This window comes from Ochotona curzoniae, unplaced genomic scaffold (genome assembly GCF_017591425.1).
Source record: "Ochotona curzoniae isolate NIBS_2020 unplaced genomic scaffold, NIBS_Ocur_1.0 contig_430, whole genome shotgun sequence".
In the NCBI taxonomy this organism is placed as follows: Eukaryota; Metazoa; Chordata; class Mammalia; order Lagomorpha; family Ochotonidae; genus Ochotona; species Ochotona curzoniae.
The window spans coordinates 15193999-15259307 of NW_024466219.1; the positions used below are offsets into that span (position 1 = coordinate 15193999).

Here is a 65309-nt window from a genome sequence, read left to right on the forward strand (position 1 = left end):
GGAGTGTCCCCATTCCCAAAGGTGAGCTGCCTGGGTGAAGTACCCTGGCCTAGGGGTACCCAACCAGCCATCTCAACCATGGCCCTGACTCCTGGCAGACTCCATGGACCTAGATGCCGGGGTTCCGTGGCTGGCCCCCCACCCAGCTGAAAGCTTCCTTGGGGCCCCCCTTCTCTTCTCTCTGGCCAGGTTAATGTCTCTGACTGGCAGGTGTGGGGACTCTGTTCTCAAGGCACCTCAGCCCAGGTTAGAATGTGGCGGCTAGCCCTGGGGGCTGGGTCTCCCATCAGGTCCAAGGCCCCAGAACGGGTCACTACATGGACACCTACCAGAGCATCACCAGGACAGAGGCCGATCTGTGAAGGCCTCGGTCTCCTCCCCTTCCCTTGTCAGCCAGATGGGGTAAAGCAAGTCCGAGGATGAGCTGCTGGGGAGGAAAGGGCTAGTGGAAGTGGGAGAGGGGTCCTCTGTCCTTCTTCCTCTCCTCAGCTGGGCTCAGAGCCCTGCCCGCTACTAGGGAGCCAGGAACCTACAGTGAGACCCGCAAACCATCCCCAGAAACCCAGCAAAGATGATAACACTACCCTACCCTCACAAGCTGGCGGGAACATGGGTAGGTGCCTGTATGTGTACCGGAAACACAGACACGTGCACACACAGGTACACATATGCATCCACAGGCTCAGGCGTCAGAACAGCGCAGCCCCGCCCAGAGGCCAGGACCACCCTTCCCCGCCCAGAGCTCTCCAGGGATGGGAACTTCAGAGGGTGCTGTGTCCCCTTAAAATTCAGAATGAAGGGGAGGTAAACGTTGGGGGAGAGGAGGGCAACACCACACACTCCTGAGGAGCTGGGACCCCCAGAAACCTGCGGACTCAGAGGTGCAGGGGGACTGAGGACCAGCAACCAAGAGGCTGGCACAGCCTGGGTCTCAGGGATGTTGGAGAAAAGGACAGTGTGACCTACTTGAAGGCAGGCAAGAGCCAGAGTGTGTGATGGGCAGGGAAGCCACCAGAGCTGTCCACCGCAGGCCAGGGTAGCTGCAATGAGTGATGGAGCTGGATTGGGGCTTCACTGGCCTCCCGTGGGGTGGGGCTGACGATGAAAAAGATGCCAGAGGCCCTTGCAGGGCTGGGCAGGGCCTCGGGGTTACCCAGGAGGCGGCCACACATACACACCTACACACGTGTGAGCATACTACACACGTACTTGATTGCATGGAAGGGTGTGGGAGGCCCCACCCCAGCCACAGGCTGGGCCCTTTTTCTGTCTGGGGCCTCACAGCTACCAAGTGTCCTAATTAATATTATTCTCATGATAACCCTGGAAGGCAGCCAGAGAGGCGAACGCATGCCCTGGCCAGGGTCTGTCTCCACTTCCAGGCTTCCAGTCCTCCCGGGAGCCAGCAACAGCCAGGAGTCAGGCGCTCTGAGATCCCACACCTTGCTGCTCCAGACACAAGGCTGGGCCCCTGGGACAGCAGCTCTTCACATCCTGGTGTGAATTAGTGGCTGTCCTCCAGCATTTTTCCAGCTCTGTGGGAGGCAGGAGGTTGGAATGTTGAGAAAGCCATTTTCAAAGAGGAGAGGAGAAACACTGGAGAAACACAGCCCAGGGGGGTGTGATTCTCTTGGCCTGAGGTGGTCCTTTAGCTCCAGGAGCTTAGCCCCCCAACCCGGGGGCAGAAGGCTGGCCATCCCAGGGGGCCACCCACCCATCTGTTCATCAGCCAGACTGGTCTTCTGCTCTGTAGCAAACATGCAGGATGTGGGCTAAGCCAGACAAGTTCTCTTGGAGCCTTGACATCTGTCTGGAAGAAGTGGAAATAGTCAAGGGCAGTGTGGCTGTGGGTCAAGGACCTAAGCCGGAGCCTACACAGCGCAGCTGACTGCAAGGGAGTTCAGAGTGGGTTGCAGGGAGGTAGAGTGAAAACTTCTTTGCTCCTCACAAGCCTGCCGGCTGCCCCAGTGGTCCCCAGAGACTTCCAACCAAGATGTCCTTATCATGCCCTCACTTGGGCTGCCCTTGGCCAGCCCATGCCTGCTACACCTGAACTGACCTGATGATCTAGCCTCCCTTATACCCCCTGACCATAGCAATCAGACAATATCTGGAGCTCAAACTCCCATTACACAGAGGCCCACAAAGGGGCTTGCACAGGATGACGACACCAAGGCCAGCTCACCTGGGCACACACACACCTGGAGAGATGGCATGGAGAGAGCCTTCCTCCCAGGTCAAGAAGGGACAAGCAGGCAGGCAGAAGGAGGCCGGACTCCACCTGACACTGAACTCTGGAGCCAGGCAGAAGACGGGGGGTGGGGGGAGGGGGTGCCAAGGCCAGAGGTCACCCCTGAGCCCCACAGCACTGTTAGTGCATCTGATTGCACTGTCAGCATTTGAACTCTCAGTAAATACACGGGAGAGTCCAGTCCCCGGCCGCCCCAGCCGCGTCTCAAGGGCTCAGTGGTCACTTGAGGTCAGCATCTGCTGTACTGGGTGGCACTGGCCTGAACATGGTCGGATACTGATCACAGAAGGCACATCATAGGTGCCGCCTCTGGCCGTACTTGGAGCTTTTGATGCAGGTCCTTCTGGTCTCCTGGGAAAGAAAGTGTGCATACAGAATCCCAGCACACCATGCAAGTGCTTTGGGTTAACAGAGAGCAAAACCTGTCCCCAGTGCCATCCCCATCCCCCAATGGGAGGCTTGGCACACACTCACTCTGCACCAGAAACTCCATTCTGTTGATGCCCCCACCTGTGACTCAAGATGTCCAGTCCCTCCCTTCCAGTGGGAGTCTTTGGACAGCTCCTGGCTTCAGAGAAGCCTGCAGCCTCAGTTTCCCCAATTGGCATCTTGGCAGTCTGTGTTTTTGTGACCTCTCCCCCAGGAGACATCAAGGACCTGGGCTTGACTGAGAGCAGGAAGAAGCACACCAAGCTGTGGTGGGACAGGCGTTGGCCAGCTGTCTGCCGGCTTCCCCAGGGGCCCCAAGGGAGGGCGCGGTGCCCGCCCAGCCTGCTGAGCCAGGGCAGGTTTGCAAAGAGGTTTAGGAAGGGTGTGGTGGGGATACTGGGTCTCCTGGCTCCCTTGCACTCTCCTGCCACGCCTGCCAGCTTCTTCTGCCCAGCCAGCCAGGGCAGGCTATCCCCTCCCTGAGTGTCTCCTGGCACCACTGTCTGACCTTTCCCAGTTCCCCCAGCAGGGTGTGAGCTGAGCTGGACACACACTGCCCACTGTAAGCCCAGCCTCAAGGTGGTGTGCAGGGAGGGCACTGCAGCCAAATCCCATTCACCCTAGAGCTGGGAGGATAAAGGTGACACACTTTTCCTCACAGCCCCAGCTGGTCACTCCTGGGTCTCCCCCATCCTCCCTCCCAGAGGCAGTGGGCCAGACAATGGCCTTGATGACTCATCTGTATGCCATCTTCCTGTCCCCACCCCTCTGGCCCAGCCCAGGACAGTCCAGCATGTCCCTCATGTGGCTGAAGATCAGCCTTCCATGATGGCCTCCTCCCCTAAGCCTGTCCTCTGGGATCTCAATCAGGACCAGTGTTGTGTGGAGGAGGGGTGGGGATCCAGGTGACCACAGCTGACCCAGCTGCTCAGAGCGGATAACCAGGGTCCGCACACATATGCCCACCCCCAAGCACTGTCCTTTCTCCATCCCTCCTGTCAGACACCATGTATTCCCTCTGCCTGAGATGTATTCCAGTGGACAGTAGGGAATCCCTTCCCATCCTCCCTGTTGAGACAGAGCTGTCTGTCAGAAAGCTTCTCCTTCAGCTGAATATCTACTCACCTCCCTGTAAGACCTGCCAAGCAACAAACCCTTCAGTCCACATCCAGTCCCCATCCACCCTATATTCTTTGCTTAGAACCAAACACCTTCTCATCTGCCCAACAGCTGAGCCCGGGGAAAACACTTCTGTTCATGTCCACTCTCCTGACAGCCAGAGCTGGCTCCAAACTTGGGGCTCCAGCTGCGCTCAGGCCAGTGGAGGGTGGTTCTGTGAGCCTGCATGGGTACACCTGCGAGCATAGGTATCTCGCCATCTGTGCTGTCCATGTCGAGCCTGCCCAGGGTTAGGCAGCCTGTGTGCCGCTGCCCCTAAGAATCCAGGGGCCCCTCTGCCTGGGTGGGGAGGGTATGGTTTTGGCCATGACCCTCCCTGCAGGGCACCATAGTGGCTCTTAACAGGTTTCTGTCTAAGGGACTTCCTGGGGGTCTGATGAAAATTGTGCTCTGCTCTTACAAATTCTGCACCTGACCCCAGGTTAGGACCTCCCACGGGGAGGCTGGTGCTTATAAAATCCGCTCCAGACAGTCTCGTTCAAACCACCGGGTTCAGGACAAATTCACAGTGACAACTCTTGCCCCCAAGACACGTTTCCCAGACATGGTCTTGGATGGATTCTAAATGAACAAAGGAGAGTTAAAGGCCCACAAGGGTCCAGGGACTTGCCCAAAACCACAGCCAGTCTGGGCAGTCACACTGGCCTCTTCTACCCGTAGGGGGCCTCTAGGCAGCCCAGGCCCCATCTGCCCACCAGCAGGAAAGAAACAGAAAAGGCTGCACTTGACCGTGGGGCAGACTGGGCTGGACTGTGTTCTGTGGAGACACACCCAGGCTGGCCTGTGTGCTGAGCTGTGCTTTAGCAGACTGGGGCACAGGCAGAGACAGGGCCAGGCTGTGACTTATGAGATGGAAGAGAAAGAGGGCAGAGAGAAGAGGAACAGATGGCTGGCGAGGGAGGGCACAGGTGGCAGGGCCGCAGGTTGAATCAGTGTGAGGTTTGCACCAAAGCCCCAGCTCCATTTGAGGGGCTTGCTCTGTCCCCATCAGACCCTTCTGCAGTTTGTGGCCAGAGCGACTGGCGCCCTGGATCCAACTCATTATGTCATTCAGGCCACTGCAGAAGGAACTCAGTTCACACAGACTCCAGTGGGTACCACACAGCGAAGCGATGAACAAGTTACCTCCACTCATTATGTGGTTTCTGTCATTCAAGGAAGTCCAACCTCCCCGCACTGCTCCGCCCCCTGCCCCCTGCCTCTGCCACAAGGGCCTCCTTAGAACCCCCTCTGAAGAGTTTCTACCATTTTTTCCTAGGTTGGGATGGGCAAGGGAGAAGGTTCATGAAAGAACATTGTCCCTTTTATATCTTTTCCCAAACTAGATGGTTTCTCTTTGTTACAGAAAATTGGCAAGATGTCTAGCAGGGCACAGAGCACAGGCCATGGCTCTGGGGTCAGCTGTGTGATTTTCTATATATTCCTCTTGGTTTGTAGCCTGGGCTGGGCCAGGGCGGGGGCAGGGGGAGCTACAGAGAGGCAAATTCAGGTTTGCAAGGGCGGGGTCTTCAATGGTGAGAGCTTTTCGCCAGGAAGTCCAGATGCCTCTTGAGCCTTTGCATGGCTCCTCCGCTAGACTCGAGGCTCCAGAGGGCAGGAACTACATGCGAGATTCCCAGAGTCTGATACCATTCCAAGCACATAGTCAACATCCAGTAAATGTTGAAGATAAACCAAGGTAGGGCCAGCATTGTGGCCCAGCTAGTTAAAGTTACCACCGGCATTCCATATTTGAGTGCTGGTTTGCTCTGCTTCCCATTCAGCTTCTTGCTAACGCACATCAGATGGCAGTGGAAGATGGCCCAAGCAGTTTTGACCTAGACGCAGTTCTATGCTCCTGGCATTGGCCTAGCACTGATGTTATAGCCATCTGGGGAATGAATCAGTGGGTGGAAGATCGCCCTCCTTCCATCTCTGTCACTCTGCTTTTCAAATAAAAATTTAAAAGCACACCACACCCTCTGTAGGAGCCTGGTTTCCAGGGCACTATGTTTCTCTCAATAGCAAGAACTCCTAGAGCTTCTTATGCTGCCCAGAGCAGGACTGGTCCTTGGTCCTTGCTCCTCCAAGCTCTCTCTCGGCTGTGGCCTCAGTTGCCCCTACTGTGCTTGCGCGTGCCCCACCCACATCTCAAGATTCACTCCAGATGACCCTCAACCCAGGCAGATGCATGCAAATTTAGCAGAGTGGGAAGGGATGACCTCACTGCCTTGTGGTTCTTGGGTTTTTTTGTTTTTTTGAATCCTCCAGAGGTTTCAATTCTTCCCCCACCTCTCTCCCCAGCCTGCCCTCCACCCATCCAAGGTCACTTCCTCCTTTTAGCAACAACACACACCCCAGTTTCACTTTCAATAGTTTTTGCTCATCCTGCCTGGGTTTCTGGGGCCCAGCCGCAAACCACAGGCCTAAGCATTCAGAGGCCTGCTCCAAGTCCTCAGACACATCCACCAAAAGTGCAAGCTGCCCCATGCACTCCTCCTCCCCCATCTCAGAATCCCAGTGTGTGACTCAAGTTCTTCCTTTTGTCTCACCTAAATCTTTCTGGCTGTGGAGTTTCCCAGATTCAGCAAACAAAAATGCAAGATATCCCCTTTAAATTTGAATTCCAGATAACCAACGACTCATTTTTAAAGTCAAACATGTCCCAAGCAATGTGATGCTAAGAAATTACTCACTGCTGGTCTCAAAATTCTCAAAAATTCAAATGGACAACCCCACCTACTGTGTTGCTTCTCACACAAGTTTTCAGGCATTTTTAAAAAGGATTTATTTGGGGCCCAGTGTGGTAGTGTAATGGCTAAAGTCCTCATCTTGCATGTACTGGAATCCCATATGGCCATCAGTTTGTATTCCAGTGGCCCTTCTTTTCATCCAGCTCCCTGCTTGTGGCCTGGGAAAGAAGTCGAGGACTGCCCCAAGGCCTTGGGACCCTGTGCCCATGTGGGAGACCCAGAAGAAGCTCCTGGCTTCTGGATTCGGATAGGCTCAGCTCTGGCTGTTGTGGCCATTTGAGGAGTGAACCAGTGGATAGAGGATGTTTCTCTCTGTCTCTCCTTCTTTCTGTAAATCTAATCTGCCTTTCCAACAAAGATTTATTATTTTTTTTTTTTATTGGAAAGTCAGATATACAGAAAGGAGGAGAGGTAGAGAGGAAGATCTTTAGTCTGCTGATTCACTCCCCAAGTGGCTGCAACGACTGGAGCTGACCTGATCCGAAGCCAGGAGCCAGAAGCTTTGGGCTGTCCTCACTGTTTTCCCAGGTCACAAGCAGGGAACTAGATGGGAAGTGGAGCAGGCAGGATAGAATCTGGTGCCCATATGGGATCCTGGTGCTTGTGAGATGAGGCTTTGACTGGTAAGCCATCGTGCCAGGCCCAGGAGTTTTCAGCCATTTTGCTTTGAGTATCTCTTGGCCCTCTGAGAATCTAAGGCATGTCATGGGTGGGCACTGGGACCTGAAGATTGGGCTGCTCATCACTGACACCCCTTCGCACATCAGAGCTCCTCTACTTTGAATTCAGCTTCCTGTGGACGCACACCTTGGGTAGCAGGTGATAGCTCAAACACTTGGGTCCCAGCCACCAAACAGGAAACTGGGCGACTAGGATGGAGTTCCTGGATCCAACTTTCAGCCTGACCCACCCTGGCTGTTGTGCACATTCAGGGGTGAACCAACAGATAGAAGATAGTATTCTCTCATTCTGCCTTTCAAATAAATGAAAACGAAAAAAATTTTCTTTAAAGATTTATTTATTTTTATTGGAAAGCCAGATATACAGATAGGAGAGCCAAAGAAGATCTTTTGTCCAATGATTCACTTCCAAGTGACCACAACAATTGGGGCTGCACTGATTCAAAGCCAGGAGCCAAGAGTCTTCCAAGTCTCCCATGTGGGGGCAGGGTCCCAAGGCATTGGACCATCCTCAATTGCTTTCCCAGGCCACAAGCAGGGAGCTGGATGGGAAGCTGGACCACTGGGATTAGAACTAGGGCCCATATGGAATCCCAGTGCATTCAAGGCAAGGACTTTAATACTAGGTCATCGCGCAGGGCCTGAAAATAAAATTTTTAAAATTATAAGGCTAGTGTTGTGGCAGGTTAAGCCACCACATTGGCATTCCATACTGGAACTCTGGTTTAAGTCCTGGTTGGTTCACTTCTGATTCAACTCCCTGATGATGTACCTGCAAAAGTGGAACATGGTCCAAGTACTTGACCTCTGCCATCCATGTGGAGATCTGATGGAAAGAGTTTTGGTCAGGTATAGCCCCTGAAGGATTTGGGAAACCCTCAGGTATCCCAAGGACCCGGGGATCTAGCACAGAGAGTTGTGTGGCAGTTGGCATCCTTGGCTTTGTAAGTCTGTTTAGGATGGGTTGGTATGACCTCAGCCATGGACATCTATGTGAACCTACACTGGTTCTTATTTCTGTGGTGAGCAAAGGGACTGGGGGAAGCTGAGGCTGGCTCTCACATTGTGTGGTGGAGTGTATAGAGACACAGACTCAGAGACTGCCCCAGGGATCCTGCACATCTAACACAGGTTGTGTGTGCATTAGACCAAGTCAAGCTGGCGAGAGGGGCAGATCTGTTTCCTCTTTAAGAGGTGTCTGAAGAAAGCCAACGCCCCCCACGCAGGAAGAACAGACTGGGTGGGCTGGTAGGAGCCCCTGCTCTGTGGGAATCAGGGTCCACCGGCCAGCAGCGTGGAGTCCCTACTCTGCCCCATGACTGACAGGGTGGGCACTGACCAACTTGCCCTCACACACACACAGAGGCCCACTGGGAAGGAGCTCCTTCCTTGACCTACCAAAGTGTTGGGCAGGAAGCAGATGGACCTATGACAGTCTTGCACAATGGACTTCAGCATCTTTGGTACCTCTTCTGCACCCACACTTCTGGCTCACTCACCCTGAGCTGTTAACGACCATCCCTCCCACATGGGTTCTCATTTACAGCTCCAGCTTTATGATCCAGAAATTCCTCAAGGGAGGGGACTGCACCCAGATTACTCCTGTATCTTCCATGGCACCCAGAACAATGGTAAAGTCTCAGTGTGATTTGATGGGTTTATTAAGGGATGGGTTTTCACTGGTTTAACAATCAGATTCCCCTTTATAAATCAGGGGCTGGGGCCAGGCAAGCAGGAGGAGGCAGCCCTTTGTTAACACAAGTACCCATTGAACCCCTTCGGTTTTCCTGGGTGGTGTTTTGCTTACAAAGCACGCTCCTGTGTTGTCTCAGCAAATCCTTGTGACAACATAGACGGTGTGAGGGGGTTGGGAGAGTGGGTCTCAAAGTTGCTGCTGTGTGCTTTGGGCACAAAAAAGCGGAGCTCACCCAGGAGGTGTACCGTCTGCTGTGTTGTAAAGGGCATGCCAGCGCCCACATCTGTACCCAGAGATGGCACCTCCACCGAGGAATCCCAGCAGCTCTGCTGCCCAGCTCCTCAGCTCTCCCGGTGACCTTGCCTCTGAACCTGGACTCCCCTGGTATGAAACTGCCCACAGGCATTGAATAGGCTCATGAGCAAACCTGAGTATCTGGTTGCTTTGCCAGCAGCAGCATATGTCATTGTGAGTTGGTATTGGGCCCTGTGATGCCCCACAAGTAGTCAAGAGAGCCAGGGTCCCCAGCAGTGACAGGTCTCAAGGCGAACCAGGTCCCCATGGGAGGTCCTTGGGCAGGCCAGGCCTCTCTTCCCAGGAACCAGCTGCCTCTCCAACCAGCTGAGGACTGGGCAAGCCAGAGCCAAGCAGAGGTCCCAAGCAGAGAGCACTCCTGGCAGAGGATGGCCTACTGGGAGTACCAAGCCCCACTGAGCAGGGATCATAGGCTGGGGTGATTGTTGCCATGGGTCACAGTGCCCGGGGCACTGTAGGCTGGGGCTGGAGGATCCAATGAGGAGAGCTGCACTTTGATAGATCCCTGCATCCTTCCCCCACTCCCAGCTCCCCAGCGATAGCACAGTGGTCACCTACTGCAGTATCCACCTGCCTCGCAGGCCAGGGCCCGGGTCAGCATAGCTTGGAGCTCATGTTCTGATCAATAGGAGATCCTGGCAAGGAGCAAGGAGGAGGTGGTGCTGGCCAGCCCCAATCCCCTAAAGTCTGACCCAATAACACTTCCAGCCGGAAATGGGGGCTTAGCCCCTGGAGCTGGGAAAATCCTGGCCGGCAGTTGTCTGTTTATCAGAGAAGCTGAGTCAGCCTGGAACTCAGCTCCTCAAAAGCTCGGCTATTTCTAGAATTCCATCCTGTCAAAGCCAGCCCTGGACTCCCTCCTCTCCGGGGAAATTCCTTTCGGGGGAGATGAGTGCAGAGGACACAGCCTGCTATCTGGAACCTGTGGCTGAGGATTTTGCCCATGTATGGCCAGGAAGCCCCTCCTTCCAAGATGACTCATTCTCCCCCTCCCTTGGTTGACCTGTGTGCCCCTGGGCAGAGGAGCTGGTGACACTGAGAAGGTGGGATTAACTCCAGGAAGGGGTGAAGAAGCAGTATGGGGATTCCTTTGTAAAGAGTCTTAGATGTATGTGGGCCCTGGGGAGCACTTCAGAATCAAAAGAGGCACTGGGAGGCCAAGAGCTGGGTTCCTGAAGGGAGCCCTTATGCCCCCATTCCTCCAGCCTAGCTAAAGGCTGTCGCTGGGCCCTCACCTGGAGTGAGTCGTTGGGCCCCAGTGTGACCAGAGCCAACTGCTGCACCTGTGACACTATGGAGTGCTGGGGTCTTTCTGGACTCCATTCACAGCCCCCACCAGGGCTGGAGTCAAGGCAGAGCCCTGGTGCATGGCTGACATCTCTAACATTGTTTTTGTTTTGTTTTTTAAGATTTATTTTTATTGGAAAGATTGATTTACAGATTTACAGAGAGAAGGATGAGAGAGAAAGAGAAAGATCTTTTGTCTGCTAGTTTACTCCCCAAATGACCAAAATAGCCAGAGCTGAGCCAGTCCAAAGCCAAGAGCCAGGAGCTTCTTCTGGCCTCCCACATGCGTATAAGGGCTCAAGGACTTGGGCCATCCTCTACCTCTCTCCCCTGTTGTAGGCAGAGAGCTGGATGGGAAGTGGAGCAGCCTGGACACAAACTGGCACCCATATGGGAAGCCAACACTAACAAGCTGAGGATTAGCCTGCTGAGCCTGGCATCCCTAACATTCTCCCGAGACCTGTGATTGACTCAGAAGGTCTGCAGCTGTGCAGTTTCAAAGCTGGAGTGTAGAGCAGGCAACCAACACAGGTGCTGGTCTTGCTCCTAGCTGTTCCACTTCCATCCAGTTTTTTGCTAGTGGAAGATGGCAGTAGTGCTTAAGCTCCTGCACCCAGGTAGGAGACCTAGAAAATCTCCTCACTTTGGCCTGGTCCAGTTCCAGCCATTGCAGCCATTTGAGGATCAGCAGTTGGAAGATTCTCTTTCTTCAACTTTGCCTTTCAAATAAACAAAATATGTCAGCAAGAAGAAAAGGCTGGAAGCCCTGTAAGATATTCCTGTCCTTGTCCAGCTAAGGAAGCAGAGCCCCAGGAAGGCTAAACCCTGAGAAGGAGCAGTTCTCTCCACCTCCCAACTCCCTAGTCAGGCCTTTCCTTAAGAGATGGTCCAGGAAGAGAAAGCCAGTTCCGGCCAGGGGACACAAAGATGCCAGGCTCAACAGGTGGCCTCCTCCCAGCCCTAAGGCCTCTTAGCCTTGGTGGCCTTGGAAGGATCCACTTTCCTTAGCACCCCTAGAGCAGGAACAGCAGCGACAGTGGTGCTTGACGCTTTCCACAAAACAGAAACTTCTCCTAGCAACACCTCCCCAATCTCTAGTCTAAATCTCCCCCAAGCTGCAGATTCCTGCAGCCTTTATCTTATTAGTCTAAGTGGCCTGGAGCCTACCCAACACCTCAGAGTTGCTAGCTTTGCCTTGTAGACACCTGCCATTCCCTCCCAGGTCTCTGGGTTCCTGTCTTTCTGTGTTTTCCCATGTTTGATCCATCAGGAAAGCTGCTGCTACATGCCACACTCTTCATGGCTTCACCACTGTAGTCCTAGTCCACTGGTTCCTCATGGCTTCCACTGTAGTCCTAGCTCCAGCATCTCTTGCCTGCTTGGTCCTGTGGGCTTCAAAGATCAACTCCTTCTGTCACCAGTCTCCATAGGTGGCTAGAGGGAATTTTACAAAGGGTCACATTTGCTGCTGCTTTGCCCAAAACCTGCCAGGGACTCCTTTTTTCACCCAAAACACAAGCCACAGCCCCTGCTGTGGCTCACAGACCCTGTGCCACCTATTTTGCCTTCTTGCTGCCTCTCCTCACCACCCTGAGGCTCCTTAGCTCTGAAGCCCGTGCCATGCCTGTTCTTGCCTTCACGTCTTGGCATTGGCCACCCTCTCCACCAGAGCCCCCATGACTACCTCTCTCCCCCCATGTTTTGCTCCAGTACCTGTTGCTCAGCTTGAATTCAAAGCTTACTCCTTGGGCATAGCTCCTGGCTCCTGGCTTCAGATTGGCTCAGCTCTGGCCGTTGTGGCCACTTAGGAGTGAATCAGCAGATAGAAGATCTTTTTTCCTGTCTCTCCTTATCTGTAAATCTACCTTTCTAATAAAAATAAATAAATCTTTAAAAACAAAAACAAAAAGCTTCTTCCTTGGGGGAGGCCACGGGGTACATCAGGTAAAGCCACGCTTGGGACGCCGGCATCCTGTATGCCAGTCTCTGTCTGCCTGCTTCTCATCCCGCTCCCTGCTAATATACTTGGGGAAACAGTGGAAGATGGCCCAGGTTACTTGGACTCGTGCTACCCAGGTAGGAGACCCAGATGGAGTTCCTGGCTTTTGGCTTCATCCTGGTTTAGCAATATGTGGAATGAATCAGAGAATGAAATATCTCTCCCTTTCTCCTATTCTCCTGTGACTCTGTAGCACCAGCATCCCATACCAGAACCAGTTCTTTTCCTAGCTGCTCCACTTTCAACCCAGCTCCTTGCTAATGACCCTGAGAAAGCAGCAGAGGATAGTCCAAGGGCTTGGGACCCTGCGTCCTTGTGGATGAAGCTCTTGGTTCCTGACTTTGGACTAGCAAACCTCTGGCCATTGGGGCTATTTGGGGAATGAATCAGAAGATAGAGAATTTCTCAGTCTCCTCTGTGACTCTGTCAAGTAAAATAAATAAATCTTAACAGAGGGAGAAAAATTAAGCTATATGGCCCATCCCCCTCCACTCCTGTTTCCATTTTAGCTATTAGCACTTTCCTAATACTTGAGCCCTTTTAACCTGCTCTGTCATTACTCATTTCCTAGACTTCCTGTTGTGTCTAGCTTCCTCTGCTAGCATGGAGGCCCCAGGGGGGTAGGGATTTTTATCAGTTTTGTTCACAAATGTATTCCCGGAGCCTAAAGACTGCAGGGAACATGTTCTCTGTGACTTGTCAGGCAGAGGTCTGCTCTGTGTCTCGGCGGCCAACAACCCTCATTTGTGCACCTGCCCTGAATCATGTTGGTTCTCCTGGTTTCTCTCACCCCACCCCACTCTGCCCTGAAACCTCCCACTTTCAACAGGTAGCCCTGGTTATGTCGTTGCTTCGAACAACTGCATCCTATATTGGAGTGCAACTTTGAGACCCTGCCACTTATTATTGTTATTTTGCCACACCACTTTTTCTTCTTTAAAGATTTATTTTATTTTTATTGGAAAGTCAGATATACAGAAAGAAGGAGAGATAGAGAGGAAGATCTTCCATCTGTTGATTCACTCCTCAAGTGATCACAACGACCGAGGTTGTGCCCATCCAAAGCCAGAAGCCAGGAGCTTCTTCCAGGTCTTCCACATGGGTGCAGGGACCCAAGGCCTTGGGACATCCTCTACTGCTTTCCCAGGCCACAAGCAGGGAGCTGGATAGGAAGTGGAGCTGTCACGACACAAACTGGCACTCATATGGGATCCTGGCACATGCAAGGCAAGGAATTCAGCACTAGGCTACCACCCCAGACCCTATACCTCATTTCTGATCACTAATGTGATGATGAAGAGCATCAGAAGTATATAAAAATGATAGGAAGTGATTCTGATTTCAAGGTACATTGTTTGGATGGAAACGTTAACAAAAACATCAAAATGGTAGAAATATACCTGCTTCTACTAAGTTCTTCTACTAAGTTCTTGATGGGGAAGTACTCAAGAACAATCAATTTGTTTCCTGCTACAGAAGAGGAAAAAACCCTTTGATCTTATTTAAAAAAAAAAGTCACTCCACTTGTGACCCTGCTTCTTGCTAACATGCACCCTGGGAGGTGGCGGGCCAAGGCCAAAGTACCTAAATCCCTGCCTCGCGCGTGGGAGACCTGCATGGATTCCCTGGCTCCTGGCTTCCTCTGGCTCAGTTTGCCCATTGGGGACAGTGGGGGAATAAATCAGTGGCTGGGGGGAGACCTCTCTCTCTCGCTTTCTTACTTTTGCTCTTTCATATTAATACAAGTTAACACTAAATAAAAATAGTCTCTTGAGCTAGTACTTTGTCCTGGACCTGGTGAGGTATGATCTGGCCCAGTCATTGCCTCTCGGGGAGGCCATTCCCATACACCGAGTCCCCTGTGGCTCTGCTTCTTCCCATCTCACCAAGAGAGGGTCCTAGGGAGCGGGCTGAACGGGCAGAGGGAAAAGTGATGGGGTCACCTTGATGCCCACTGGGCATCCCCCATCGGGGAGGGCTTCTACTCAAGGACGCTTGCACCTGCTGGGGAAAGGGCTAGGTGCAGGGGAGAGAGTTCAGAAGGCCTGCTGTTGGCTCCCCAAGGTGCCCTCCCACTGCTACTTGTTGTCTGGGTTATTCACATTCCGGAAGCACTGATGTGGCACTAAATATTCCTGCAGCCCCAGCTTTCCCCGCCTGGGGCTCCGCGTCTACTCTGAGCCTTCCTTCTGGAATGTTTTTGGTATGAAGCATCCCAGCAGGTGCAGCTCTGCCCCAAGCTCTGCCCCTTTGGGAGCTGAGATCACAAATATACTCTTCCCAATGGGACTCTGCCCACTCCTCCCTCCCTCAGCCTCAGGGGAGGCTGAGCCAGCCGATCACAGGAGGGCAAAACCCACAGGACCCAACCCCTCGGAATCCTCCTCCACTTTCCTGGAAGTTTGTGCCCCCCAAACTCCCACTGAGCCAGTACTGATGGAGGGAATTGGATTCTGTCCTCCCCCTCCTTCTCTAGGCCACAGGCTGTCTGCTGGGTAAAAGCCCTCCCTCTGCCTTTCCTTTCAGCTTCTGCCAGGGTCCACTCATTGCCTCTCTTCTGGCTCCCTCTTGGGACTTGTAGAGACCAGGGGAGGACATTTCAAGTAGAGGAAATGGCCCTATTCCCGGTGCCTGGAAAAGGGCTTGGCATGTAATAGATGCTCAGTCAATATTGACAGTTCCATTCCCTTTAATTCCTTTGTTCCCTTGGGCACCTGCCTTCCGAAACTGGCATCCCCCAGGTCCTGGTGTGAGGTCTGGTTTTGCCACCTGCCAAGCTGGGCAAGCTGCTCAATACTTTCTGTGTCTCTTTTGAACTAGCAGGGCTGTGATGGGCATCCAGCGAGAGGGTACTCACAGGATGCAGTGCTTGTGCAGACCCAGGGGCAAGTCCTCTCTCCCAGCTCTTTCAACACGACCTGAGCTTAGAACTGGCTTGGCTTACTGCTACGCACACTGCCTTGCCCCCCAGAGGCTGGGACCTGCTTTGTTGCACCGGATATGCAGCAACTGCCTCCATGGTCCATGCCCATGGTACGGGGAATAAATGCATGAGTACTGCCTACTATTCAACCAAACTCTGCGCCTGTGTCTGGATCAAGCCCAGAGTCCACGCAATCCCTAAAGCCCAAAACTACTCATCTCGACCCCACAGTAGCCTTAAGCTTTCCGGCTGCCAACAGTTGGCAGATGGACAGGAGTGGTGGGGAGCAAAGACTGGGCCGGCTCTGGGGACATCTGGGAGTTTGGGGGCTGAAGCATCAGAGTGAGACAGGGCTACAGCGGGAGCACGCTGACAACAGGCTGGAGCCAGTCAGCCAGGATCCCAGTCAGGTACTTTGTCCTCTTCCACAGCCCTGCAAGCCTGGGAGTTTCTCAATGGAGTTGGTGGCGTGTAGGGAATGCTCGGCAGGGGGCCGAGGGGGTGGGTCTGCAAGGAGGGGGGGTGGACATTCCAGACATTCTCCACTTCCTTTAGAAGTCTGGCAGAGGGGGGGTGGAGGCGGGGAGAGGCTGCCAGGCTCTGGAGGAAAAGATTTCTTTGGAGGGTGAGAATAAAAGCAAGGAGAGGAGGGCTAGGGCCCCAAATAGATGGGGGAGGGAGCGGGAGAAGCAGCTGAGGAGGGCGGGGCTGGACAGTTGGTGGGATCTGATTGTCCCTTTCGAGTCCTTGGCTGGGAGCACAGCTTGGCAGGACTGTCCCCACAGTATAGCACTTGCTGAGGTAGGTGTTGATAGGGATTTGGGGGTCCTGGGCAGCTCAGAGCTGGGGGCTTTTATTCTGAATAAACAAACCTCTCTATTTCCCATCAGGCAGCCTTGGGGGGGTGCATGTTGGAGAGGCCTCAAAGGCCTGCGCCCCCAGACCCCCCCAAAGAGAAAGAACAAGGCAGGCTGCTTGCCAATCACTTTTCTGGTTTTGATGGAGTTGTTCTTTTGGAAGACACTGCTTCACCCCAAGACACTGCTGAAATCCCTGGAGATGCACAGCAGCTCCCCCCCACTACCCTTCTGATCAGGGGAAATTATTGCAAAACTCTCCCTCTGGACAAAGGTCTGATGTCATTGAGGACTTTCCCCTGGGGCCACAGCAGTCACAAGATCAAAACCGGCAAGATTCGTTTTTCTTTTTTTTTTTTTTTTACAAAATAGAGCTGAGAACCTAAAAATAAATAACAAAAACATTCCCAGTTGTGAAAGCCCAGAGTTGCATCCATCCACAGTCCGGATTTCAGGAGCAGCTTAGAGGCAGAAGTCCTGAGTCTCTGAGGTCCAAGGCGGGGTAGCCTCCCCGATGAGATCAGCACAGCAGCCGAAGCCTGGCCAGGCCCTGGAGGTCTGTAGCAGCGACGCCAGGGGGTTCAGGCCAGGTTTGGAGGAGGGGGAAGGGGACAGAGGTGTGGAGGAGGCAGGCGCTGGGCTCCTCCCTTTCTGCTGGGACAAATAAGGAAGGTTACTCCAGTCCATCCCCAGGAAGCCCTAGGGAACATCAGAGGTAACATTCTAATTCTAGTGGCTGCCACTAGGGATTGGGGTGTGTGTGTGTTTCCAACTCCACGCTGGTGATGGAGCAGGGAAGAGGCTGCCCACAGTGGCCATCAAGGAAACCTTATTCACAGCAGTAACAGCTCAACCCCTCCATCCCATCTCCCAACCAGTGCACAAAACCCAGACAATTGGAAGCCAGCCACGCAGGGCCATCCCCTTCGCTCTACAGGTTTTCTTTTCAACATCTTGGGTCACAGGGTCTGAAGATGCGAAGAACCCTGCCCACGCTGTATCCACGTGCAGCTTTGCCGGGGGCTGGGACACTGTCCCCCGGGGGTGCAGCCAGGTGCATCTTAAGAGCCTGCCCATGCTGGGGCAAGGCAAACACTCTTTCCCCCTCAGCTGAGCTTGGAGCAGAGCCCCAGTGCCTGTCGGTAGGTCTGGGTCACCTCCTGGCAGCCTGTCAGGGAAAAGCAGCTGACCCCCTGGGGGTCCTGCCGCCAGCGCCTCAGGCAGCTGCCAGGGCCTCCAGTGGGGGGCTCATCCATCCCAGAGAGGTTGTCCACTGACACACAGCCCCGCAGCGGGGGCTCTGGGAGTCGCTCAGGCAGGTCCAGCTGGTCAAAGGACTCAGAGGACAGGATGCTGTCCTCGCTAGCGGCTCCCGAGGGGGGACGGCTGGCCCGGGGGGGTGGGACACACGGGGAGGCCAGATGGTCCAAGGAACCAAAAGTGGTAGGGGCTGTGCACTCCAGAGCCCCACGTGAGAACTTGCCGTTGAGTTTGAGAATGCCCTTGGGATGCGGCAGCCCCGAGGAAGTTTGAGGGGGCTTCGGCTCCAGAGGATTGTTGCTCACAAACACGTCACCTGTGTCCAAGAGCTCCCCTGAGTCGCTGGGCTCTGGGGACGAGTAGTAGCCAGATTCACGCTGCGGTGGCTTCTTGAGGATGCCTTTTTTGGGGAGCATGGGCACGGGCTGCGCAGGGTGGCCAGGAGCCAGGCTGGGCTCCTGAGGGTGGCTGGAGCCTGACAGCTTCTTCTTGAGATTGCTCTTGCCAAGTCTAGGGGAGGTGTCTCCGGCAGGGACGCCCTGGCGTGCCTGCGCCACATCGTGTTCCTTGCGGGACTTCTTGAGCGAATGTTGGCGCTCCAGGCTGGTGGGGCAGGGGCTCCCCGACGCCCCCGACCCCGGTACGTGCTGCTTGAAGAAACTGCACACCTTGGCTCCGTTCTCCAGGAGGGGGCGGGAGGAGCGCCGGAACCAGTCAGCCACTGAGGTGGCACGGGCAGAGTCGCTGCTGGGGTGTCCACCTTCGTGCACAGCATCCAGCTCCCCAACACGGGTGGTATAGCCCCAGTTGACCCACCAATGACTGGCTACGTCCTCCAGGGTGGCCCGGCGAGTGGGGTTCACCATCAGCAGCCACCGGATCAGGCCGCAGGCATCTGGAAGACAAGAGGGCCAGCGTGTCAGCTTGCAGAACTGAGAGTGGGGCTATGGGGACCGACTGGCCTCCTCCACCCAGGGCTTCCTAGTCCAGTGTTCCTGGGGTGACTTTGCCATCCTCTCTCTATCCCATGACTCCTTTGTTCTCCTCCTCTCCACAAAGGGTTCTCTCCTTCCTTTCCTTCTGCATTATACAGAAAATGAGGCAACTATAGCAAGGAGGATCTAAGCTAGACTCTAGGAAGAACTTCCCAAACACAATCAACCATGGTACAGAAGACAATGGAGGGGACCTGCTCCCCGCAGTCTCTATGGGCTACATGAGACCATTGCCCCTATACTTTCTGGTGCCACTGTTGAACTTGTACCCAGGCCTGGCTGGGATCACTCCTCACCGGAAGGCTTTGCCGGTTCCCGATAGGAGCCATTGCTGATTTGCTTCACCAGTGTCTTGTGGTCCTGCCCATCGAAGGGCATGGTGCCATGTACCAGGATGTAGAGGAGGACGCCCAGGGACCAGCTGTCCACCTGTGGGAGGGACGGAGGCTTAGTGAGGATGCTGGTGCCACACACTCAACACCACCCACATGACAGAAGGGACGCACTGGGACCTGGAGCTCAGTCATCCCTCTGGAACCTGAGACAGAGGGACCCTGAGGCTTTGGGGGAGAGGTCGTCTGTCACCTTCTATTCCCAACTAGAGTGGGGGGAGGAGCAAAGATGCAGATACGTGCTGAGAGCCACAGTTTTGGTTCTAGTTTGGCCTCCTCTGCATGTCTGAGCAAAAGCTTGCCTGGCAAGCAGCTGCCTTTGAGAGGACTGAGGTATGGGCAGAAAGTGAACAGGTCCATGTGAGGTCACAGTGGATGACTAGGGCACCTGGCATGGGCGGAGGGAGCACTGACCTCAGGGCCCGTGTAGGGCCTGCCGTTGATGATCTCAGGCGAGGCATACAGCGGGCTCCCGCAGAACGTCTGCAGGAACTTGCCTTGGTGGTAGAGGTTGGAGAGACCAAAGTCGGCGATCTGTGGGGCAGGGGCAGACATGGACATGGTCAGGCCTGAGTGGTCCTGAAGCTCTTGGCTCAGCCTTGATGGAGCTGGGCAGGGGGGACCCAGACCCCATCCATAAGGAAATAGCCCCCAGGACCCCACCCCACAGTGGGCATCACTCATATAGCCCCGGAAAGAAAGAGCCTCAAAGGGGCACCTGGACAATGGTGTGGGGACTTCTGGAGCCACGAGAGCCTGGATTCCTTTGCTTAGTTGTTGTCTATCTACCCCAGAGTGCTCCCTCTGCCTCTGCATTTCCTCCCGATCGGGCAACCTCCTCCCCTCGACCAGGATCCTTCCATTGCTGTGAATCTCCATACCCTGGGAAGTCCTAGGTTCCCGCTGCTGTCCTGAGCCCCCAAAGCCAGACTGTACACACTCACTCCCCTCCCCACGCTGCTTTCCCTCCCACTCTATCTCTCCTGTGAGACCCCATGAGATTCTGTGGGTAAGCCTGATGGCAAAGGGGAGGAAGGGGAGAGCCACATGCCAATACAGAGGCCCTCAGAAGCAAGCCTGAAAGAATCAGGCTTGAGGTGCCTTCACAGAAAGGAGCTCAGATCTTGGCCCACACCTGGCTGGGACATGGTAGAAGTAGCCTGGGGCGGTGGGGAGCGGGGGTGGTAGAGGTGAGTGGGCCGTTCAGCCCAGTCTAATTAAGCAGACACAACCAGGAGGCCAAAACAAAGACCAGAGCTGTGGATGTAGCCCAGGCAAAGACACCTGCTCACGGCTCACTCTGAGCCAGATGTAGAGGGCTTGAGGAACCCCAAAGCTGTGCTCTGGCTCCCTGAGAGGGACCCCTTCCTGTGTGTCCCGAGACAGTGGCTGAGGCTGTCTCATGACCCTACTGCTCATCACTGCCCCGCCCTACTGGAGGGCCACGGGTTCCCCAGGGTGGGGAGGTGTTTGTGAAACTTGGGCTCCCTCCTTTATAGCTTTATTGCTGCTACTCCAGCAGTGAGCAGGCAAAGGCCATAAGGAGGTACATGATGGCTACAGCGAGGAAAGTTCGAGTCCATTTGTGTTATGGGAAGTTTATGGCTCCTGCCACCCTCCTGCTGCTCAGCATCAAAGTGAGCCCCACCTGCTCCGGGAACGGGCTGGGTCAGGTCAGTGAACTCGGTACCAGGGCTCTTCAGGGCACAGGTCAAGCACCATGAAAAAAAACTATGTCCTGGATCTAGGAGGACTCTGAGGGGCACCTGAGGGCAGTCACCCCCAGATGCCTGCAGGGCTAACCTCCCTGGCCTGGGCCAGCTCCTGACATCTCCCTTTTCCCATCAACTCGAATGTCTGCTGACTGAGCTCAATCTAACTGCTGAGACAGGGGAAGGCTGCGGCACGAAGCAGGAAGCTGATGTTAGAGCACCTGTCCGCGGGGAAAGGTGCCAAAAGGTTATCCAGGTACATCGGACTGAAGAGATGTGCGTGCGTGCAGGTGTGCATGCACACGGTAGGTGGAGGTGGGGTCATCTCAAGCCATGCCCTTCTCCTGCTGGCCCCAAGGTCAGGAGCAAAAGCCATGCCCATCTCAAGCCATGCCCTTCTCCTGCTGGCCTGGGATCTAGACCTGCCAGCCTTGTGACATCAAAGCAACAAATACCTGGGAAGTCAGAAACTTTGGTTCTATCTTGTCCAGCTCGGCCACTCAAAGCCCAGGTCCCTGGGCAAGTGTTACTCCTCATCTTGTACCCTCAATTCTCCACCTGGCAAACAATCTGGGAGCAGCAGAAGATTGTGGAGGTCCCCGGTGGCACCCACAAAGCCTGATCCCCAGTTGGGAAATAGGTTAGAAAAGCCAGGGAAGCATGGGGAAGTTTCTGGAAAGGAAGCAATGAGGCTCACCTTGATGTTCCCATTGGCATCTAAGAGAATGTTCTCCAGCTTGAGATCCCGGTGGACCACCCCATTCTGGAAGAGGCAGGGAGTACAGTCAGGGGCAGATCATCTGGGAAGGGATGGGATGAGGGGTCCACACAAGGAGCTGAATGGGCCTGGGATGCCCAGGGTGCAAGAAATCCCAGGTCCTTCCTCCCACCCCAGGCTCTGCACACTGCGGCACATGGCCACGGGGGGGTCGGGTGTACCTGATGGCAGTAGTGCACGGCAGAGACGATCTGTCGGAAGAAGTGGCGGGCATCCCGCTCGCTGAGCCGCTGCCGCTCACTGATGTAATCATACAGGTCGCCCCGGCTGGCGTACTCCATGACAATCACAATCTTGCTGCTGTTCTCGAACACTGGGTAGAACAAGGCAGGGCTCATTAGGCTCTCCTGGGGCGTGCTGCACCCCACTGGACACAGACTGGACAGGCCCTCCCCACCTAGGGCTTGTCTGCAGGGCAGAGAATAAGGGAGAGCCGAGGACCTCGGGGCTTCTGGCATGGTCCAGGCCCACCCTCTCCCTAGACAGTCAGGCTATGAGGTTCTGAGTGCAACCACCCAGGGGAGAGCAAAAGGCTGGGTTCTTTGGTTCAGAATGGTAATTTTCCCTCTCTGTGACTTTGGACAAATCTCTTCCAGATGTACCATTAAGAAGGCAGCTTTGCTGGGTGGGCTTGGACAAGCGACTCAACTCCTGGGCTTCAGTGTTTTCACTGGAAACAGGGGGCAGTAATAATGGCAAGTGCACAGGGCCAGGATTACAAACAGATAAAAACTCAGTTGAGCTCTGGGGTGGGCTGAGCCTGCTGCTGTAGGAGCTGACCCATAGGCAGGTGTTTATTGTCATCATCATGGTCCTCATGCATACATTTTGCAAAATAATGCCGAGAATCACGTGTGCCTTGAAGCTCAAAAGATGTGGACTGTGAACCATACAGTGCCATGGAGTTTCCAGGCCACACGTACAGAAGCAATCATTTCACACTCGGTAATTAGCAGATGGGTTGGGTTCCTGGCAGACAGCCCACCCCCTGGCCCATCTCCACATGCAGGAGGGGCCTTCTTGCCTTTTCTGGCCTTGTCCTGGCTGTTAGTCTCCTGAAAGCCAAAGAGCAACTGATTCACCAAACTGGCCCTTCCACTGGGTGGTGTGTCAGAACTTGTGTGTCCCTGACATCGCATCTTTGTGCCAAACGGGTCCTATGAGTTTGGCTTGCTCAGCCAGCCCCAGGGCCGTGGCTGTCCAACCTTTGGGTAGGAGCTGAGAGAGAAGTCTTTCCCCTTAAAAGTAGTCTCAGCTCTCAGGCACCTGGCCACAAGGCCTGTGCTTCTCGAGTAGGTCTTGACCCATGGTGGTCCTGCTTCCTAAGGGTGCCTTGCTAAGACCCCAGCCCCGTGGTTCTGGATGTTACTGCAGGAAGTGCATGCAACCTTTGTGCCATGAAATTGGGGGTCCCAAGCCAACCAGAGTACAACAGGGAGAGCAGTTAGGTAGAGGCACCTTGCCCCAGCCTACAGACTTGTGGTCTTCAGGAGGATGGGATGCATTTGGGGGATCCCCTCCAGACACACAGTGGCTAACTCTGGGGTACAAACAAAGTTCAGAGCTCTGTTCTCAGACCTAGCCGGAATGTGGCGGAGCCTCCACAGACACACGTGCACATATACACAAACACACAACCTTGAGCCCAGTCTGGCTTCACCAAGACTTTATTATCTGCCCACTCTCCCCCGAGGAAAGTCCACAAATACAATTAGCCTTCTCAGCTACTTGTTGGACTCCTCCCAAAATGCACTCAGGCCATAGAGCCATGCCAGCGGCTCTGCCCTTAGTCCTCCTATGAACAGAATCTGGGGGTGGACACCTCTTTATTCCGCCTCTCCAGGAATAGTCAGACAGAGTGCAAAGCCACAGCCCCCTCCCTGCCCTGCTGCTTGACTTAACCCAGTGTTTCCCAGCTAACCGCTGTTAGGTAAAGGCTGGGTGCAGACAGGTACGTGTGGGTGCGCCCCCTCTCCCCCATCACCCTCTCTTACTTTGTTGTCTGGGCCACAGGGAAGAGGACAGCTGGAACAGTGAGACTGGCACTGGTATCAGAGAGGAGGGACTGAGGGAGACACACTGGGGCTGAGGGAGACATACAGGGGTAGGAGCCAGCCCCGTGGCAGGAATGACTCAGAAGGCAGGTTGGATCCTGAAGGCCTGGCCCCTGGGATGTACGAAGAGCAGCACCCACATGCCCAAGACAGATGCAGAGGCCCTGGACGGCTCAGGATCTCACTGGATCAGAGGGTTGGGGGACTAGTGTCCAGATAGGGTGCAGTCTTCTGGGTACCTCCCCACGCAGAGTGCTCCACTTGGTGATATTACGTAGTTTGACCCCTGCAACCACGCTCTGACGCAGATGGGATCCTGCCATTTTGTAAAGGAGGAAGCTGCTGGGTCACAAATGAGGAACCCGAGCCTGGACTCTAAATTCAGTAAGTGGCTCAGGTCATGCAATGGGGTTTCAATTCCAGCTTTTACCCAGCTTCAGAACCCTTGCTTTGTTTGTCTTTTGAGTAATCTGTCCTGACCCCTCCTACGCGTGTGTACACACACACACACACACACACACACACACACAGCCCCCAGCAGCAAACACCCCAATACTGTACCTTCATGGATGGCGATGATGTGGGGGTGGTTCAGGGACGACATGATCTCTATCTCCCGCCGTATATGCATCAGGTCTTGCTCGTCTTTGATTTTGTCTTTCCGGATGGACTTGATGGCCACCTGGGAACGGAGAGCATGGAGACTGAGGTGGAAGGTGGAGCATGGAGAGGTGTCCTTGAAGACACATGGAGGTCCTTGCCCTGTGGTTACTGCAGAGGCCCCAGGACACCCCAGAGAAGTCGCTTTGCCCTTTCCCAGGGTGAGTGGCCGAAGGTTGGGGAGTTTCCTCTCCAAAGAGGTTGTCAGGACCACCATACCCTTATTCAGATGGACATGGAGGGCAGCCACCTATGTTCACAAAGCTGACGCTTTCTGATTTACAAAGCCATCAGCCTCACACACTTTGGGGAGAAGGCTGGGCCTTTTTCTCACTTGTCCTTCGACTGCACATTTGGTAACTTGGTTTATCTACCCAATGGGCTATTGCCCAGTCACGAGAAGGAATGAGGCTCTGACCCAAGCTCCAAAGTGGACAAACCTTGAAAACGCTATGCATGACAGAGGATGTTCACAACAGAACAAATGCTTTTTATTATGCCACTCAGATGTGGTACCAAGAATAGGCAAATCACCCAGATGGAAAGTGGAACCAAGGTGAGCAGGTGTGTGTGTTTGTGTCTGTGGCTGGGGGACTTCCTACTGAATGGACACACAGCTGTTTGCAATGATGGAAACATGGATATGGGTATGGCCCTGGTTTACAGTATGAGAATATGCTTACGTGTGACTGAATTACACACTTAAGATGACACATTTTACTATATATATGACTACAATTTAGAAAACCACTCCAAAACTATGAAAAAAAAAAAAAAGAAGCCAACACCAGTCTTTACAGTCCACGTGAAGCACCTCTCTGCTCCAGCAAAACCCATCCCAGCCTGGCTGGCTTGGTGGGTAAAAGTGAGACATGCCAGGTGAGGGTGAAGCCCTCTGGCTGGCCCCCGCAGGGGAGTCAGGAAGGGAGGTGTCAGCGGAAGGAAATGGGGAAAGAGCCTCGCAGTTCTAGGTGTCAGCTCTGCTGCACCCCGCTCAGCAGCAGTGTCTGGGAGTGACAGGAGACAGTGACAGCAAGCAGGGCCGGGGATGTGCCATGCAGGGGGCCAGTCTATCCCCCACCCCAGTCTGAGAGCTTCAGCTTCCTTGTTCGTGGAGTAAGCAGGTGCACTAGGACGTCCGAGAGGGCGTCCCTGCTCTGAGGGCCCCCTCCCCGGCATGAGCCGGGTGGGGGCGGGGTGTCCAAGCTAGGTCAATTCCTGGCAGGTCCTGCGCAAGGGCGCAGCGGTAAACACCAGGCTTCCTCTGCGTGCGCGGGAACGGCAGGCGGAAACCCGCTCCAGCCCGGGTTTCTCAGGAGGCTGGACTCATGGGGACCCAGAAGAAAGGAAGGTCTGGCTCGGAGCAGCCTCTAATCCTCCTTTCACAGGGCTCCGGAGCAGACAATGGCTTCCGCCCGCGCATCGCACAGGAATGCGGAACAGCCCTAATCCCGACACCGGAGCAGCGCACAAAGCCCGGGGCCGTCACCTCGGCAACGCCGGGGATGGCGGGCCCCGCGCCCGGCGCCCTCCGCCCTGGAGCTGTGGCTGCCGGGAAAGAGGGAGGCCCTGCTCACTGCCCGCCTAGAGCCGGGCTGCGAGGACAATGGCCGGTGGGAGGCATGGTCACAATGGAGCCTGGCCTCCGGAGGGGCCCCAGCGGCAGCTGCAGGGAACAGAGCTGCCCCCCCTCCTTTGCTCCCAGCAGGTTTCTCTCCGCAGCAAGCTAGGCAGGGAAAAATCCCCAGGCTGGGAAAGGGGCATGGGGTGAGGTGTGGAGGGTAAAGGGCTTTTTGGATGCTGTTTCTTCATGTGCTGCCAACTATCACTCCCACGGCCCTTTCCTTACCACTTTCTCTCGTTAAAGGATATGTTTACGGAACTAGTTTCTCTCCCTCTAAAAATCTTTGTTTCTGAAACCAGATAATGTGTAAGGCATTAGAAGCTATTTGGAGACAAAGGGCCATGAAATGGATACGGATGGGTAGCCACTCATTCATAAACACAAATTCCATCTGGACAATCACAAATATTTTAGGGGATGGGCACTGTGATGCAGCACACTCCGGGAGGCAGCAGATAATGATGTCTCAAGCACTCCGGTCCCAGGTCCCATCCACTCCCATCCGCTCCCATCCGCTCCGTGGTCTGTGACGCCCATGTGGGAGGTCTGGATGGAGCTCCTGGCTCCTGGCTTTGGGCCTGGCCCAGCTCCAGCTGTTATAATCATTTAGGAAGGGAGCCAGCAGATGGAAAACCTCTCTCTCCTTGTCACTTTCTCACCTTTCTTTCTGTCACTCTGCCTTTCAACTAAATAACTTATGATGTGCCCATATGCAAAACTAGGCACATAGTATTCTTGCATACACACGAACACATAATGGGAGACAGGGCTCTGAAGACAAGGCCTTAAAGAGATGGATCTCCAGAAAGGAAGGGGCTCCTGGGGTGACAGAAGGAGACTGCCTGGGTAGGGGTGCACATGTAGAACTCTCAGATCCACCTCTTCCGAGACAGAAGCCTGTGGCTCTAATTCAGAATTGCTAACCTGTGAGCACTTCACCCACCTACAAGCTTGTATTGTGACCTCAGGGACAGGCGAGGGACCGCCCCTGCCTCCGTCCTAATAGGTCCATTTGGTCCCAGGAGGCCACAGCACAGCTGGCACCTCCCAGGAGGGGAAACAGGTTATGTCATCGGGCCTCCAGCAGTCCCGGCAGAGCCAATGACAGACAGACACAAAGAGGGATGGGCTGTTGGGCTGCTGGAGGTGCGCTTCTGCTCTCTGACCCATCCTAGCCCCACGGGCAGGCCTCTTGCTGGCTACCGGCTCAGCCTGTCAAGCTAAATTAGATACACTACTGGCTCAGGTCTGGACAGAACTCGGCATACAGAAAGTGCTCAGACAACTGACCAGTGGCCAGAGGTCACAAACAAATATTTGTTGGTTGAGTAACTGGGCTGAACTTTGATTGACAGCAATGGAGCCCAGATACAATTTTCCTCCCCTTCTTCCCGGCCCTGGGTGGAACTGACCTTTGAGGACCTTTGTTCTCATCTGCAAGGTAGCCAGGAATAAAAACAATCCGAAGAAAGCCAAGGAGGGGGGCAAGAGCGGCTGCATGGGTTACCCAAAGTAGAAGGGCTACGTGCCAGGTCTGTCTTCATATACTTATTAATATCACCCTTTCTCCTCACTCAAGTATCCTAGTGTATACAATGAATGATGTGGTCACCTGAATAGACTGGAAAGGAAAATGAGGCCCATAGACACTTGACTAATGGCATGGGCCTCGGGAGCCCATGAATTCTGATTTGCCCCAAATTATGCAACTTAAGATAAGTCCCTTAACCCATCTGGCTACTAGAACTGGCTGGTTTTAATCCTCATCTGACAAGTAAAAGGATCTTCTTAACAATCCAAACACCTGCTGATGTCTACTGTGGGCTTGGCACCATGCCCAGGGCTGGGGAGTCAGTCCCCGCAATCCAAGCCCTCAGTCCTGTGGCCTGGGCTGACAGTGAAGCCACGCCCAGTCCAACGTGAGCCACGTGGCAGGTAGGATCCTTATTGCTGAGGGCCCCCAGAGGCTCTGACCAGAGCTTTCTTCTGCTTGGAGGGGCTGGGAAGATCAGCTCTATGAGAAAATTGTGTCAGACTTCAGTGGAGTAGTGAAGCTTGCTAAGTTAAGGAAGGGGGCTCTGCAGGGTCTACAAGGGTGTTCCAGGCAGGAAGAAAGGTTGCAGTTAAGAAAGGATTTCCAAGCTCCCTCAGAACTCCAGTGACTTTATTCAGCATCTTCAGAAACGCACCACCTGGGAGCGGGCCTTGTGGCACAGCAGGTGTACAATTGCGACGCGAGCATCCCATGGCAGGGATGGAGTCACAAGCTGGAGTCCCAGCTTGCTGCACTTTCAATCCAGTCCCCTGCCAATGATCCTGGGAAGTGGGAGATGGTCTACATGCTTGGGCTGCTATCATCTATGTGGGAGACCTGGATGGAGTTCCAGGCTCCTGGCTTCAGCCTGGCCCAGCCCTGGCTGTTACAGTGATCATTTGGGGAGTGGATAAGCAGATGGGAGATGATGATGATCCAGGTACCAGGAGAGAGGGTGCAAGCTGGTCATGGCTGGTCATAGCTGTTGCCTGGAGCTGAAGTCAACAATTTTGACTCCTCTCTGGCTTTTCACAGAGCAGCTGCTGTCTGGGAAGTGGGGCAAGGAACTGGAGGATGACCCACTTAGATAGTGGAGGAGAGGCTGGGCCAGGTTGGCCTAGGCTGGGCAAAATGGAGATGGGCCTGGGGGTGGCTCATCACTCCGTCAGATCTGCCAGAGAACAGAACAAGAGAAGCACCCGAGCCTTGTTCTCCAAGCCCCATAGGGTACCGTCCCCACCCCTACCCTCCAGCCCACTCTGCCAGTTCGCCAGGCGAGAGCTTCCTGCCCAGCCCTCTTGTGTGGTTTGGCTGGAGCCCAAGGACAAGACTTGCCTGCAGCCTCCCTCCTTGGTGCTGAGCAGGCAGGTGCAGGAGGAGCCGGGAGGGCAGGGTCCTGCCCAGCAAGTTGTTGGGCAGCTGGTCGGGCGGGAGCCCTTCTTTGGAACTGGAGGAGCCTGAGCAATGCAAAGGCCGGAGCAATTTGGCTTTAGGGAGCTGAACACCAACCACTCGCATTCTTTGGGCAAGACAGTCCCAGGTGGCAGGTACTAGGGAAGGAGGGGTCCCAGGAAAGGGAAGGGAGAGCTGAGGCAGGAACACTCAGTTATTAAAAATTAAAGGTGTTGGATTACCTTTAATCCCGGGGAAAAGCCCAGCAAGTAGGAATCACTATCATGCCCATTTTTCAGATGAGGAGAGTGAGGCAGAGAGGCCATAGGGCTGAGAAGCACCAGGGTTGCCAAATGAACCCTGAGCTTCCTAGATAGCTGGGATTGAAAAACCACTTGGGGGCCTGGTGCAGTGGCCTAGCGGCTAAAGTCCTTGCCTTGAACGCACCAAGATCCCATTTGGGCACCGGTTCTAATCCCGGCAGCTCCACTTCCTATCCAGCTCCCTGCTTGTGGCGTGGGAAGACAGTCGAGGATGGCCCAAAGCCTTGGGACCCTGCACCCGCGTGGGAGACCTAGAAGGAAATTCCAGGCTCCTGGCTTCGAATTGGCGCAGCATTGGCCGTTGCGGTCACTTGGGGAGTGAACCATCGGACGGAAGATCTTGCTCTCTGTCTCTCCTCCTCCCTGTATATCTGATTTTGTAATAAAAAATAAATAAATCTTTAAAAAAAAAAAGCCACTTGGATTGTGTAATTCCACTACCCAGGATCCCTCGCTGCAGCCAATGTGTGTGTGGAGGGCAGAGGGAGGTTCCCTGTGCCTCTTCCCACCCCACAGCATTGCCTGCAGCCCTGGGAAAGGCAATAGAATGACAGCGCACACTGAGACAAGCCCAGGCTCATCTCAAGCATAACCAATCCCCAGGCCAAGACTCAGCACTCAGTCACCCAGGGCCCGGATGGATGAGGCAGGCATGCCGCTAACTAGACATTGGACAAGCAAGGCACTGCCCCTCTCCCAGCCTCAGTTTCCCCACCCATCAGATTGTCTCAGTCATGTTCCAGCCCTTGGAGACAGATTGGTCAATTCCCCAGGCAACAGGTAAACATGCCCTTATAGTACTTCTGGGTGGTGAAACGTCCACGCAGCTTGTCCCAAAGGACGTTCCTGAGGGCTGGCCTCTGTCGTTCTGTGGCCCGGGCACGTGTTTTTTTTTGTCTTTAGGGGGAGGTGAACTGAGAGAACCACAGGAGGAAATGTCATTTGGATGCCAGGACTATATCCAATATCCAGACCAAATATTTGTGTTTCCTTTGATGCCCTTCTGGAGCAGCCATTAGGCCTGTCCAGCTGCTCTTCCCTCCCTCTGGACACTCCCATCTGGGGCCTGGTAACCCCATCAAGGCACGGTGAGAGTGGCAGATGTGCTGGAAAGCGAGAGGGACCCCCTGGGCTAGGGCATCATGTAGGCTGTGCTAGGTAGAGCCCCCACACATTTGGAAGGACATCTCTTAGGGGGTGGCTGCCGTATCCCCCTTTCCCCCTCCCCCAGCAAAGTATCCTGAGGCCCCAGGAGTGTCAGCTCAGGGAGGACAGTCAGGACCAGGAGGAGCAGCTGGGGAGGGGGAGCCATTGTACAGCAGGAGAAGAGGGAGATCCTGTGTGAGTGAGTTCCCAGTGGCAGTACTGGGTAGCTTGCGTGGCAGGAAGGTGCAGGGGGAAGTCTCAAGGCCACCAGATCTTGGCTCCCTACACACAGCAGGAGGCAGGAGACCAGGAGCTTCTTCTGCATTCTCTGGTCTGATGTAATAAGAGCAGGAATCTCGCCTGAGCTACTGAGGTGTGACAATGGAAAGTTGGTCTCTTTCACTCTAAAATCAAAAATGAACTCCTCTCTTGGTATCACACACAAAGGGGCACGTGTGCATACCCGGGCATGTGCACATACACACACACACACACACACACACACACACACACGCACGAGTCATGGGAGGGGAGGGACTTATCAATGTGGACCTCAGTTTTTTAGTTTCTGGGCCCCTCAGTGCCCTGCACCTGGTCTCACCCCAGGACCCAACAAGGAACATCAGACACTCTTTGCCAGCTAAGCTTCTGGAAAAACCTGGGCCTAGCAGTTTGGGCAGGGCAGCCTCTCTGGGCCCTCACATGTTACAGAAAGAGAAAGAGAAGGAGAACCAGGAAGTAGGGGATTGCCCAAGAGCTGTAACCTGGCAGCAGGCAGCTGGGGACCGTGCCAGGCGTTAACAGGGAAAACAGACTCGGCCCTATTGATCCAGAATCCACCCCTTGCTCCAACATTACCTCCCTTCACCAATGAAACGACTTCTTGAGTTTCAAACTGGCTACTGGCTGCGAGAGCAAACACAAGCTGGGCAGGCGGCCGCTGCCTTGGCCAATGCAGCCCACACACACACACACACACACACACACACACACACACACACACACACACACGTTTGGGCCCTAAAGCACCTGCTCCACAAGATTTGCTAAAATACAAGCGATCCTGCCCCATCTGCACCTTAGAAGAAATTCCACTGAGTGTGGGGAGGAGTATTTTAAATGCAGATCCCAGGTGACCCCAAGTACCAGACACTAGTTGGAGGGTGCCTGGTTCCCACGGCTAGCAAGTGTTTGGGAGATCTGCCTCCTTCGCAGGGCCAGCCTTTTGAGACTTACATGCAAATTCTCTGAGTAAGTTCTATAGCTCAGTGAGCTTGGGGTTGCATTCCTAACTTAGCTTTCCTAGCAGCCTGAAAGGAAGGCTGTGTATGCTGCTTTTGACACACACCAAAGCAACAGATGCTTTCTGAAAAGGTCCTTCCAAACACACATGTTTTCCTATTTTTCCCAGGATCAAAAATCCAACCTAAAGAACTTGCCACTCAACCCCAGGGCCGCCCTGCGCGTACCCCCACCCTCCAGTGGCTGCGGGATTGCGGGGACGAGGAATTGAAGAGAGCCAAGCCTCATTCATTCAGCCTCTCTCTCACACACACACTTTCTAAGCACCGGCTAAGAGCAGGCGCCTCCTCCTTCTTCTACTCCACCCTGTGGCTAGGTCCGCTCCAAGCCAAATCCAGCCCTCACTCCCATCCATCTTCCTTGAGGACCACGCGGTCTGGGATTTTGGAGTTTCCTATTCACCCTGAGCTCTGTCCCCACCTACGATCGTGGGACACACAAAAGCGCACCATCTCCGCGGGACGAACTCGCATGCCTCCCACCCGCCTCCCGACCCCCCGGCCCGCGCGCCCGCCAGCCTGCGCGCCGTGAGAGGAAGCCGCACTCACCAGCCGCCCCGAGCTCTCCCGCGCCTTCTTCACCTTCCCGTAGGTGCCCTTGCCCAGGGTCTCCAGGAACTCGTAGCGGTGCCGCAGGTTGTGCTTGTGGTGGTGCCGTTTCACCGCCTGCTTCTTCATCAGGGGTTTGGGCGACTTGATGAGCCCGTCGGCCAGGGGCCGGGCGAGCTCCGCGGCCGAGGAGCCCGAGCCGAGCCTCCGGGTGAAGGCCAGCGACTCCATGGCGAGCAGGAGGCGAGCGAGGGCAGAGAAGGGCTCAGGCGGCTGTGTCGGGAAAGGTAGAGCCGGCAGCGCGTGTCCTGCAACCGGATCTCCAAGCCCACTAGCTGCCCCCGAGTGCGCTGTAAAGCGCCGCATTCCAAGTTGTTATAAACTCTGCAAGCCTGGAGCTCTGGCCACTCCCAGCAGCGCGCACTGGCCGGTCCGCCGGCGGCGCGTGACTAGGGCCGCCCTCATTGGTTTTGCCGGGCCCCGGCCCCTCCTCCTCCTCTCGGCTTGTCTGGTCGAAAGTGTCAATGCGGACCTGGAGTCCCGTCCACCTGCCCCCCACCCCCGCGCGGGACAGAAGCGGGGACCAGAGGACCCCAGTGGTCTGTATCACTGAGGGTTCTTGGAACGGCGCTTGTCTCTGATTGGTCCAGCGAGAGCCACCTGTTGTTCCATTGTGCTGTGATGTCGGTTGGCAAGGGGCAATGAAGTGTGTCTCCATCCGGAATCTGTTCCTCCCAGGTCGCCTGACCACTTTTGCGAGTCCAAGACGGAGGAAGGGGTAGGGTGGGCTTGGTTGACTGGGACCAGTAGAATGGACTCCGATTTCAGCCAAAGGGGCATGCGATGGATGGAGAGCTGTCTGAGGGTCGGGGCCCACTCAGACCAGACTGGGTTGAATCCCGTTACCTGGTAGTCGCTTCAAGTTCTCACCCCTTTATCCCGGCGTTGAGTGGCGCCCTCCAGAGGCGGCCGAATTTATAAGTGTTTGACAGTATATGACAACAGTGTTATTTAACAGGCCTCTAAATCTATGAATCTCTAATCCCCCAAAGTCTTCATCTCTGTTATTTTGGAGAGCTGATTATAAGTTTGGGCTGTTTTTTGTCTTTGTTTTATTTTTAAATTTAATTAATTTGTTTGAGAGACATAAAGAGATTCCCTGTCTGCTGGCTCACTCTCCAAATACCCTTAGTGGCTAAGATTTTGCTGAGCCAAAGTCAGGTCTCCTATTTGGGTGACAGAGGACTCAAGGACTTTGGCCATGGTCTGCTGCCTCCTCGACTGTGATCAGCAGGAAACTGGATCAGAAGTAGAGCAGCCAGGCCTTGTGGTCTGGGATGCAGGCCACATCCCATATCAGATGGTGACTTAACCCTTTGCACCATAAAACCTTCTCCTTAAGAAGCATCTTAATGGCCATGCCAAATGTTCAAAATCCCTCTCTTGGTGTTCATTTGAAGCATGTCTTGAGGGTTTCCTCCTCTCTCTAAAAGGGGAAGAAGGGGCATTTCCCATTCAGCCTTCATAATAATCTCATCACACCCAAGGTCGCACAGCTGGTGAGAAACAGGTTCGGAGCAGGTGCTGTGGTGTATCAGGCCAAGCTTCCATCTGGGATGCCAGCATCCCATGTGGGACTGTCCACTCCAGTCCAACTCACTGTTAATGCACCCAGGAAGGCTGTAGAAGATGGGCCAGGTGCTTGTGACCCGGACATCCACATGGGAGACCCAGGTGGAGTTCCTGGGGCCCAGCCCTGACTGCTGTGGCCACCTGGAGAGTAACCCCGTGGATGGAGGATGTCCTTCTAAAGCTCTTTTCTCGCTCTGTCACTCTGCCTTTCAAGTCAATAGATTAAAAAAAAAAAATCAGGAAGTCAAATCTACAGAGAGAAGAAGAGACAGAAAGATCTTCCCTCTGCTGATTCGCTCTGCAAATGGCCGCCATGGCCAGAGCTGGGCCTATCCAGAGCCAGGAACCAGGAGTTTTTTATGGTTTTCCCACAGGGGTGCAGGGTTCCAAGGCTTTTGGCTGTCCTCTGCTGCTTTCCTAGGCCACAAATAGGGAGCTGGAAGGGAAATAGAGCTGCTGGGACATTAACCACCACCAATAGGGGATCCTGGAGCTTGCAGGAGGAGAATTAGCCAATTGAATCTTCACGCTAAACCCAATAAATAAATCTTTTAAAAAGGGGACTGGCAAAAGAGCCTAGTGGCTAAGGTCCTCTCCTTGCATGCACTGGGATCCCATATGGGATCTAATCCTGGCTGTTCCACTTTCCATCCGGCTCCCTGCTTGTGGCCTAGGAAAGCTTTGGGACCTTGTACCTGCATGGGAGGCCTGGATGAAGCTCCTGGCTCCTGGTTTCAGATAGGTTCAGCACCAGCTGTTGTGGCCACTTGGGGAGTAAGCCAAGGGACAGAAAATCTTTCTCTCTGTAAATCTGACTTCTGTGTAAAAATAATATAAACCTAAAGAAAAAAAAAAAAGGAAGAGCAGATCCGGACTCAGACCTAGTGTCCCTGGATTGGAAGTGGAGCCCTGTGAAGAGAAGCATGGAGGAGACTAAGCCTTTACCCTCTTCCCTGGGGGAAAGCCCAGCCCACGCACAGCTAGGGCAGTGGCTGTGCTGGGCAGGTGGCCTTTGCCCCACACCCTGGGGGCTGCGTCTTCAGGGCCTCCTGAACAGCAAGGAGGAAGAGACGGCATGCTCTGCATTCTATGTTTCCCACCTGCCCACTTTCCTATTCATCATCCAGTGTGAGTTGTGGGTGTCCTTACCCCTCCACGCCCCACCCTGCCATGGAGCCCTCATCTTCTTTGTGCTCAACAAGGGACCTCCTCATATAGGAAGTTTCCTCTCCCTTCCCCTAGTTTGGAAAGCCAGAGGAGGCCAGAGCTGGTTGGACCTTCTTTCCTCTGCCAGCATCTCTCACTCCTAACACATAGGTGAAGTTGTTTGGGGTTATCTGTGAAGACGGATGAAGCCTAGCACACTATCCCCCGACCTGCTGTTGGGGTCTTTGTCCATGTCGGGGGGACAGATTTTCTGAAAAGAAAGCTTGGGTAATTTGCCATCTGCTGGATCAGCAGCCCCAGATAGCCACAATGACCAGGGCTGGGCCAGACTAAAGCTAGACCAGGTCAAAGCCAGCAGCCAGGAGCTGCTTCTGGGTCTCCCATTTGGGTGGCAAGGGCCCAAGCACTCAGCCATCTTCTGCCACTTTCCAAAGAATGTTAATTAGCAGGGAGCTGGATCAGAAGTGGGGCATTTGGGACAGGGCAGCACACATACTGGTAGAAGTTTTACTCACTAAACCACAGCGCTGGTCCCCAGCATGAATAATTTATTTATTTTGGGTTTTTTTGAAGACTTATTTATTTTTATTGGCAAGGCAGATTTTTATATAGAGAAGGGATACAGAAATGTTTTCTTGAGACCCATTCTATCCACTGGTTTATTCCCCAAGTTGTTGCAATGGCCAGAGCCGAGCTGATCTGAGGCCAGGACCTAGGAGCCAGGAGCTTCTTCTAGGTCTCCCACACAGGTGCAGGGTCTCAAGGCTTTGGGCCATCCTTGACTGCTTTCCCAGGCCACAAGCAGGGAGCTGGATGGGAAGTGGGGCTGCCAGGACACATAGCAGCACCTATGTGGGATCCCAGCACTTGGGGTGGAGCATTTGCCAATCGAGCCATTGTGCCAAGCCCCAGCATGGATAATTTACAAGCAAACACGAAGCTCAACTTTCAGTCCTCATCTGTGGCCTTTTGCTAGTCACTCCGTTCGTTCTACAAATGCTGGTGAGCATAGTAGGTCCTGGGGCCAGGGACACGATGGCAATAAGAAGGGCATGTTTTTTGCCCTCACAAAAGTCCCAGTCTTGCAAGAAAGAAGCAAGCTGGCCTCCAGAGGGGAGGAAGACCCCGCCCTGGGATGTGTAAGAGGAGGAAGCTCCGGCCCAGATGAGTCAGGTGCTCAGGAGGGCCTCCTGCAGGTGGGGCTTTTAAAGCAGAGATGGGGGCAATTCAGCAGCAGAGGAGGCATCTCCTCACCAGGAAGGCAAAGCACAAATGGAAGACACCAAAATTCCTGCTCCAGCTCCACCTAGACTTTTCATGAGGATCCCCAGTACCTAGTGTGCTTCGGGTACCTACAAGCTGCTCAGATGTTTGTTAGACTGATGCTCTTCAGAATCAAAAGACAACCTGTAGCTGCGCCCCTTTATGACCAGCCACACCGAGGGCAGATGTAGTTGGGGGCTCCAATGCCTGCCACCTCTTGAACCACCCCAACCCCCTTTTCTGTATCCATTATGGCTTCTGCCTGAATCCCCTTCTGGGGGTTGGCAAGCCATGAATGACCCCAGAGTAGAGAGGTCTCGCCTGTCCCAGCCCCACGGTGCACCCTGGAGACCCTCGGGGTTGGAGGACAAGGCTGTAATGACTTGGCGTGGCTGTTGTCGGTTCATACAGGCAGTGAGTTGGACAGACAGGCAGGCCAGGAGCCGGAACAGCACGAGACACAGAACTGATCCTATCTGCTGAAACTCGACTCTCAAATTCCTCATGGGGGTGGTCTGGTCTGGGGTGGAGTGAATGTGTCTACTGGGGTGGGGGACTGGGTCTCAGGAAATGCCTGGCTCTTGTACTGACAGATGCTATAGATGTGCTGGGACGCGTGGGCTGAGAGAACTACTACATCCGGCCTGCGCCACCCGCCAGGGCCTGGGGTGGGGGAAGCCTCTCCCCACCCCCAGGCTCAATTGCTCACTGACTTCCGAATAGCTCTGTTCACAGAGCCTCTGTGGGCTGTGCTGGGAGAGCCATCGACACTATAGCTGTCCCTGCCCTTACACTGTGTGTGCATGTGCGTGTGTGCGTGTGTGTGTGTATTGGGTTGGGGGGAGCCCCTTAGAGTGAGGAGGTGCAGGGACCAGGCAGGTGAGGGGCAGCAAGGCCATTCATTGGGAATGGACTGAGGGTGGGACAGGTGGCAGGTGGCAGATAAAGTCTCAGAAGATGAGTCTTGAGGCAATGACTAAGAATTCATCCCTTTCCCTCAGGAAACTCACAGTCCAGTAAAGGAAATTAGACCAATAGGCCATGTAGTAGATAAGGGTGAGGCACCAAGTGGGAGTGGGCAGTGCCCCTGGGACTGAACGGGCGGGTCCTAGCTCAGAAGTCCCAGGGAGACCCCCAGTTGGGCTTGGAAGACTGGGTGAGATTTGGATGAGATGAGGAGGTAGAGTGAGGGCAGGAGAAGCTGACAGAATGGGGTTGGGCAGCTGGGGTGGTAGAGGGAGTCTAAGGGGTCTCCAGGGCAACTCCCTGCCCACAACTGTCAGTATAGAAACCTGGGACTTTGTTCCCTTTTTTTCTGGCTTTCAATCTCAGCACAGTCTCTTTCCCCAGAGCTCTGAGGATGCTTTCCAGCCCCAAGTATCCCTGCCCCTACCTTCGTGCGGGCAATAAAGGCAGTGATGACCATCCCCTCTGGGGGCTGCTGGAACTTGGCGTGCTGGCAGGATGTGCGCACCGGGCTGTTTGGCTCAAGGCTGCCCTCTTCTGGCCAAATTGAACCTAACAAGTTTTATTTTGGTTTTTGTTTTTAAAGATCTGATTTTAATTTGAAAGGTAGATTTTTCAGAGAGAGAAGAAGAGACAGACATCCAAAATCTTCAACAGCCAGAGCTTATCTGAGCTGAAGCTGGAAACCAGGAGCTTTTTCCAGGTCTCCCACACGGGTGCAGGGTCCTAAGGACTTGGGCCATCCTCCACTGTCTTCCCGGGCCACAAGCAGGGAGCTGGGTTAGGAAGTGGAGTAACTGGGACATGAACCAGTGCCCATAAGGGGCACCTGAGCTGTAGGGTGGAGGATTAGCCTGTTGGATCACTATGCTGGCCCCTAGCCCAGCAAGTTCTTTGCTGTAGCCACAAGCAGGAGTCAGCCTGGGCAATCTACTCCTTTAATGAATCACATTTATTTGGCCAACAGATAGGCACTGGGCAACCACAGTGAGGGATACCTCGAGGCCTAACATGAATTGACCCAGGCCTAGAGGTAACTGACCCGTGCGGGACCCTCCAGCTGGGAAGCACCAGGGTTGGGAGGCGAACTCTATCAGGCCGACATCTTGTTGACTGCAGCTTTATTTTCTGGTGCCCAAACAGGGGATACAGAGTACCCTGAGAGAAGGATGTGGGGGAGTGGGTGTGGAGGGATCACGGAGCTGTTGACAATTCAACTTGTTAATCTCACCAGGAGTTTGGAGACATTTGTGCCGCACTTGCTGAAAACATGTTGAAGTCCTGTGGCGGAAATGGCCTGAGCAGGCCTGGGAGGGCCTTCTCCCCCAGGCCAGAGAGCTTGCCCTGTCCTGTCCGGAGCTGTAGTGAGCACACACACGGAGGGAGGGACGGAAGTCCTCTAATACAGCTCCACCTCTACCCTCAACCCACACTGTGGCCACAACCAAGGCCTTTCTCTTCTGGGTGCGGTTCCTTGTCTATAAAAAGGGATCTAGAGGGCCCAGAGCAGTAACCTAGTGGCTAAAGCCCTCGCCTCGCACGCACCAGGATCCCATATGGGTGCCAGTTTGTGTCCTAGTGGCCCTGCTTCCCATCTAGCTCCCTGCTTGTGACCTGGGAAAGCAGTCAAGGATGGTCCAAAAACCTTAGGACCCTGCACTCAGATGGGAGATCCAGAAGAAGCTCCTGGCTTCAGATCCACTCAACTCTGGCTGTTGTGGCCACTTGGGGAGTGAGCCAATGGACAGGAAAACTTCCTCTGTCTCTCCTCCTTTCTGTATATCTGGGGGGAAAAAAAGATCTGGAGAAATAATCTCTGAGTTCCTCTTCACATCCGAAGGGACACATGATGAGTCTTGGTCCTGCCCTGTCTTCTGTCCTCCTCCTGGACATTCAGGGGCTCCATTCCATCTCCCTACTCCAGGCTGGTCCAATGTTAGTGCAGACGAGTGGCTACCGGCCTCGGGGCTCCACTCTGCCCCTTAGTGGACTGTGAGTTCATGTTGGTCTCCGGGGATGGAAATCGCTCTATCCTGGCACTGGCCGCTGTTGCCTACTCACACCTTCAGTCTTAGGACGACCCTGTGTAGCAGGTGCCAGTGTGCAGTTGGTCTCACGGCCCGGATGAGGAGACTAAGACCTTAAGGAATTAAGCCACCAACCTGGCAAGTGGTGGAGCCACCGTGGCCCCAGCCACGGAGCTCTTGATCGTTGTACCTTGCTGAGAGAGGATTCCCAACTTGCTTGAAGTACCAAGGAGTTCCACGGCCTGCTGTCCTGCTTCGACCCACCCAAAATGCATCCAAGGTCCGCCTTGTGGGCCTGTCAATTGAGTGCTTTCCTAGCAGTCCGTTCAGCAACTTGCTCAGCTCTGATCCTTCCTGGTCCCCTCCCTGAGTCATGACAGGGCATGGTGGCTTAGGGGGTTGTGGACAGTCACCCACAAGTGCCGGCTGATCTGGTACAATAGAGGACAGATGGATATGCTCTGAGCTGGGGATGTTGCCGTTGAACTGCCACGGCTGGAGCCCATGGCCGGTCAGCTCCCTCCGGGCGAGTTTTTGGTGCTGGGTCAAGGGTATTCTGAGCTGGGGGAAGGAATGGGTGGATGTTTGTGTAGATTTTTTTTAAAAGAATTATTACTTGAAAGGCAAAATTACAGAGAGGGAGAGCCAGATCTTGTATTTTCTAGTTCATACCTCAGTTGGCTGCAATGATCAGGGCTGGCCCAGGCTAAAGGCAGCACCTTCCCTGGGTCTCTCATGTGAGTGTCCGACACCCAAGCCCTTGGGCCATCTTCTGCTGTTTCCCAGGTACATGAATAGAGAGCTGGGTCAGAAGTGGGGCAATTGAGACTCAAACCAGTGCCCCTATGGGATGCCAGTGTTACAGGTGGTGTTTTAACTGGCTATACCACAGTACCAGTCCCACATTCATGAGAATCCTAGGCAAGCTGACATGAGTAGGGTACTGTGTGCTTGGCAACTCTCCATGGGGCACCCAACTGTGCCCATGTACCTCCCACCCACCAAAATGATGATGCCAGGGGCCTAGTGAGGGTCCGGGTGGAAGTCAGAGGATGAGAAGTGGGGGTCTGCACCCAGCCCTGCTGGTCATGTGACATTGGGCAGGTGACTCAGTCTCCCGAGGCCTTAGGAGACCTTCCTGTGGAGGTGGCTTGTAGATTGTCACCCACTTCCTACATGGTAAGGATTTACATGCTGGGTAGCATAGTCCCAGCCCAGGCACTGCCTGCTGTCTGGATGCTACTTCCTGGGAAGGGGCAACCATCTTCTTCCTCCTGGCTCTGCCTTTACCCAGGAAGGGCAAGGCAGGGCATGGGGAGGTATGCCCAGGAGGGAGGGCTGTCTCCTGGCCGGCCCAGCCCTAGCCCTGTGCCTGGCTCCCACTGGCAACCTGAGCCTTTGGCCTCCCAAGCTGGCCCTGGAATGTAACCCCCAGCAGAGTGCATTCCTTAGCCGGGTCACCAGCTCCTGGCCCTTGGTCAGGGAGGGCGGCCCACTTTCCTCTTGGCTCAGAGTGACGCGAGTCTCCAGTGGGTGCTGGGGGTTGTGATCACAGAGCCTGGGTGAATCAGCTGGTTGTCACCCTCGCCCCCAGCTCACACAAAGCTGGAGCCTGACCCGTCACTCTTGGTGGAGCGCATGACAGAGGGGTGAGGAAAGCCGATCTCTCGGGGGTGGACCTGAGACACTGCCATTTCCTGCATCCAGCCCCTGTGTCAGCTCCAGGTGCCAGAGGAGCTCAGAGAGGGGGCACTGCACAGCGTCCTCACGGAGCTGGCGCCACCTTCAGGCGCTTGGATGTCTGGCTTTTGTGCAGTTCAGATGCTCCGTGTTTGCTGAGCTGCTGCAGGCCAGGTGCTTGGGATGTGTTCAGGGAATGTCCTGGGGACAGCTTCTTTTAAATATATTTATTTTGGTTTTATTGTTGATGTTGTTCATATAGTAGACAAGAATGCAGGCTCGTGAGAACCACTGAATAGGGTGGGGGAGGGCTTTGCCGTATGGGGGAAGGATGGGCGGGCAACTGCTCCCAATTTTCTTTCTTCCTTTTTTTCCTGTACAGTATAGGAGGGAGTGAGGGAGTTATTTCCAGCTGCCAAACCACATCAGTACCCAGGGATGTGCATGTCCACTTGACATCATTTTAGAAACCCTAACGTGGAGAATGTTCCGAGGGTATTGCTCGAACTTTGGAGAGTTCTGAGATGCTGTTGCTTTCCTTGCTCCTTCCAAGGCCCATTGACTGACAGAGTCCACCCTAGTGTTCTGGGGACATCTTCTAAACCTTCGGGCATTCGGGTGTAAGGACAGGACCCAGAAACAGAGGTGTCCATTCTCCACATGCTCAGAAGGGTGGGGGGTGGAGGGGGTACAGCATGTGCAGGGCAGGGGGTCCAGAGCAGCTGGATTCACTCCTGGATTGGGATGGAGAATCTGGAAGGGCAGGTCCTTAGGAAGGGCCCTAGAGCTCAGGGTGGGGCTGGGATCCACTGGAGGGCCAGGAGGGCTCTGGGAGCAGGGCTGAGCTGCAAGAGTATGGAATCAGACCTGCAGATATTCCTGAACAGGCATAAGTGCCCAGCAGCCAGGTGGAGGGCCTGGGGCAGGAAGATCTGATTGGCAAGCTACAAGAGGTTGCCCTCCTGCCAGGCAGTCAGGGGATGAACGAAGCTCATGGCTCTGTGAGGGTCGCAACCAGTGTATGAGCCACCTGCCCCCGAGTGCCTGAGAGTCTGGGTCTACATGCCAGGAGCCCGTGCAGCTCCAGTCTGGTCCTGGTCTTTCTGCAAGTGGGGACTTGGACTATGGAACAAGGGAACCTGGGAGCCTAAGGGGGAGACTTGTCAATTACTATTCCCCAAGAAATGCTTCATTAAGATTGACTTATTTGGGGCCCGGCACGGTGGCGCAAGTGGTTAAGGTCCTCGCCTTGCACGCCCGGGATCCCATATGGGCGCCGGTTCTAATCCCGGCAGCCCCGCTTCCCTTCCAGCTCTCTGCCTGTGGCCCAGGAAAGCAGTCGAGGATGGCACAAAGCACCCGTGTGCGAGACCCGGAAGAGGCTCCTGGCTTTGGATCGACATAGCATCGGCCGTTGCGCTCACTTGGGGAGTGAATCATCGGACGGAAGATCTTCCTCTCTGTCTCTCCTCTCTGTATATCCATCCACCTTTCCAATTAAAAAATAATAATAATAAAAATAAATCTTTAAAAAAAAGATTGACTTATTTGAAAGGTTAAATAGGAGAGGACGATACACACATGTACATATATGTACACAAACATCAATACACACATGTATATTTACACACATATATGCATACACAGATTTATATACATATGTGTATACACACGTGTACACACACATATACATTTCCCCCAAATGCTTAGGAACTCCCTAAGGATCTCTCTCACCTATGGGTGACAGGGACCCCGTCATGTGCAACCTCCAGGCACATTAGTAGGTAGTTGGGACGGAAGCCTGGAGTAGCTGGGATCTGAACTGGCACTCTGCCGTGGGGTGTGGGCACCCCAAGCAGCGCCTTAACCTGAGGTGCCACAGTGCCCACCCCTAAATCTCTCGTTTCATAACTCTGAGCTGCTGAGGTTAGAACTGTGGTTGGGTTTTTTCTGCGGGAGGCTAGGCAGGTCCCGCACGTCCTTGTTTTGTGTTTCATGCCAGGATGCCAGTGTGGGCCACTTGCGGGGAGATGGTGAGTGAAGTGTTAGGGTTGCAGTGACAACCTCCTTCCAACAGCACAGGCAGAGCTGGGGCGGCCGGGGGCTGCAGGCCCCAGGTGGCTCCGCATCCCACCCTCCATGGCTCCGAAGGTAGAGGAGGGCAGACTTCTCCACGCCTGGCAAAGCTGTCACCTCAGGCACTTCGTGGGCGCTAAGCCCCTTGCCCATGGGCCCTGCGAGTTGTCCTCCTAGTGCTTTCTCTGGAGGAGGGAGATGGCTTTGGCAGCTTCTACAGGAAGTAAAGAAACTGTCGCAGGAGAGTCCAGAGTGGCTAAATTAGGAGCTGGGACTGGGCACTGGAATCTTGCCCAGGCTTTCCCCTGCTGAACCAGGCAGCCATTGACTCACCGCATGGGCAATGAGCATTGGCACTGGGCCAGGCACACCAGGCACCGAGCAGGTGAAGATGGACGAGAAGGCTGTGTTCCTCCTGGTGCTGCTGGGGCACTCTTGGGGAAGTCATCCCAGTCTGTACCAGGGTGCCAAAGGGCCCTCTGGCCATGATCACAAACCAAGATTCTGGGCTCTGGGGGTGGGGACAGCAGTGTGCGCGATCCAAGGCAGCAGGGGTCTTCCCTTGCCCGAGGACAGCACAAGTCACAATGTCCAAGGGTGCAGGTCCGTGAGCCTGGTGAATGCGGCTCTGAGAGTGTGAGTGTGGGTATGAGTCAGGACAAAGGCTTGCCAGCCTCCCACAAGATGGGGGTGCCAATCTGATCACGCTGCTCTTCCTCCTAAAACCCCCAACCCGGCTCCCCATTTCCCACCTCCGTGGAGTCAAACTCCTCAGCGAGGCACTTAGGGAAGAGACAGCCTGTACTTCCACCCACTCCAGTCTCCACCACTTGCCATTGTCAGCAGAGCCAGCCCTTCCCTCAGTGGGCCTGAGAACACAGAAATCACGCCGTGGCTCCTGGCTGGCAGCCACAAACTGTGGCACTTGGCCTTCCCAGCAAGGCCTCATTGTGTCCATTTTACACATGGGGAAACCGAGACACACAGAGTTAGGTAAGCCAGAGACCTGAGATGGGTCCGTCCCTCCAATTCCACACCTGCACGCTTTGAGATTAATTTCCTGGAAACCTGCCCTTGTTCCCCCTTGTCTCAGCTCAGCTCAGCTCAGCTCCCTGGATCGTTGGGGCCCAGGGGTGGGGTGGGGAGCCTCTGGGTTGCATCAGCCAAGGCTGACACTGCTCACACAGCAGCTGCAGGCTCCGTCTCCTGGATCTCCCATGGACTGTAGCTGGTGTAGATAGTAACCCTAAGCCTAGTGTAAGACTGGGCATCTAAACCAAGATGGTTCCAAAGGCCAACGTGCTCACCAGATGTTCGGAGTTCCACAGTAGTTTGGAATAGCCCGTGGGAGCAGGACTTTACAAGGGGGTTTTCCCAGGGATTTGAACTTAGGAATACTCTGCTTACTTTACATCATGGGGACCTTTCCAGCCCCACCTCTTTCCAATTAAAGGAAAGGTAGATCAGATTTACAGAGAGAAAGAGACAAAGCAAAAGCTCTTTCACCTGCTGGGTCATTCCCCACATGGCCAAAATAGTACATTGAGCTAATCCAAAGTCAGGAGCTAGGAGCTTTTCCTACACTGTCTCCTAAATGAGTTGCAGGGTCCCAAGGCTTTGGGCCTTCCTCCATTGATTTCTCAGATCACAAGCAGGGAGCTGGATGGGAAATGGAGCATCCGGGACACAAACCAACACCCATATGTGCTTGCAAGGCAAGGATTTAGCCACTGAGTCATTGAGCCAGACCCCTTCCCAGCCTTTCTTTGTGAATCCCCACACTCGCTGCTCAGAGCCACCATTCCTCCAGCTTGAGTACTTTGATCTCTCTCTTTCTTGGTACTGCTCTGTTTGCATGCAAGGTCATGGCCACAAGTTTTGGAGACAGATCTGGCTCAGTCACAGCTGTGACCCTGAGCAAGTTACATAAGGGTAACCCCTCTGAGCTCCCATTCTTGTCTGTGAAATAGGAGGATACTTCCTGATTGCAGGGTGGGCCTGAGGCTTGAAACATGGAGTTGTTTTTTTTTTAAAGGTTAATTTATTTTTATTAGAAAGTCAGATATACAGAGAAGAGACAGAGAGGAAGATCCTCCATCTGATGATCCACTCCCCAAGTGGTTGCAATGGCTGGAGCTGCACTGAATCAAAGCCAGGAGCCAGGAGTTTCTTCCAGGCCTCCTACATGGGTGCAGGGTCCCAAGACCTTGAACTGTCCTCAGCCGCCTTCCCAGGCCACAAGCAGGGAGCTGGATGGGAAGTGGGGCCACTGGGATTAGAACTGGTGCCCATATGGGATCTTGGTACATTCAAGGTGAGGATTTTAGACAATAGGTTTCCCGGCCCCAGTACGGAGTTTTAATGTATCGTGGATGCATAAAAGAGGTGAGGGACTCCCCACAACGAGAGGGCGATGGAAAGGTCTGAGGCAGAGGTTACGGAGGAGGAGTCAGGCCTGGGACCAGGTCATCAGATTGTAACCTTGGACTACATCCCAGGCACCCTCCCACAAGGACTGGCTCCGTATTTGAAAGCATGGTTCTTATGAAGGAATGTGAGGCAGAAGAAGGGGAGACCATACCAGGGCTGGCCTTCAAATGCTGTTAAATCCTTCCTGGTGTCCTTAGCACCGCCCGTCCCTATGCAGAACGGCGACCTCAGGGGCTGAACCAAAGCAGGGGATCCAGAAGGCACAGGCGCCTCTTAATCGCTCGCTAGAGGGCGCTCACGCCATAGGCTGCCTCTTGGTCAGGGTGAGAAGGAAATACTGGCCAGCAGGTGGCAGTGTCCTTCTGGGATTCAAGTAAAAGACTCCTAGAGGGGTTGTGGGGGGAAAAGTCCTCAATTCCTAAAGGCCCAGCTCCCACTTGTGCTGGAAGACACCTCTGAAGGTGCCACGTCAACCTTCGACTGCACAGAGCCAGACAGATCATCTTCCTGCTCCCTGCCCCAAGAGAAAGCCTCCTACTGTCATGGAGGCTCCACCACCTGCTTTTCCAGGGTCCCTCATCAGTGGTCAGCCCAGAGGCCAGAGCAGTAGCACTGGGTTTAAGCAGCTGCCTTCACCCCTGACATGCCATACTAGAGTACCAATGAGTCTTGGCTGCTCGGTTTCCCATCCAGCTCCCTGATAATGCAGCTGGGAAAGCAGCAGAGGACGGCCCCAGTGCTTGGGTCTCTGCCAGCCATGTGGGTGACCTGAATGGAGTCCCAGGTCCCTGGCTGTAGCCTGGCCCTGCTGGGCCTGTGCTGATCATTTGGGAAGTGAACCAGCAGATGGAAGATCTCTCACTCTTTGTCACTCTGACTTGCAAATAAAACAAACTCAATAATAACAACAACAGAGAACCTAAGTGCTACACACACAACAAGGAGGCACAGCCTTCAGGCTCTCAGGGGCCTACGTAAGTGAGCAAATCTCTTTCTACTTTGGACAGTAAAAACAGGAAGCTAAGGTTGATCAAAGTCAGGTCACTCTGGGAGGAATCTAGCACAGAAGGTCGAATGAGCATGACCTTCTCTGAATGCGCATGGGGACTTGACGCAAGAGGAGACCTGCTTCTCTGGGTCTAGTGAGATAGGACCCTTTGGGGCGGACAGTCCGCAAGAGGGGGCCACGAGGTCCCCTCTACCCACCAGACACACACGCCAAGCCAGGTGCTACAGAAGATAGGAATATAGACTTTAATTGTTGTGCTGCTGTGGTTAACCAGAGTGAAGTAATCCATTGTGGTGGATTCTCACGGCACAGTGTAAATGGGAGGATGCACAGAGGAACGCTCGACCACCAGGGACAAAAGGGCCACGCCTGCAGCTGGGACTCAGGCTGGGTAGAGATGCCAACACGAGCAAGGTGCTTCTTCCCCCATTTTCATGCACCTGGCAGGGACCCCCAGGGGAAGCCCCTGAGGCCAAGCATCTCTCCCAGTGCACTGTCTCTGGTTTCAAGTCCAATTCCAGCCAAGCAGATGAGGTGATAGGGGGAGGGGAAGGGGGCTGACTGCGACCACACAGGGTAGGATACTGACCAAGGCAGAACAAAGAACCTGGCCATCCCTGCCATCTTTCCCTGTTGTTCGCCCAATAAATTTTCAAGTGGTGCAATGCCAGGGGACAGAGTGGGCGGCAATAGCAGCTCAGCCGCTGGGGCCAGAGCTGCCTTTACAGGCAGGAACAGGAAACAAGGGTTCTGCCCGGACAGCAGCCCAGCTCTGGCCTGGGCTTGATAGAACGTGTGCACTGTGGCCAGCGTTCTGGGGCTGGGAGGGTTTGCATGGGCTGAGGACCAGCCGGAGCCCCAGGAACTGACCTTGCAAGTGGCCCATCCCTGCCTTAACCTTGACAGAGCATGCTCACGTGGAGAGCAAAGAGCCATGACCCAGGGGCCTGGCTAGGAATCAGAAACGCACAGGGCTTCCACAGCGTCACTGAGACCCTGGCTGACACCCCCCACAGCCAGGAGGCAGTTCTTGAAGACAATGCTGGAGCAGGCACAGCGCGGTGTGGGCATGGCGGGCAGGGCCTCCCATTTGTTCTTCCCCGGGTGGAAGGCTTCCGCTGTCTCCAGGACGGTGGGTTGATTCCCTGAGAGCATGAATGCATGGCCCTTACCATGGCAGCTAGACACCAATCCATGGCCACAGCCAGCCTGGCTGCCTCCCTCCCACTGGCAGCTTCACCTTCTGGTGACCAGCCCGCTTCCCCATCCTGGCCTGGCCCAGCGGCTCTGCTCCTCTCCCCTTCTGCCTGCTGCTGTTTAATAAGAGCCTTCCTTCCTCACCTGCCTTGCTTTTCCCCAGAAGTTTCTGGAACACTGTGGCCTCCTACCTCCCACATGGTCATTGCTTTTGTCCACTACGCATTCTCATGTACTTACTGCAGTCCCTGGCAGGTGGCTGTCTGTCCTGTTGTGTGGTGAGACTGGGTCTCTGGGGACAAGATGTCTGAGGAGCAGGATCAAATGGCACCACACCCCCCATCACTGCTATACCCTGTCCCCAGCTGCTCCCGAGTACCCCAGGATGTCCTGTAGCCTCCCTGGACCTCAGTTCCCCCATGTCAGAGGACAGAAGGGCTGACAGGGGATAGGTCAAGTGCAGGCCAGAAGGAAGGGAACACTTTGAACTCTTGGGGATCCAGCAGTGGGCAGGTGGTATGCTAGGAGCCAGTGCTTTCTCCTGTTCATTCTTGGTGCCAGGGACCTGCTGAAAGCCACAGCCCACTCCTGCTTGGGGCATGCAGCCTTACCCAGTCCGCCGGCTACCACGACCCGTCCACTCAGAGAGCCAGCCACGAAGTCTGCCCGCCGCTTCTTGAGGAAGAAAGAGCGTTCCATCTTCAGCCATCCCCCTGCAGGTGTGGGCAGTGGCAGGACAGAGAATGAGATGCAGGCCACCACCCTGGACCCATGTGTGTGCATGTGTGCATGTGTGCACAGTGCCCCACTTCTGTCTGAAATGATGTTCTCTGTAGCCAGCACCCTCGGCCTTGCAGCTGCAGTGTAGGGAACCAGAAACCCTTACAAAGAATCAACTTGTTCTGTATCCCTGCATATGGCTATAAGCCAAAGAGAAGCAGGAAATGGAGGAGGTGGGATCCAATGCTTCTCCATCAGGTCAAAGTAGGAACTCTGCCTCTACTTTGCACCTGAACTTGCATGGGTATTGTAAGAGACAATGGGTAGGAAGGACTTGGCTAACAAATTAACCAAGCAAAGAGGGGCTCTGAATCCGATGCTGAGGGGAGCCCCAGGTGCAGTGGTCCTTCAGGTTTTTCCAAGCCTCACCCAGCTGGGAGGACAGATGGGATCGGGGTGTGTGGGGGTGGCAGGGTATTGAGGGGGCACCCTGGGGAGCAGGTCCAGGGGCCAGCAGCCTGCTCACCCTGCTCCATGTCGAACATGTCCATGGTGCGAAGGAACTTGGGCTGCCGGTAGAGCCGCCCCTGCCGGAGGCCTCCCAGGCTGTATAGGCGGTTGTCTAAGTTCACGAAGCTGGAGAAGGCTCGCTTACAGGGGATGTTGGGGAACTTGGTCCAGGAGCGGGTCTCAATGTCAAAGACCTCGAAGGCATTGACTGCGTACTTGCACTGCCGTCCCCCTGGAGGCCGGAGCAGGAAGGAATGGGTCACCTACCTACACAGGATGCTCCCCAAGGCTGGGGTGGCATGATTAAGCCCCTAACCCACATCTTCGCCCACCCCCGTGTTGATGCCCGAAGCTGGGAGGTAAACACACAGATGACTGCCCCCCTTACCCAGTACATAGATCTTGGAGCCTCGGAGGAAGGAGGTGGCAGCATAGCGTGGGGTGGGCATGGGAGCTAGAGACACCCACATGTCCTTGAGCATGTCGTAGTGTTGGAGGTGGTTGTGTGGACGGAGGTCCAGGCCCATTCCGCCTGCTGCATACACTCGGTAATCTAGGAAGAGGCCACATACAAACCCCTGGCTCAGCTCCCAGACCCAGCAGGACTGGTCATTGACCACAGCCAAAGCCACTTCCCAACCACGGCTCTGCCCTGCCAGAGCCCCTGGCTGGGTCAGTGTGGCTGACAGCACCCCTGCTGAGCCAGGAAGGACTGCATCTGCATGCCTGAGACTTCTGTGGTACCCAGCCCTTCCCTGAGCCAGAACCAGCAGGTTCTGCCAAAGGAAGGACATGGTTAAGTGCAGACCCAGACAGTGCTTTGCAAGTCTTGCCCCTGCACTGTTTACTTTCTAGTTTGGCTAACATGGAGGCACATTTCTTCAGAGCCCTTCCTCAGTGGCCTGCTCCCCAGGTGACCCCAGGCTGGAATTCTCTAGATAAAACAGCAGGAGGAGCCTTCAGAAATGAGGTCAACCCTGCTGTCGCAGGCCTTGGGGGACACTGTGTTGCCTCTGATTCTGGCTTTGATGGCTGCCTGGAGGGGTTTGTGGAGCTCGGAGGTGCCCCACCCTGAATGGGAGAGGGCTAGAGTGAGCGAGGGTGATGCCTTGGGAGGACAGGGCATAGCCCCTACAAAGCCAGGGCAGAGTGCCCTGATCGGTGGTCCTCTCCCATTCTCCATCACTCTTGGCTCCCAGTACCCTTTGAGGGACTTGGCTGGCACACTGCATCAGTAAGACTAAGCAAGGAGTCTCTTTTGCCCAGTCCTCACCGGGCACCTGCCAGATAAACAAGACCCTGGTCCAGGACCCTCTTTTTCTCCAAGACCCTTTCCTGCCTGAAATCCTGTCTCCCAGTGGCTGGTCCTCATTGCTTCTGATGCCTTTACTCCTCACGGTTACTCCAGGGATCAGCACTCCTCTCTACATCTCAGTCTCACCAGGCCAGACATCCACCCTAGCCTGAGGCTGGCAGACATGGCCTGAGTATGAGGAATTCACCTCCCACCCCTGCACCTGCTCCTGGGAATCAGCCCCACCTGGTCTACACTACTATAGCGTGTCTGCCTGCTGCTCCGACTCAGCCTTCAGGTTCACCTGCATGTCCCTGAACTGTGAGGCCAGGTGAGAGCACCGGCTCAGGGTCCCCCAGGTGGGGGCACCTTCACTTCTGCCTCTGTCACTCCACTTGTCATGGGTTATGAAAATCCCCTTTGTTTATTCCAATCAGCTATTGATCTTTGACAGTTTGTTCATCTGCAACCCCAGAGTCTGGTATGATGCCTGGCACACAGGCTGGGAAATACTTCTTAAACCCATGTGATGCCAAGGTGAGGCACCTGGGCACCAGCATTGCTCCCGAGGAGGCTGTGCACCCTTGGGGCAGGGGTTTAGTCTCTCTGGGTCCCAATGCTGCTTCTCTCTAAAATGAGGCTTTATTAGCTCAAATCTCATTGGACAGGTTGTGAGGGCTCAATGTAAGTTCACTCTTTTCTCAGGAAGCCTGCGGGAATTGAAGGGTTCTTTCTCTCTTTCCACATTCCCCACGCCCCCCCCCCACCTCCTATTCTTCCCATTCAAAGGCCGTGAAAGCCCCACTAACCCCTGCTTCCCTTTGGTCACTTTTACTGGTCAGATCTGGACTCCAGAACTGCCTCTTCCATCCTGAGGCCTCGCATGTGTCCTGGGCAGAACAGGTGCTCTCGGGAAATCACGGGTTCTGAGCTAGCATTGATTTGATAGGCAGCCAGCATGGTTTAGTGGGAGGAAAGGCTGGAGGAGGAGTGAAGGGTCAAGGTCACCCATCAGTATGAAGCTCAGGCTGGTGTGGGGGAAGCCAGAGTCTTTTGACTCCCACTGGAGCACAGTCCCTGAAAACCTTGTGTTTTCGCACCTGTGACCCAGGCTGCCCTAGGCCTGGAAAGAACAGAATGAGGGGTTCTGGGAAAGTGAAACCGGGTTCATCCAACCACACACAAGTACTTGCATATCTTGAGCACTCAGTATCCCTGGGCAAGACACCACACAATCCTCAAGGGCCTTCTGGACATCGCTGAGCCCCTCTGGGACCGGCAGGTAAAGTGGGGAAAGAGCCTGTTAGAGGTGGTGCTGCCTGGCAGGCACGATGCAAGGGGAGTGGACAGGGGTGAGTGGGAAACGCAGGGGTCTGCATAGACTCAGTGATCCTCACAGCCCACACCTCTGGCTCTCACAGGGCAGCGACCCGCTCAGCCTGCTGGAAGAGGGCGGCCAAAGACAGGTGTAATTGCTAGGCACTTCGCTCCCTGAGCCTAAGTTTTCCTTTCTGAAAGGTTAAGGCCAGGGGGCCCTAGCATCAAACAGACTCTCCACATTCGGGTTGGTTTTCAACCCTTTGCCTGGGAACCCACTTTCTGTTCTCTGCATCCCTCCATCCCTGTCCCACTTGCCTTTGGCCGTGACTGAGATGCCCATGGCAGCTTCCCGCAGCACACTGCGCTTCTTCCACTTGCCCTCGTCGATGCTGTACATCTCCACGACCTTCAGGGGCAGCTGGCTGGTACCCACTCCCCCAATCACCATGATCCGCTTCCCCAGGGCAGTGACTGCCATCCCAGCCCGGGCTGTGGGCAGCGGGGGCAGGGCGGTCCACTGGTCGGCCTCTGGGGAGTAGACCTCGAAGCAGTCCATGGGGACACCATTGTCGTCACATCCCCCGATGGCATACACCTGCCCCCCGGTCTCCAGCAGGGAGCAGTAGACCCGGCGGCTGGGCAGTGGGGCCAGACGCTTCCATTGGAAGTCCTTGACGTTGGGTACCTCCATGGCAGGGCGGGGCGGGCTATTCGGCCCCTCTTGCAGTCTCCATTGCGCTGGTTCCAGCCCGACGCTGGCCGGGACTTCCCAGCTTCTCAAGCCTCAGCGGTAGGGGTGGTGTCCACGCTCCGCCCTGCGGGAGGGACTGGACAAATCAAGGGCAGCCCGAGCAAGGCCACGCGCGCTCGCGGGCTTTGCAGCCCCTTGCCAACTTTAAAGGAAGATGCGGCGATGGAGGACACCACCGCGCAGCGGCACCACGCCCCGCACCACCGTGGCTTCTTTCTCCCTCGCCCTAAGCCTGCAGACAGCCGGGACGTGCCGAGGGGGCGGGGCGGGGGCTTCTGAGGGTGCTGGGAGCCAGGCTGACCCCGAATGAAGGAAGGAGTTGGCTCTTGGCGCGACGCCGCGCCCCTCCCCACAATCCCGCGCCTCCGCCCCCGCGCCACTTACGCGGCTAAGCAGGCGAAGCGCGTGGCGAGCGCCGAGTCCCCGCCCGGCGACTCCGGAGCAGCTGAGAGGACACTGTGGCCTTCCCCAACCCGCGCCCCGCTGTCACACACACGGTCGGTCGGGGACCCCGCGGGCCGCCGCCTCCGGGAAGGAGGCCGGCGAGCCTGCTCCGCACACGGCCACACCGCGGGCGCCACACCTGTGCGGGAATCCGCGTGCGCCTCGCGGTGGAGGAGCCAGCCGTGACCTCTTTACATAAGCGTGGGCAGCGCCTGGCCTGCGGGGGAGGGCTGGGGCCCGCGGGGGACCGCTCACCTTGGCCTCAGATCGGCGAAATCAGGGTGGGGGCACACCCGATCCCCAGACGCCAGGGAATCAGACTCCCTCCAGGGCGCAGGCGGGCTTTTGCGAGGATTTGTTTTGGATGAAGAGGCGGAGAACACAATTACCCGGTTTATCCACAGTACACAGACTCGCAGCATGAGAGCCCGGCTCAGTAGCCCGCTTTGTTTGTGGGGAGGCATCATTACGGGGCTTAACCTCCTAGAGACAGTGGGTGTGGTGTCACTCACGCACACCTGACACAGGTGCAGGGCCTGCCAAGGGAAGCGCCTAAGCGACACATCCCCCTCTCTCCGACAAATGGTCACACCCACCGAGACGCCAGCGGAGGCGTGGTTAGGCAGGCACACAACCCGAGGCTGTGACGTAGACAAATCCAGCATCCCCACAGTGCAGCCTTCCGCCTACATGGCGGAAAGGTAAACCTCCTGATCAGATCTTGACTTTCGGGCCAATCCACTTCCTAATAGCAGTCCCCAGGAACAAAACAGCCGTACCTACCAGGGGACCACCTGCTCTGGCGGCCAGCAGAGAGCCCCTGGGGTCCTCCTCTCGCTTGTCTCGCTTGTCTCTCTCCAATACAACCATACCTTCAAGCACCCCTGGGTGAGTCTGACAGGCCTGGGTTGGAGTCCTGGCTCTGGAAATTACTTAGCTGCTCTTGGCTTTGGTGTTCTGGCTCTCACAAAGACTTTTTGTTTTAAAATTAATTCTAGATTCCCGGATGGTTGTCAGTTGGGGGTGAGAGTGGGAACCCTTTATGCAATATTCTCCAGTGGTAGCAGCTTACAAAATTATAGCACAATAGCCCAGCCAGGCCACTGAGGCTGTTGGGGTCAGATCAGAGCATTCCCTTGTGCTGCCCTCCTTTCTCTGCCCACACTTGCTTCCCTCCTATCCCTTCCCTTTCCAGGCCCTAGACACAGCCTGCAGCTCAGGAGCTTGGCCATTTCAAGAAAGTTCAAGAACGGAATTGTACTGCATGCAACCTTCAGGGCTGTGTTCCTTGCCTAGTCTAGTTCACTAGCAGTCATTTCCATGGTTGCATGGATCGATGTTTTATTCTGGAGTAGCATTCCATGCTGGAACATTCCATGCTGGGTGAGGAATAAATGAGATTGAATTTACAAAGCGTTCAGTTCATTTGCTGGTCCAGGGCAAGGGTGTCGGAGATCTCCAGAAAGGAATGCTGTTGCTACCACCAGCCAAGCTGGGGAGAGCAAGTGCCAGTGCCGGGTGCTCACCTGCAAAGGGCTTCCTGGGAGAGACGCAAGGCCCAGCTCACTACCGGCTCTTATGAAGATCGTGCGTTTCTGACCTAATGATTTCACTCTTGGGTGTGGGCTTTGAGCTCAGTGGTGAGACGTCAAGTGTCTGTGTCCTGTATGGAAGGACCTGGGTTTGACACTTGGCTGCAGCTCTGGACTCCAGCTTCCCGTCCATGCACACCCTGAGAGGCTACAGGTGATGGCTCAAGTCGTCGGGTTCCTGACGCCCTGGTGGGAGACTTGGGTTGAATTCTGGGCTCCTGGTTTTACCCCCTGGCCATTGCAAGCATTTGGGGAGGTGCACGAGGGGGTGAGAGCTCCATTTCTCTCAAAATAAATACGTATTTAAAATCCCATCGTTTTTGTTTGAGATCTCTGTCTTTGTAGAATAAGCGCTTCTAGAACCTTCCCAGAAGAAGGGTGTGTTCCACTGATTCTGTTAAGAACTCAGGAATCCTAGGAGAGTGTGGTCGGAGTTAGGGAAGCATTGCAGGAAGCGGCCAACATTTCGCTTTCTCTTTGGAGGTCCAAACTTGCCCAGATGCGTAGGCAGTAAACCCTTTCGCAACATAACACAGGGTGGCTGGGGGCTAAGAGCCAAAGACCTTTCTCCACGGGACTACTTGGAGATCTGTCTTCTGTCTCTTCTGCCCACTGAGGCTTCTAGACTCAGGCAGTAAGGGTGACCCCAGTCATCCCAGCCAAGGCATCTTACTAAACAGAAAAACAGAGTTCCATGTTCCCTTCTGTCTATGCATCATTTTTCTCACAATTGTTTCTTTGTTTTATTAAAAATAATTTATTCAAGGGCCCGGTGCGACGGCCTATCAGTTCAAGTCCTCACCTTAAATGCACCAGGATCTCAAATGGGTGCCAGTTCTAATCCTGGCAGCCCTGCTTCCCATCCAACTCCATGCTTGTGGCCTGGAAAAGAGTCAAGGATGGCCCAAAGCCTTGGAATTTCGCACCCATATGGGAAACCTGGAGGAGGCTCCTGACTTCGGATTGGCTCAGCTCCAGCCATTGCGGCCACTTGGGGAGTGAACCATCAGACAGAAGATCTCCTCTGTCCTCCTCTCTGCATATCTACCTTTCCAATAAAAAAATAAATCTTTAAAACAATTTACTCATGTACTTATTTGAAAAGCAGATTCATAGGAGTGAGAGACCATCCAGCCTCAAATGGCTGCAAGAGCCAGCGCTTGGCAGGCTGGAGCCAGGAGCCAGGAACCTCAGCTTGGTCTGGGTCATCCTTTAATATTTTCCCAGGTGCATTAGCAGGAAGCTGGATGGGGAATGGAGCAGCTGGGATGCAAGCAGTCTTCCCTGGGGAGCCACAGTGCCTGCCCCTTCCCAGGCACGAGGGCGTGGAGCTGAGGCTAGGATGAGGGGGGAATTCTGAGATTTGGTGAAACTAAGTATCTTTGCTGGGGGCGAGGCAAGAAGCAGGCATTCTGGCTGGTGTTCTGGTGGAGCTGTGAATTCCAGCTGTGACTTTCCATGCACTCTGGCTTGATGCCAGTTAAATCAGATGTGCATTGCAAGAGTCCTGCCTGATTTAAGGAAATCACACCTTTCGCCTTCTCACCCGGCTTCTGGAAGGGTGTTCAGCTGCAGTGAGGGACGGGAGCAGACCCGCAGAGACATGCTCATGAGCGTGCATCCCGTGGGAATGTGCTGGAGTCCTGTCCAGTGGTGGCCTCTGTTCTAACCAAAGGCTGTTGTTTTGCAGGGACCTCTGGCAGTGCACTCTGGGCTCTGGACACGGGGGAGATGGGAGAGGACCTAAGAATAGGGCACCTTGCAGGGCGTGGCTCAGGGTCCTGTTCTGGCAGTGCTGGTTTCCCTCTGTCCTCTCCCTCCCTTTCCCCAGAGCTCTTCCTCTCAGCAAGGTGACATCCTTTAGTCCTTCCATTGAGTGCACGTTGAGGAAGCCTGTAACCTAGCAACCGCCACTTAAGATTCCCTGAGTCACCTACAGTCTCCAAGCTGCGGCTGGGCGGGCACAGAGCTGGCCTGAAGGAATGCCTGGCACAGCGGGAGGGTCCCATGACCCCCTCATCCCCTACCCCTCCTCCTGCTCTTAGTCCTCCTCATTTCAAATCTGCATGCTTCTTGCTTTAGGATCCTACATTGGGCCTGCACTGCGGTATAATGGGTAGATTCCCCACCTATGATGCTGGCCTCTCATATGGGCACTAGTTTATACGTTTATACTCCACTTCTGATCCAGCTCTCTGCTGATGGCCTGGGGAAGTGGAAGAAAATGGCCCATCCGGATGAAGCTCCTGGCTCCTAGCTTCAGACTGGCCCAGCCTTGGCCACTGTGTCCATTTGGGGAATGAGCCAGTGAATAAAAGATCTCTTTGCATCTCTCTTCCTCTTTCTCTGCAACCCTGCTTTCAGATAAATAAATATATTTTTTCAAAAAGATCTTGCATTAGCACTAGACCTGGAATTATCTATCAATTGCTTGACTTATTGGCCTTGCTGAAAAGGTAGGAATGGAGGTAGGGAGGGGAAGTAGTTGGGTAGGCAAGTGATGAGGGCATTGAAGCCTGTGGTATGTAGTCTCTTCATTGTGATGTCAGTGAATCCACTGAACTGGACACTCAACCACAGGCAGAGGCCATCAGTCAAATGCTTGGCCTTTGCGCCGTTGTCACACCTGGTGCTGATTGAGGCCTAACTCACACAGCAGGATGCACAGCTTTACTAAGTGTGCATCTGCCTCTGGAATCAGTGGCAACCGGCCTGCATAGAAGTAGGTGGTGGGTTTCAGGGGAAGCTGGGGATGCCAAGCAGATGACCTGTTCTTTGCTGTCAACTGAGCAGATCCCCAGTGGGGCAAGCCATGGTTGGTGTTTCAAGGCCCGGGGGCAATTCCAAGAGTGGGCACCTTTAGGGGACAGAGGGCATCACCAGGGGGCCTTCTTAGTGGCTGCTAGTTGAAGGTGGGGTCCACCTTCTCCATGCTCCCCTCTTCCTGTGACCCCCATACTCACCATGGGATGGACAAGTATATATACTATGGGATCAGATGCCTCCTGGTGCCTGTTCCACCCTTGCCATGAGCAAGTCACTCAGGTCCCTGGATCTCAGCTTCCTCCTCTGGGAACAAGGGAAAGAGAAAAATCAATGTCTGGGAGGGGAGCAGGCAGCTGCCTGGCACAGTCCTGGGACTCCCGGAATGCCAGCATCCTGGGGGCAGGTATGTGGCCAAGAGGCAAAGGTGCAGGTCAGGATGCTTACAGACCACACCAGCACGCCTGCTTTCCACTCTTGGCTCTGGCTTCCTGCTAATGCCGCCCCTGGGAAGCGGCAGGTCATTGGCTTCTGGTTACCCAGCAGGGAGATGCAGCTCCGAGCTTTGGGCTTGCCCAGCTGGGATTGTTGTTGGAGAGTGAAGTAGCAGATGAGAATTTGCTCTCCCTCTAGCTGCTTCCACATCCCCTTGTGATGGTAGGTGTCTGTAGTTCTTTCAGTGTCTTCAGGCCAGAATATGGCTGGTGCCTGTTCCACAAGGTAGGCAACATGGCCAGAGGCCACTCCCTCCACAAGCTGTCATCCTTTATCCTATCTAGGGACAGGATGTCCCTTCCCCTAGCTGGCTGATTTCCTATCTGCTGCAGCCCCCAGACTGCCTTCTAATCTGGAGACCAGCTGCTGTGCTTCCTTAAATAATCACCTCCAGTCTAAACCAGAGGCTGGGGCCAGCTGCCAGAGGAGAAGGTCCTCTTGCATCCACGGGGAAAGGTCACTTGAGGGCCTTCTCCTGTCCAGGTCAGACTCTGCCTGAGGAATTCAGGCCCAAGGGGACCTGAACAGATGTAGCATGGACTGTCCACTCAGTACTATAATCTGCATCTATTCAGTGGCAGTGTTGCCCGGGAGGTGGATGGTGAATGAGGTCTGGGGGGCCTGGCTGAGGGCTCTTTCTCCACATCAGTATCCCTGCTATGAGCTGAGAGCCCCACGTTCTCTCCCTCCCCATTCAGGACTTAGCAAGGTGCCTGGACCCTGGAGGTACTTATTGGATATCAGTGAAGGAGTGAGTTCCTTCTTCTCTCTCTGTAGATGGAACTGGAGCCCTGAATGGTGGCGCTCAGGGATGGGATGGCATGGAGAGTGCAGGGGGCAACATGGGGGTTGGCACTGGGTGATGGGATGGAGGGTACAAAGGGAATGATATGGGGGAGTCATCCTGGTTCCCAGACTCAGGAGCTGGTTAATACTGGATACATGGGGTGGTAGCCAGCCCGGGGAAGACAGCTCAGACTGGCTGTGAGTGGGCTGTGCACCTGTGGGTGCCACCACCTTCATCTTCCTCCAGGGAGCCCAGCTGTGGCTAAGTGGCCGGCACCCTGCTGGCCTTAGGAACTTGCCTGGAAGCCGGATCCTGCTCACGGCTGGGTCCTGAGCTCTCTCCACAGCTGCCAGAACCGAAGGCAGAAGATTCAGGGCCCTTGCTCTGAAAGAGAAGATGTGCCTGCGTGTCACTAGGTTGGGGCCTGGCCGAGTGCAGGGGCCAACAGGGGAACTGCATCTTCTAGTCTGGCTCTTACAGAGGATAGCAACACCTTTGGGGAGTTCTGGCAGCTCTTGTGGCTGCAGGCAGCAAGGCCGAGCAATTCCGCACGCACGGCTGTTTAAATGCCCATTAGTGAGTTGATGCCAGCATTTCCAGAGCCAGCAGCACCCTTCATTCTTCTTCATTAGAAACAGCTCTGGGTCCTGGCGGAGCTGAGCCAGCACGCCGAATGATTCACACACCAGACTCTACTTCCAGCTGGGGACTCCGCAAGGAAGCTCGGCAGAGGAGCTGGTCTGCCAAGGATGGTGTGCATGTGCCTCTGCACACGTATGTACACATGTGTGTCTGCCTGCTGGCACGCTCGGAGTGAGCAGAGCCTAGGACCCACCTAGGAGTAGACCTGCTGCAAACAAAGTGAAACAGAAGTCTGGCCTACTCCCTGAAAAGCTCAGGCCACCAGGCTGTGGTTTTGCCTTCACCCAGGAAAGAAAGGGGCCTTTCCTTTCTCTGTCCCTCAGGCTGCCTCTCTTGTCCCAGGAGCAGGTGCCTGGACAGCTGAGAAGGCAGTGTTCTCAGGGCTCCACTTCCTTTCTTGCCTAGCTACTGCACCACATTTCGTCAGGCTGGGACACCCAGCGGCAGGCAGGGCTCTGGGCCCTTTGTAGGACCAGAGGGGAATGATGCCTGGTGAGAGATGGCCCTTATCTGGGAGTCTGGGGGAACCAGGAAGTGTAGGCAACCTTCCTGGAAGTCTTGGTCTCTCCTGCCTCTGTTTTCCACCCCTTACTCCTGCTCACTGCCAGAAGCCTGCTATGGTCCACAGGCACAGGTGCCACTGAACTTAACTTTCAGTTGTGAAGAGGCCCCTGAACATAGGGGCAGGACAGAGGGGGCATGGCTCTCCTCTACTCACCTTCTCTCCTCTGCTGTAATTCCATTTCTCTCTCTCTCTCTCTCTCTCTCTCTCTCTCTCACACACACACACACACACACACACACACCTCCCCAGGGGCTCCAGAGAAGGAATCAGGCAGAGGCACATTGAATGGAGTGGCTGAAGCCATGTCCTGTCTCAGCCCCTGCCACCCCAACTCTGCTCCTTGGGGACATGGGCAATCTGCTACAGCAGCACGATTCGCCATCTGGTGCACCGACCTGTGTCCCCGTGAGCCAGAGATGAAGGCAACACACCGTGGTCTGGCTGTAAATGGGCCATCAGTGAGTGTGCGTACCTGTATATGAGTTGATGGGTCTCTGCAAGGGCAGGAGTCAGGACAAGCTGGGGGTGAATCACAGCATCTGCCTATTGTCAGCAGTAAGGGCTCCTGGGGCAGACAGGGAGGGCATCTCATGGGGCCTCTGGAGCCCATGCTGCACTCCCTGTTGAGGACAGAGCAGTGGGGCCTGGGCTCTCCCTGAGTGTGTGCCCATCACCCTGACCCAATTGTTGACGCTCAAGGAGGAGCCACCCCAAGGATCTTGTGTGTCCTTTGTTCCTCCTCCCAGCGGGTGGCATCTGTGCCTGCAACCCTGGCCTCATGCCCTTTCCCATCCCTGCCCCAGGTCACAGACAGGAGCTTGGTGGAGGGTCTCCCACGACAGCTCTCTGAGGCTACACCATCAGCAATCTAAGAACGGCTTCTGCATGGAAATACTTGGGGAGAAGATTTTGAACAATTCTGGATGCATGAAAATGACATGAAATCCATAGTTCAGTGTCTATAAATAGAGTTGCGTTGGCGCACAGCCACGCTAACCCTTTTGCATGTTGCCTGTGGCAACTTTCCCACTGCAGTGGAGTTTGCCTGAAAAGCGTAAGCTCCTTGCTGTCTGGCTCTTTACAGAGATGACTATTAACATTTTGTTTGTTTATTTGAGATAGCAGAGAGTAAAGCAGCTCCCAACCCCTGGTTTACTTCACACATGCCTGCAACAGCTGAGATCAGGCCACGGACTAAGCCAAGAGCTGGGACCTCAATCCAGGTGTCCCATGTGGATGGGAGGAATCCAACTTTATGAGCCGTCTCCACTGCTTCCCAGGGTCTGCATCAGCAAGAAGCTGGAGTTGGGAGCCGGGGCCAGGATGGGATTCAGGACACGTGGCTGTCCTAACCCTTGGTGCTGGACCAACTGCTCTCCTCACCTTAGGCTGTTTTACAGGAAAGAGGGATAGCACCTTATCCTGTCAATGTGCTTGACAATTGTGCCTGGTCATGTTAAGTACTAATTGTACAGTGGCACATGTCCTCATTCCTCACAAAATCTTTACGCTGTCTTGAAATCAGCGTTAGGAGCTTCATATGAAGGAGTTGGCCCAGGCTGTTACAGTGGCCAGAGACGGTGCTGCCTGGCCACCCCATCTGACCGACCCCAACAGGATTCAGGTGAGGATCCACCCACAAGACCACTGGTCTGAACATCCCAGAAGCAGATGCAGGAGCTGGGTCTTGCCTTCTTCAACCTCAAAGCCTGGTCCCCAAGTTGGGGCGAGTGTGGCCTGCAGACAGCAGGGCAGCAGCAGTGACAACAGCGATAATTCCAGGGGCTGGCGTCTTGTTGCAGCGGTTAGGATGCTGCCTGGGACCCTGTCTCTCACATCAGTCTCCTGGGTTGAAGTCCCAGTTCTACTTCTCATTCCAGCTTCCTGCTACTCTAGATCCCAGGAGGCAGCAGGTGATGGTGGCCCACGGCCACCTATGGGTTCCGCCCCCTGTGAGGGAGACCTACATCAGGTCCCTACCTGACTTGCACCTGGCCCACCCTGGCCATGGTGGGCATTTGGGGAGTGAGCCAGTGGATGAAGTCTTAATCTGTCTCTCACCAATGCCACTCCCTCGTTTCTCATGCTCTACTATCTATTCTCATCACTTAGCTTAGTATTAGTTTTAGTATTAGCATTAGTTTTTCTTCAGAGAGTCACTCTGCATTTAACTGGAAAATCTCTGAAATGGCTCTCTTTTTAAAAAAAATTTTATTTAAAAATTTTTTTATTACAGGGCCCAGCGCGGTGGTGCAGTGGTTAAGGTCCTCGCCTTGCACGCCCGGGATCCCATATGGGCGCCGGTTCTAATCCCGGCAGCCCCGCTTCCCTTCCAGCTCCCTGCCTGTGGCCCGGGAAAGCAGTCGAGGACGGCCTAAAGCCTTGGGACCCTGTACCCGTGTGGGAGACCTGGAAGAGGCTCCTGGCTTCGGCTTGGCATAGCATCGGCCATTGCGCTCACTTGGGGAGTGAATCATCGGACGGAAGATCTTCCTCTCTGTCTCTCCTCTCTGTATATCCGCCTTTCCAATAAAAATAAAATAAATCTTAAAAAAATTTTTTTATTGCAAAGTCAGATATATATATATTTATATGGAGAGGATGAGAGACAAAGAGGAAGATTGTCTGATGATTCACTCCCCAAGTGACTGCAATAGCTGGTGCTGCGCCGATCTGAAGCCAGGAGCCAGGAGCTCTTCCAGGTCTCCCATTCGGGTGCAGGGTCCCAAGGCTTTGGGCTGTCCTCGACTGCTTTCCCAGGCCACAAGCAGGGAGCTGGATGGGAAGTGGAGCTGCCAGGATTAGAACTGGCGCCCATATGGGATCCCAGCGTGTTCAAGGTGAGGACTTGAGCCGCTGGACCAGCGCATCGGGTCCTGGAATGGCTCTGATAGAATGTCAAGATGCTAATCGCAGGTTCATTCCTCTTTATAAAAGTGCTTCATTTCCTCAGGGTGTTGGGAGGGTGGGATTTAGGAGTAACGAATCCAGGGCTGGTTGCTGAAAGCGCTTGCCACTTCCTACCAGCAGAGGGCAGAGGGGAGGCGTTCTCCAGCCTGACAGGGGCAAAGGAACCGTTCGGAGCCTAAAATCAGCTAAGAACGAATGTCCATTAATAATAATAATTGAGGCAGCTGACCAGGAGGAAGGTTTCTAGAAGTCCTCAGTTTCCCACATCGTTATAGGTCACCCAGACAGGGCCCATATTCATATCCCTACAGCCAAGTTTAAAGCCTGGCTTTCTGTGGGAACTCAGAGAAGAGCTCTTGGATGAGTGAATGAAAAAAAAGTGACTGAATGGATGGGTCCTTTGGCTACAGGGGGACCCTTTGGCTGCCACTAGGAGTTGGCACTGATGGTCTGCAGAAGCCTCCTCGGGGAGGATTTATTTCTTGAAACTCCTTCCAGGGCCCCGCAGACAACACCCTGATTCTTTCCCATTACAGAAGGGGAGCACCCTGATATATAGCTTCACATTCACATGCATTATTGAAGATTTCTAGTATTTACAGTGTCATGATCAGCTGCTGGGACCAAAGTCCAGCCCAGCCCCTTGGTCAGACTCAGTGCCCGGTTTCCTGGAAACCAGCCTAGGAGGCTAAAAGGCGCTTCCTCTGCGTCACCCTTGACCGCATGCTCTCTGCTTCACCTGCTCATCCCTACCTGCTGAAGTGGTTCTCCCTTCAGGGCACAGCCTCAATGCTGCCCCCTCCAGGCCTTACATCATCCCTGCAGGGAGGAAGCACCAGGTGTGCAGGAACACCACCTGTAACTACGTTAGCACTAATGACCATAATAGCCAGAACTGATATTCAGCAAACCATCCCCATTCTTTCTATATTTCATACCTCATTGAGAATCACATCACAACATTAGCAGTTTACAAATGGCTGCTTCTTCCTTACATCATGAAGTGACCTATATTTTGTGTGTCTAATTCCTTCCATAAGGTAGGCACCGTTGTTTTTGGCATGGGGGCAGACTTAGAGCAGGAAAGTGACTTGCCCAAGGTCACCTAGCTAGGATTGGATGTGAGGGCAGCCAGCTGGTTCACCCCTGGCATCTTTGTACCTAACATTCTTACCCCATGATAAGCAGCTTGAAGCAGGGGCCAAGTTATGTCTCATACTTGCCAAGCACAGCAAGTTGCAGGAGATGCAGAGTCCTTGAGTTGAGCTGAATGCAGTCTATGAGCTTAGGGTCCAGGACCTTGGCTCTGCAGCTCAGCCTGGGCCCTGGACCGTGGTCTCAGGGGTACCTTAGGTGGCCTACATCAGATGGGAAGGGACGTTTAATCCTAAACCCAGAGGGAGTTGGTCCAGGGGCCCAGGCCATTCCTGGAGCCTAGGTTCTCCTCTCACTAAGTCCACTGCCTGGCTGCCCAGCAGTGGGTGTTCTGAGTGCAAAGTGTAAGGGTGTCATTTTGCAAGGTGGATTGATGTATCGCCTGCCCAGGGGGGAAAACAGGCTGCCTGGGTGCCACGTGCAAGGACAAAACAGGGCAGGAGATCAACAAGGCTCGGCTGGTGTTGGCTCTGAGGTTTTGTTAGAGGCAGGCTGGGAGCAAGGAGGTCACGATTTCCTCCAAGACTTGCTGGTCCTCTGCATTTACCTCTAGCCAGTGACCTGGAAGCCAGCCAGGCTCCTCTGCAGTGAGCACGGAGCAGGCTCTGTCCCAGATGTGCAGAAGCTTGAGGGTCCCTGAGCTCCAGGAGGTGTGCCCCCCTCGCCTCCCACCCACAGATCCATAGTCAGCTAATGTCCAGGCCTCTCCTGGGGTGTGCCCCTCCCCCAAGGCTCAGCCCCAAGGAGACAGAAGATCATGCTCACCCATACAGGCAGCAACTGCCAGGGCAAGGAGCCCATGCTCAGCCAGATGGGAGAAAAAGGAGGGAAGAGAGGAAAGGGGTGTCTTGAGCAACGCTGACAGCTAGGTGCTAAGTCAATTATGCCAGATGTCCCTTACTAGGGCAGGATGGTGGGTAAAAAGCAGAGACATGGCTGACCTGCCTGTATCAGGGTCCCAAGAAGCCCACCCCGCACCTCTGCCTTTCCAGGCACAGGTGCCAGTGAGTGGCTCAGAGAGGGCGAGCAACTGCCCAGAAAATGCTCAGCAGCACCAGTCAAGCACACCCCATCTGCCAAGTAGCATGTCAGTCACCTGGCAAGCCAGACCTTGGACTGTTTCACTCCAGGAAATGGCCCGAGGAATTTTCCCAATGAAAACCCAGGGTTTCAAGGGGTAGCAAAACCACTTTTCGTAACTGTGCTGTCAGAGTGGACAGCTCAGCCTGAAAACAGCAGGTGCACCAGGAGCGGGGCGGGGCTGGTGTGTGGACACAGCTGTTAAGATATGCTGCATGTCTCTCACTGGAGTGCCTGAGTTCATGTTGTAACCCTGCTCCCAATTCAGCTTCCTGCCAACTTGTGCCCTGGGAAGCAGCAGTGATAACTTCAGTTGCTGGGTCCCTGCCTCCCGCCGGGGGAAACCTGGGCAGAAGTCCCCGCTTCTGTTTTAGGCCTGGCCGAGCCCCAGGGGTGGTGGGCACTTAGAGGGAGTGAATCAGCAGGTGGACAATCCCCATCTGCTTCTGTCTTTTCTCTCTGTATATGTGTGTAGGGTGTGTGTCTGCTTACCTTTTAGATAAATAAAACAAGGAGATGAAGCAATTTTTAAAAGGGAAGATCAATGGTTTTTTTTAAAAAAAAAAAAAACCAGGTGAGGGAGGGGGCATGTGGTTTCTCCCTTCTCTGACTTATTTTTAAAAATGTTTTATTTGTTCATTTGTTTGGAAGGCAGAGTGGCACAGAGAAAGGGAGGGGCAGGAGAGAGAGAGAGAATCTTTATCTGGTTCAATCCCCAAGTTCCCATAACAGCTGGGGCTGGGCCAGGCCAAAGCCAAAAGCCTAG

General features: G+C 54.5%; 2 protein-coding genes across 3 annotated transcripts; both read right to left on the minus strand.

The window, feature by feature from the left end:
- Window positions 1-16764: 16764 nt before the first annotated feature.
- NUAK2 (NUAK family kinase 2) lies at window positions 16765-32431 on the minus strand. Of its 2 annotated transcripts, XM_040985529.1 has the most exons (8): window positions 32069-32431; window positions 24101-24221; window positions 21849-21852; window positions 21647-21818; window positions 21405-21470; window positions 19410-19529; window positions 18900-19032; window positions 16765-18503 (listed from the first exon to the last, which is right to left on the minus strand). In XM_040985529.1, exons 1-8 carry the CDS (start codon window positions 32297-32299, stop codon window positions 17455-17457), a joined length of 1896 nt encoding a protein of 631 aa, XP_040841463.1. In that variant the 5' UTR covers window positions 32300-32431; the 3' UTR covers window positions 16765-17454. The 2 variants fall into 2 exon arrangements, with proteins under 2 accessions (XP_040841463.1, XP_040841462.1); XM_040985528.1 differs by lacking the exon at window positions 21849-21852 and having other exon boundaries at window positions 21647-21798; window positions 32069-32427.
- A 14746-nt stretch (window positions 32432-47177) lies between these two features.
- Window positions 47178-52060, minus strand: KLHDC8A (kelch domain containing 8A). The gene is made up of 5 exons (XM_040985268.1): window positions 51675-52060; window positions 49134-49298; window positions 48762-48977; window positions 48127-48228; window positions 47178-47463 (listed from the first exon to the last, which is right to left on the minus strand). The coding sequence occupies exons 1-5, from the start codon at window positions 52048-52050 to the stop codon at window positions 47270-47272; spliced, it is 1053 nt and encodes a 350-aa protein (XP_040841202.1). The 5' UTR covers window positions 52051-52060; the 3' UTR covers window positions 47178-47269.
- Window positions 52061-65309: the final 13249 nt, after the last annotated feature.

Excerpts from the sequence above, each read along its gene's own strand:
- NUAK2 (XM_040985529.1), bottom strand. The coding sequence starts at position 32,299 with ATGGAGTCGCTGGCCTTCACCCGGAGGCTCGGCTCGGGCTCCTCGGCC. Across the intron at positions 19,530-21,404 it reads ATGCCAATGGGAACATCAAG|ATCGCCGACTTTGGTCTCTC; the intron begins GTGAGCCTCATT and ends CCTGCCCCACAG. Across the intron at positions 19,033-19,409 it reads GGCCCTACACGGGCCCTGAG|GTGGACAGCTGGTCCCTGGG; the intron begins GTCAGTGCTCCC and ends TCCCTCCCACAG.
- KLHDC8A (XM_040985268.1), bottom strand. The coding sequence starts at position 52,050 with ATGGAGGTACCCAACGTCAAGGACTTCCAATGGAAGCGTCTGGCCCCA. Across the intron at positions 49,299-51,674 it reads CATCTCAGTCACGGCCAAAG|ATTACCGAGTGTATGCAGCA; the intron begins GCAAGTGGGACA and ends GCCTCTTCCTAG. Across the intron at positions 48,978-49,133 it reads CTCCAAGATCTATGTACTGG|GGGGACGGCAGTGCAAGTAC; the intron begins GTAAGGGGGGCA and ends TCCGGCCTCCAG.